The sequence below is a fragment of the Hydra vulgaris genome, chromosome 10 (genome assembly GCF_038396675.1).
Source record: "Hydra vulgaris chromosome 10, alternate assembly HydraT2T_AEP".
Classification (NCBI taxonomy): Eukaryota; Metazoa; Cnidaria; class Hydrozoa; order Anthoathecata; family Hydridae; genus Hydra; species Hydra vulgaris.
This window is the reverse complement of record NC_088929.1, coordinates 26,972,703-27,044,791: the sequence shown is the minus strand read 5'-3', so window position 1 is coordinate 27,044,791 and position 72,089 is coordinate 26,972,703. Positions and strand designations below refer to the sequence as shown.

Below are 72,089 nucleotides of genomic sequence, written 5' to 3'. Positions count from 1 at the left end.
GAAGAATGTTTTCGGAGTGGGCAAAGTAGTTGTTGTTCTGCAACACAGGCTCTAATATTTTCCAATCTTCTGCTCCAAGCTCATGACACTGCTTCAGCAAGTAAAAAAAGTTCTTTGCACCATCAGCGCAAGAAGGATGACTCTTGATATTGAACCATGAAGGAGCGTAAACATTTACTATAAAGCGTACAATTTTGTATAGTGATGGGGAACAGACTTCTTTTGACATATACAATCTCAAAATTCTGTTGGCTTTGTCAGCCACCTAGCATGGTTTAAATTTCCTGGCATTGGGTTCTGTAAAGACCTAATTTCATCACTATTTGTATAACCTTGCCGCACTGCTAAGCATGCTCTAAGAAGATATATTTGATCTGTACTTAGACTGTTCTTAACCTCATCATTAATCTCAAACACTTTTCCTAACATAGCTTTAAACTTTGAAATTGGTAAATCCTTGGGGTCAAAGTCTAGCGCACTCATAATTACACCACTGGAACTACTAGGACCTCTTGTACAACCTCCATCAATAGCAGAAATGTATTTCCGAAATGGTAGTTCATTAGCATGCAACAGGCAAACAAGCCATTGCAGTGGTCTTGCAACGCATTTCTCTAATTTTCGAATCACACCATTTCGTTTGCCTGTATTGGTTACTGTACCGTCACAAACAACTGCTAGTAGCGTACTTGCTGAATTTGTATTTGCAATTATCAATAATATCTCATTTGCAACGTCAACTGCTTTACCTGTTTCTGGCATTACATGATCAATGTAGTTATTGTTTGGAAATGATACAATAACATAATGTTCTTCCTTTATGCTTCTACGTATACCAGACTTCTCAACAAAAGTTAAGTCTTTCTTCCCATCAAATCCAATACAAATTAATTCTTGCATCTCGGCAGCATGCTTAGAAACTTGTTTCTGCCGCCAAAGACCTCTCTGACGTCTAAGTTTTGCAGGATCTATTGCAGTTTCTGCCGACAATAGCTTCATATCTTTTAGCACTGCATTCACTACAAGACAAGCTTCTCTGTTACTAATCTTGCATCAGTCCAAAGCTTTGCACAACTCCGGATATTGTTTCATGTTTCTGGGTGCTGCAACACCATCATCAGATTCACCACTGGAAATTTCATAATCAAGAACTTCATCACCCATGTTTAGTTGAAGTTCTACGTCCTCACCACCATCATCATCAGCATCATCACTCATGTTGTTGTAGATATAAATTATTTTTGTCTCATATTTTATTTTCTGATTGCGCTCAAATTTTAAACGTTTGACTGCTCTCATTTCTTTCTTCTGCAACATACCTGTAGCTTTTATATCTATAGCACCTATATACATTTTCCTTTCAGTTTTTTGGTCCAACCAAAAAGACCATTCTGTTGGAGGTATTTTATGCGACAGTGGACAAATACATTGTGAATTCTCTTGTATACCGCTGTCAACACATTTACAAGTACATATATCAAATACAGTTTGTAATGATTTCAAACAGTCTTGGTAGTTGATGGATATCTTCTTAGAACTGGGATATTTAGCAAGACCCTTAACTTTATCAATCAATTTCTTTATACGATTGACTACACTCTTTGTGTCAATTACTGGGATACTCGCAGTGTTGTAGATACTTACAACTTCATGTGCTACAGCTGTCACTCTCTTCTGCATACAATCATATTTATTGTGCTTTAAGTAGTAGTCATACAGTTTGTAAACATCACTAGATGTAGGAAGTTGATTTTTTTTTATAACTGCAGGCTGCCCCAGAACTGAGTGTTTAGTCCCAAGTCTTGTGCTGACGGACGCCATTTATTAATACTCAATACAATGGAAACCAACTTGTCCAAACAATATCATATAACAATTAGAAAAGATTGATTATAAACAACTGATTGAAATAAACCCTGTTGTAGCAAGAATCAATTACCACTTTTTTTAAACAATCTAAAATATAAAACAGAACATGTTAAACACATATATTACCGTAATACAGGGTTTGATGAGGGTAAATTTACGATATGCTAGGATTACTTTTGGTTGAGTTAAGGTAATGTATGATTAATTTATGGTTACTTAGACTTATCTAATCTCATTTCATGTACCAGCGAATGTAATATAAACTAAACGCAGTGAACACTAATAAGAATATGCCTTTATAAAATTGATATACATTTTCGCATTATTTCCACATTTTCAACTACAAGTTGCAAGTACTTACTGAGCTTAAAATTTAAAAAATCTTATGGTCCCTAGATTTTGGACCAATAGAACAACTTTTTATGCTATAGCCACAAAAAAAAAAAGTATGACCCGCCTTAATATATATATATTGTTAATTCACCTGCCCAAGGCCCAGAAGGCTACTGCAGATGAGGAGGCTACTTAATTGTGTTTATAACCCTCTCTCAATTCTACAACTTTGAAACGAACCTTGACGAATAAGGCCACTGCACAGAGAAACAAGTTGAGCGTGGTACTACCAGGGACAGAGGGGATCGAACTCGGAACCTCTCGCTTATGAAGCAATCGCTCTACCACTACACCACTACCGCACATAATAATTATATATACAACCCAGGATGGAACAATCATCAAATTAAATGAAACAACACAAGAACGAGATCTTGGTATCAACATAAGTAATAACTTGAATAATTATATATACAACTCATGATGAAATAATCATCGAATTGAATGAAGCAACACAGGAAGAAGACCTAGACATCAACATAAGTAATAATCTGAAATGGAAAGACCACATCACAACGATAACTAAAAAAGCTTACTCAAAACTAGGTAAACTTAGGCAAACATTTAGATTCTGGTCAACTGACTTGTTTACTAAACTATGTTAACCTGAATTAGAATTTTGTGCACCAGTTTGGAATCCACATATAAAAAATGTAATAAAAAAACTTAAAAGAGTTCAGCAAATAGGTACAAAGTTTGTACCAGGTTTAAATCACAATTCATATGAAAATATTTATTAAGTTTAGGGTTAGAAAGTTTCGAAACCAGAAGAATTATAGGGGACCTCATCCAATATTTTAAAATAAAAACTAATTTAAACAAAGTAAACTGGTGTTAGTAACCTCCAACATAGTAACATATCAACACAAAAAATTTTTCTTTAACTTTAAAAAATCTTTTTTCAAATATCAGAGAAGAACCACACAAAAATAATGCCTTATTGGAACAACTTACCAAATAAGTTAGTAACATCAAAAACAGTTAATTTAAGAAAAAATATGATATCTTATTCCAAAACAACTAATTGCTACTATAGTAGGATTACAAAAATCCTGGTAAAGCTAAAAAAAATATTTTGCAGATTTGTAATCCTAAGATAGTAGGATTACAAATTTGCAAAGATTTGTAATATCTATGCTGTAGAAATAAATAAATAAATAAATATATATATATATATATATATATATATATATATATATATATATATATATATATATATATATATATATATATATATATACAACTCAGACACACAAAATATCATTTCTATTCTATAAAAAAAAAAGTGAACTTACTTTGTATTTTATAGAATAGCAATGATAGTTTCAAAATGTTCCATGAAACGTTTTGTTGCAAATTTGATATCTTTTGTTAAAACTTCCTCACTATACCGCCAACTTATTTACACTTAATAATTAAACTCAACTTTCTTTTATTTAAAAATTGGGCGCTACTCGACTTTCGAACCCCCCCCCCCTCCTTTTTTTTTAATTATTGATTCTGATAGAGAATTTTATGCTGATTAAGAATCGTATAAAAACATAGGTCTCAAAATCAACAAAAAGTGCTCTAATTCGCTGTTGAAGTTTAAAAAATTACAGTAAAAACGCTGATATTCATCATTTTTTCGTACTCGTTTATAAATAAAATTCTTTTCTGCGATGAAATTAAAAAAGCCTGGTTTCTATCAATAATGTAGAGAAAGCTGTTAAAAAATGCTGAGCGCATCATTTTTTGATTTATCTCTGGCCCAAACCCTAACCATGTCTCAAACCATGTACTTTTAATCGTGCCAATCCCTATTTGTCAGTCGATGTATGTGCATTTAGTTGTGCCAATCCCTATTTATCAGTCGATGTATGTACATTTAAAAAGCAAAATCTTAACATAATTTTTAAAAAATTAATTAAAAATATATAAAATATATTAATAAAAACATTTTATTTAATTTCAATATAATTTAATTTTGACGACAACAAAAACCGGGTTGCGTAATTAAGAAAAGATTTTATAAGCGATTGATTTCAAAATGTATACTTTGTAAAAAAAAAGTATACTTTGATGTAAAACGTTTTAAAAAAATAGCAAATATTAGCGTTTTTTAGTGTAATTTTTTAAACTTCAACAGCGAATTAGAGCACTTTTTGTTGATTTTGAGACCTATGTTTTTATACGATTCTTAATCAGCATAAAATTCTTTATCAGAATCAATCATAAAAAAAAAAAAAGGGGGGGGGTGCGAAAGTCGAGTAGCGCCAAAAATTGTATAGATTATAGAGTATAGAATATAGTAATGTGGAAAATATCTTTAAACGATAAATAACCAACCAAAACTAATAAAATCAAAATAATCAACCAAAACAAGCAGACATTTTTAATTACCCGGAGTTATAATAATAATAATAATGTACACTGTGACAATTGATGAAATCAATTGTGGAGCACAATAACAGAAGATGTTGTGCTATAACAGCTATAAATGTTTTAAAAATAGCATTGTTTACTTTTCAATGTATATAAATATTATTTAGTATTTAATAAATAATTTTTGCAATAATCTGATTTATCAAGTTTATTTTTGAATTGGTCAATCGTTCTTGATTCGACAATATGTGGTGGTAAACCATTCCAAGCATTTACGACTCTACACAAAAAGAAATTATATCTAGCATTACTCTTACAGTATGCCTTTGTTAACTTTTGGTTATGACTACGAAAATTGTAAGGTTTTAATTGAACTTTAGATATTGAGTCGTTTATCCAATTTATTTCCTCATAACCGTTCTGTATTTTATATTGAAAAATAAGATCTCCTCTTAAACGACGTTCTTCTAGAGTTGTTAATTTCAATAACTGTAGTCTTTTTTCATATGGCATTTTTTTAAAAGCTGGTGCGAGTTTTGTTGCCCTTCTCTGTACTTTTTCTAACTTTAAGATGTCTTGCTTCAGATAAGGACACCATACTTGGATTGCAAACTCAAGATGGGGTCTTACAAAAGTCGTATATAATTTTTTTGCCATATTCGAGTCAAAATATTTAAAAGTTCGTTTAATAAGAGCAAGCATTTGATTTGATTTTCCGACAGCTTTATCAATATGACTGGTCCATTTTAAATTAGACTGCATCATTACTCCTAAATCTCGTTCTACTTTTGATGTTGCTAAGATATTATTCTGTTGAGTTTCAGCGTCGAACATTGAATAAGTTATACATGGATTTTTAAAGCCAATGTGCATAATTTTACACTTTTCATAGTTAAATTTCATTAACCATAATGACGACCATTTCATAATATTATCAATATCTAGTTGTAATTTGTTTATGCGAATATCTTCATCTGATTTAAAAATATTTATAATTTTGCTATCATCTGCATATAATTTGATATTATTTTTTAATGTGTCTGGCAGATCGTTTATAAAAATAAGAAATAGAAGAGGCCCGAGGACAGAACCTTGTGGAACTCCACTCTCGACTGTTAGCCATTTTGATACACAATCCCCTAAAATTTCTCGTTGCTTTCTATTATGTAAATAGGCTTCTATCCAATTTAGAATTACTCCATAAATACCATATGATTTTAACTTTAACATCAATCGCATATGAGGTACTTTATCAAAAGCTTTTGAGAAATCTGTATACAACATATCAACACACCAGCCATTCTCAATAGCATCAAATAAAATATCTTGTGTTTCTAGTAGATTAGTAGTACAGCTTTTGTTCTTTCGAAAACCATGTTGGTTACTATTTAATAAATTGTTTGTTAACATGTAATCCATTATTTTGTCACCTAAGATTGATTCAAGAATTTTGCATGGTATTGACGTTAATGAAATTGGTCTATAGTTTGCAGGATCATTTTTATCTCCATTCTTGTATAGTGGTGTTACATTTGCCATTTTCCATATGAGTGGAATTTGTTCTTCTTTTAAGGATCTTTTGAATAGTAACTCTAGAGGTTTGCAAAAACTATTTTGACATTTTTTTAACACATATGAACTTACACCATCTGCTCCTAATGCTTTATTGACATTTAGTTCACTTAGTTTAATTCGAACGACGTCTTGAGTTATTACTGAGTCTATATCTAATTCTAAAATCTTGCTTGTTTTTACTGTAATGTTAGGAAAATTTGTTGGATCTTATTTGGAAAATTTGTTGGATTTTATTTTTCTGTTTGAATTAACATATGCATAAAATAGTTTTGGATTTTCTTTTGATGACTCAGCTATTTTTTTTCATAATTTTTTTTTTTTTGATTTAACTAGATTTTTTATTGTTTTGTTGATTAAAAAATATTGGACTTTTAGCTTGTCACATTTAAAACCATTAGATAATAATTTGTGCCATAAACTTGTTTTGTTTCTTATTGCTTTTTTTGCTTCTCTATCAATCCAAGGTTTGGGCTGTAATTTGTTACTGAAGTATATATTTTTTTTAGGAATGTATTTGTTGCATAATTCATTATAGATATTTAGGAATATTTCATAGCACTCATTAATACTATTTTTTCCAAAAAGACTTTCCCAATCATTTTCATTAACAGCTTTATTTATGACTGTGTAATTACCAAGTTTATAGTTAAATCCAGATTTCCCAAAATTTGACATTTCATTTTTAGTAGTGTTTTTTACAAAATATTTCCAGCTAAGTATTTGGTGTCCATTTCTAGTGTTGCCTAAAGTTGGGTTATGATGGATTTTATTTATACGTTCAGGTGTTTCTGTTAAAATTAAATCTAAGATATTACCATTAATTAAATTTGCATTATATGTAGGTGATATAACTGCTTGATGTAAGTAGTTGTCATTTATATATTCAACAAATTCGGTGGAGTATTTATCATATTTTTTCATGTTTTGAACATTATTTTTTTTCCATATTATATTTGGATAATTAAAATCTCCTGAAATAAGTAAACCAGTGTACCTATTATGATCAATTTTATTCTTAGCCGCTTCTAGTATTTTACAGATATAGTTATTAATTTCTTCAGATGCATCAGGTGGCCGATAAATACAACCAAGTAAAATTTGTTCATCTTTTATACTTAAAATACACCAAGTATGTTCAATGTTGTTGTTTTTAGTGAAACTATCATTGGGTGAGTAAACTAAAAAACTTTCTTTTACATAGATAGCAACACCACCTCCATGTGTTTTAACTGAACGACTATTTGATCTATTATTATGGACTATTTGATAACCATTTACATGTGTAACTGAGTTTTCATTAAACCAAGTTTCTGTGATCATATAGTAATCAGGTTTAAAGGATGCAATATCCAATAGAAACAAGTCAAATTTATTGTTTAATGATGTAGCATTTGTGTATCTACAATTTAGACAACTATTATTTATATCTATACTATGTTTTTTTGAATTAATTACATCACAAGTCTGAGATTTTTTAACATATTTAGTCAATGTGTTAGTTGCAATGTTTTTTTTATTGAATTTATGATTAGACAAAATTGGTTTGAATGAACTAATATTTGAACTCATTGATTGCTAATTTTGTGTACGTTTTAATTTCACTATTTTGTAATCTCTGATACCATAATATATTGACGATGCATTAGTAATTGAAGTATTTAGTTTTTTAGTTTGATTCCTTAGTTGATACATAAGGTACCTTTCTGCTTCAGTCATATCAACGTTAAAATAAATACCATTAATTTTGTCCTTGTTATTGTATGCATTTTTCAACATTAAATTTCTAAAGGCTTTACTTTCTAATTCAAGAATTATTGGTGCTGATTTACCTTCTATTTTAGATCTTAAACGTGTCAATTTTTTTATCTTTATATCCTCTGTATTAATTTTAGACATAATTGTGTTTATTTCATTTTGGTCAAACTTTTTTTTCTCTAAAATATCATCATTATTACATTGGGTTATTCCGTAAATTAATATGTTATTTTCTTTTTTCATTCGTTCTGCTGTTTTATTTGCAATAGCATTGATGATGCTAATTTGCTCTTTAGTCTTCTTAATGTTCTTTCCAGCTACAATGTTCCATGCTTTTTCGCTTTCAACAACAACATTATCTAAAGTTTGTACATTTTTGTTCTGTCTTTCTAAAAGTTCTAAATGTTCAATTCTATATATTAGGTTTTTAATGATTTCGTCTTCTTCATCTAGCTTATTTTCAAGAATCTTTACTTTTTCAGTCAAATCTTTTACTGCTGCCATCGCCATGCTCAGTTTTCTTGTGCTCTGTTTTCTTGATACAATAACACAAGATTTAAATAAGTTTATAATTTTTTTTTACTTAATTACGATCGCCATCTTTAAACGGCGCGCAAATCTTCAATTATGTTCCTGGAATTGGAAAATTCTTATCTAATTTTGCGATAATTTTGGTCGACTTCGAAAAAAAAGGACCGTGATAATATTTTACTAATTGCGCACAAATTTTGCAGTTTTGATATCGGACCAAAATATTACGTAAAATTTTTGATCCGTGTGAAAAACTTGATATGAAAAAAAATTTGATATAAATTTTTTTTAGCTTTCCAGAACTTTGTAAAAGGTAAAAGGAAACTCTGAATATTATTTCGGAGAATGAATTTGAGTTTTAATATTTTTATTTTTCTTCATGAACAGATGTGTTTTTGCAGCGTTAGAATTAAAAGAAAAAAATAGAGTATTTTTAAGTTTTTGAAAGAAAAAGCATTGAATATATTTATTTAAAAAAAATATTTTTACAAATGGCAAGCAAAAGAGAAATTGAAAATGGAGGAGAAATTCAAATCGCAAAAAGTTTGCTCATAAAAATTATTTCAGGGAATGCAGCAATTCAAAATGACAAAATGGACAAGGTTTTACTTTTACTTGAAAATATAACAAACCGTATTTCGTTTGTCGAAAAAAAACAACTTGAAATACAGCAACACGTTAAAGATTTAGAAAAAAATATCGAGTTTACACAAGATACTTTGATTAATGAAAAAGTTATAAATCTTGAAAAGGAACTTAAAAAGTTAATAAATACAGAAATTTCAACAGTTTTAAACCAGACAGTACATTTAAAATCGATGCAAAACGAAGCAAATAAATTAAGCAATGGACTAAAAGAAAGTTAGAAGATAGAAATAGAAGAAACAATATTAGAATAGACGACGGTGTACAAGAAAATGAAAAAGAAACATGGGAACAAGCTGAAACAAAAATCCAACGTATTTTAAACGAACAGTTAAAAATAAGTAACATAGTTATTGAAAGAGCGCACCGCATCGAAAGACGTACTATCACAGAGAATGTAAAGAATAAACCAAGAACTATCATAGTTAAATTGCTGAATTATAAAGACAAAGAGAACATTTTGAAACACGCAAAGATGCTTAAAGGAACAGGCATTTTTATCAATGAAGATTTTTCATACGAAACAAACAAAATAAGACGTGAATTAAGAGAAAAAATGAAGATTTCGCGTAATGCTGGAAAATATGCCGTTATAGAGTACGACAAGCTTATAGTAAAAGAGTTTAATCTGAAGGCTAAAGAAGTAATTTTTATTTTTTTAATCTTTTCTAATTAATAATTTATTTTTATTTATATCTTAAATGGAGGAATGCCATGAATTTAAATTTTCTTTTGATAACCTTAGTGATAATAATACTGATACGGATTGTTTCGACAAATTTAGTCTTGAAAGTAAATACTACACGGTTTGGGAATCTACACAATATTTAAAAAAAAATAAAGAAGCATTTTCAATATTAAACATTAACATCCGAAGTCTAAATAAAAATTTTGAAAACTTAAAACTTTTCTTGGATGAAATAAAACACAAGTTTAGCATTATTTGTATAACAGAAACGTGGTGCAAATACGATGAACAAAATTTACATTTTGAATTAATTAATTACACGTCAATTCATCAACCGCGAAAAAAATACTGCGGCGGAGGCGTAAGTATTTTTGTTCGCAATTCAATTAACTTTATCCCACGTTATGACCTATGTGTCAATGAAACAGATTGTGAGTCATTATGCATTGAAATTGTTAATAAAACCACAAAAAACATTATAATAATACTACTTATAGGAAACCAGCTGGCAATTTACAAGTGTTTAAAACTCTTTTAAATACAGAGTAATTCCACGTCAAAACAACCAATTTTTTATAAAAATGCAACCCTATGTCCTTGGATTTTTTTTATATTTTTATCATAGTTAGTACATTACAAAATAAGATAAATTCCAAAATTTCAAGTGTAACTCCCAACGGTTCGTGAGTAATGGTTGTTTTAATTTTGGCTACTATTATTGTTTTGGTCATTTTCCGCCATTTTTAAGTTTACATTTCTCCTTATAAAACCAAGTCTATAAACATGTGAGTTCTAAAAATAAATGACTTAGTTAATTTCTAGGTGAGAAATTTGAATATATAAATAAAAAACTTATTTTATACCTAAAAAGTACCTAAATATCAATTATAAATGTTAAAATAATGGACACCTGCCCCAGTAAAATTTTTAGGTGTGCAGTAAATTTTTTATGCTCAAATTTTCAAATTAGATCATTGTATGTTTAAAGAAGATTGTATGAGAAAATCATTTCTGCCAAATGCATAGTTTAAAAATTAAATGAAAAATATTACAAAAAAAGCAAATATTGCATATTTCGCTTATCGTAGTATTTAAAATAAATAAAAATGATGCATACTTAAATTGATATACAATTTTTTATAATATATCCATTAAAAATTAGTGATTTACAAATACATACTTATTAATTTTATTAAAATCTTTTTTTGAAAGTTCATATTTGTCTGATACTATTTTTGGTGCACTAATTAATGTTGTTACATTGGTGATTGGTATCCAACAATAATCATCCCTTTTCGGCCAGAACAACTATTTAGATGGACTGTGTGGATGCATAAACTTTATTTTTATATCATTATATTCTTCATCTTTTTCTTCGACTACTGCAATCCACCAAAACGAGTTATATGTACATGCGTAATATTTGTATTTCTGCATTAGCTCAAAATTTATTAAACTTAAATTTTGGTAACTTGATTTTTTAGTTATATTAATAGATTTTGGATTTATATCGTTACTAGTTTTTTTAAATAACATAGATGCTTTCGAAACTGGTATGCAATGGTGAAATCCTCGATTTCCTGGTATTGTTTTTCCCTTCTCAAATTGTTTATTTTATGTAGCTCTAACATTAACCATAGTTCTTTTATCAATTTTAAAGAACTTTATTGTGAGCATTTTTTGAGTGCAAAATTCAAACATTGCATCAATTGTTAGTATTTGATTTTTCTTTGGACGTTCTCTTGCTGCTGTTCGTTTTACTGTACCACCTATTGCACCACAAGAAGATTCGCCATGACTGGTTGCAAAAAATGTCCATTCAGTTTCCAATAAAAAATCTTCTGAACGATGGCATAGATTTAGAAAATTTTTATAATTTTTATACTGTCCTCCACATACATCAGAAGAGTAATACAATTTGAAAATTAAAGAAGGGTTTCTTCAATATAAATACATAAAATATGTTTGAAATCAAATTAACTTCTATTTTATTTTTTTATGCACTTTATAAACATTACAACAATTGCCATTTTTTTTTCAAACCTTTTTCCAAAGTAGTAAAAATGGTGATTACAAATGCTGAATAGTTCTTCACAAGCACACAACTCAGATCTCCATAAAATGTTTTGACGAGAATCAGTGTCTAGGTCATGTAGTAAAAAAATCTCTTTATTTCTAGAATATGAGTTTTTATGGCAATCTGACTTTAAAACTTTACCAATATCATATGAAATCATTTTGATAATGAATAAAGAAAAATCTTATACTTGCAAATTTAAAAATGCACAAGTATTAATTACATTATTTATGTAGATCTAATTGCAAAATTTAAATTAGATGAATATATCTGAATTCAGCAATTAAACTTTAATAATTGAAAAAGACAAGAAAACAAAAAGGAAATAAAAAAATACATTAAAAAAACTTTCATAACTTAACAACCACTTAGATTTAGATTGGAATCATTTTTTTCTAAAGTACTTTGGCGAAAATTAAAAAAAAAAATCAGAGAATTTCGGGTTGTATGGCCTGGTTGTTTTGACATGGATTTACTCTTAGGAAAAGAAATAAAAACTACACGTGTAATTCAGGAGCGATCCACGATTTTTTGGTGTTTGAGTTAAATAACTTCCAGTTAAGTTCTATACTCCAAACCTTTGAATGTTCATACTTATGTCATTTAAAGATGTTTTGCAAAAATTTGCGCTGCAAAGAACCTGGGGACAAAAATACCCTAAAAATTAGAAATCTAAAACGTGGGGGAAATTTATTTTTTGAAATATAAATTCTAATATCCTAAACTAGGTAGAAATTTCTTTAAGGTAATAAAATTGTGATTTTATTACCTTAAAGAAATTTCTACCTAGTTTAGGATATTAGAATTCATATTTTAAAAAGCATTCAGATATATTCATCTAATTTCTTTAAGGTAATTGAAAAATAATGATTTGTTTAGAAAATATACCTAATTGAACAACCCCCTCGTTTTGAGGGGGTTATAAACTTTACATGGTTATACCTTTTGAATGCCAAACGATTTTTTGACAAAATTTTAAAAATATGTACAATTTTTAGTCTTATTAAAGGGAATTAAAAATCAATTCCCCTCACGTTTGGGCGGATGATTTCTATTTTTTATGGTATTTTTGTTCCCAGGCTCTTTGCAGCGCAATTATTCGCAAAACATCCTTAAATGACATAAGTATGAACATTCAAAGGTTTGGGGTATAGAACTTATCTGGAAGTTATTTAACTCAAACACGAAATAATCGTGGTCCACCCCTGCAATTATATATACATTTTTAGTACAAAAGTAAAATATTTACAAAACTATGCATTTGGCATAAATGATTTTTTCACACAATGTTCTCCGAACATACAATGATCTTATTTGAAATTTTAGGATTAAAAAATTTACCGCACACCTAAAAATTTTACAGTGGCAGGTGTCCATTATTTTAACATTTATAATTGATATTTATGTACTTTTTAATTATAAAATGAGTTTTTTATTTATATATTTAAATTCCTCACCTAGAGATTAACTAAGTCACTTATTTTTAGAATTCACACGTTTAAATACTTGGTTTTATAAAGAGAAATGTAAACTTAAAAATGGCGGAAAATGACCAAATCAATAATAGTTGCTAAAATTAAAACAACCATTACTCACGAACCGTTGGGAGTTAGACCTTGAAATTTTGGGATTTATCTTATTTTATAATGTACTAACTATGGTAAAAATATAAAGAAAATCCAAGAACATAGGATTCCATGGCCTGGTTGTTTTGACATGGAATTACTCTACATTTTTAACTAAAGTCAATAAAGAACGAAAGCAAGTATACATAGTCGGAGACATCAATTTGGACTTGATGAGACATGCTTTAAATAACGTTAAATATTTTATAGATACTCTTCTTCAACATTCCAACGATAAAAAGCCAACCAGAATAACTAAAAACTCTTCTGCATTACTAGATAATATAATCACCAACAAATTTTTATAAAAACCCTATTTATACTGGTATAATTAAGACAGACTTATCAGATCATTTTGCTACATTTTAAATTACTAAAAATATTAGAATTAACATTAAGCCTTCAAAAACTATTATATACAAGAGGCAGATCAATGAAAACTCCATACAACAATTCCAAGACTTTTTTAAATATAAAATTGATTGGGACCTTATACTAAAATCAAGTGAGGCAAACAATGCCTACGAACTATTTCTTCATTATTTTTGTAATCAGTATGAAAATGCGTTTCCTTAGAAAAAAATTGTTATAAATACCAAGTCGCTCCTATGTCCTTGGATGTCTAAGGGCCTACTAAAATCCTCGAAGAAAAAAAAAAAAGTTGTATGAAAAGTTCTTAAAAAATAAAACATATAAAAATGAAACAAACTATACACATTATAAAAATATATTTGAAAAAACTAAAAAAAATTCCAAAAAAATTTATTACTCAAAGTTGTTAGAAAAAACTAACGGAAACACTAAAAAGATGTGGACAGTAATTAAAGAAATTATTGGCAATTCAAAAAATGATGAAAAAATAATCTGCCCAAAAAGATTTTAGTAGATGGTAAATTTTTATACGATAAAGAAATAGTTGCTAAAAATTTGAACAGCTTCTTTCTTAATATTGGGCCTAACTTAGCTGAAAAAATTCAGTTAAGTTCTTCTTCATATGATTTATATTTAAAAACCTATGATAAAGTAATGGATGAATCTAAACTAGATATTTATGAGTTGCGATCTGCTCTAGATAGTCTTAAAAACAACACTAGTGCAGGTTTTGATCAAATTAGCGTGCATGCTGTAAAATCAGTTTTTAGTATTATAGAATCCTCTCTATATCACATTTTTGATTTTTCAATTAAATCAGGTACAGTTCCAGAAAAACTAAAAATTGCACGAGTCTCACCTATTTTTAAATCTGGTGATGACACAAATACTTCAAATTATAGACCAATACTGGTTCTATCATGCTTTTCTAAGTTACTTGAACGAATAATGTATAATAGGCATTACAGCTACTTAACGGTAAACAACATGTTGTTCAACAAAACAATTTGGTTTAAAAAAAAATCACTCAACCGATCACGCTTTGACCGAGCTAGTAACCCATGTAACAAATGCCTTCAATGATGATTGTTTGACATTAGGAGTTTTTATTGATCTGTCTAAAGCCTTTGACATCGTCAATCATGTCATTCTTCTTAAAAAACTTGAACATTATGGAATAAAAAAAAAAAACTTACTTTGGTTTAAAGAATATTTATCAAGCAGAAAACAGTTTATACAATATGAAACTGGTAAAACGTCCGAAAATATATTGACATGCGGAGTTTCTCAAGGCTCGATTTTAGGACCACTATTATTTTCACTTTATATAAATGATTTATCTTTTACATCAAACTTATTAAATTTTATTTTATTTGCGGATGACTCCAACCTGTTTTATTCACATAGGGATATTAAAACGCTTACAGTGGTTAATGAAGAGTTAAACAAAGTAAACGAATGGTGTACATGTAATAAACTATCGCTTAACGTAACAAAAACTAAGTATATACTATTCCATAAACAAAATAAAACAGATAATCTTCCCCTAAAACTACCTGATCTGAAAATAAATAAAATAAATATTACTAGACAAACATTTGTAAATTTCTTAGATGTTATTTTAGATGAAAATTTATCTTGGAAGACTCATATAAGCTCTCTGGAAAGGAAACTTTCAAGAAATATTGCAATAATGTATAAAGCAAAACTATTCTTAAACATTAGGTCATTAAAAAATTTATATTTTTATTTAATACATAGTTATTTAACTTACGGAAATATTGTATGGGCAAGCACAAGTTACACAAAGTTGAAAAAAATTTATTCAAAACAAAAACATGCTTGCCGAATTGTATTTGGAGCAACAAGAAATTTGCCTTGCGAGCCACTTCTAAGTAAGCTTGGATCATTAAACGTGTACAAAATTAATACATATTTAGTCTTACAATTCATTTATAAAATAAAACACGAACTATCTTCAACAATATTTAATCAATATTTTAGTAAAATAAGCCATAAATACCCCACAAGACTTTCCGGAAACAATTTTGTAACTCCAAAATTTAATCTAAAGTTATGTTATTATTCTATTCAGTATGCGGGACCTTTTCTATGGAAAAGTTTTAAACAGTTTGTTCATAATAAAAAACAAACTCTTCCGCAATTCAAAGCTAATTTAAAATATCATTTAGTAAATATGGATTTTAATATTCTAAATATTGCCAGTCTTTTTTAGAAATTATCGAAATAAATTTATAATAATAAATTAACTAAAACAACTTTAACATGTTAACTACCAAAAAACTAAAAATAATAATAAGATCAGCTATTAATATTAAGAATATCAATTTCTTTATCACACTTCTTTAAAAATGTTTACTTTTGAATATTTAGTCTTGAAGTTTAAAAAGTTTTATTTCTTGTTTCATTTAATCTAAACATGCAGTATCTTTTTGTAAATTATCTTATATTTATTTTACTTTTGACAACTTTATATATTTTATGTTGTTGTGGATGGAATTTTATTCATTTTATTATAAAAACGACAATACGAGGTAACGTGTATATATATGTATGTGTGTATGTGTCATGTGCGTATGTGTGTATGTATATACACGTATATCTTTGTAGATTTTATATCTTTCTTAACTAAGTTTACTTTTAATTTTTTAGCACTTTTTTGTTTCTTATCTTCTTATACTTGAAGTTTGTAAAGATTTTTTAATAATTTACGGACTTGTAAAATACGATTGTAATGGGGCTCGGTGATAAAGCTAATTGATGCCTTCTTCTTGCTCCAGCCATTTCCTTTTGTTATATTTGTACGTTGTATATATTCTTAACGGCGAAGTAAATGAAACTACTACTACTACTGCTTAAAAAAAAATATATCTTTTCAGAAATGCATTATATAAAATATTATCCCTTTGAATAAAAACTACGTACATAAAATGGGTCGATGAAAATTTTATTATATATACTTTGGGGGACGGTTTAGAGAAGGTTGGGAAATCCTGCTCTAGGTGTACCTAAAATGATTTGGTTTGCCACTATTAAGAAAGTTTAGAGTATTTTTTGGTGCGCTTTTCTTTGAAAGTTAAAGCATTTGCTGTATGCCCCGCATATGCTTCAGGCATGTCTAAAAATTGACCACTGCAAAAATAATGCCAAAATCGTGGGGGAAGAGGGGTCATCAACTCCCTAAATGGTACTATAAAAATGTTCATAGTACGGGCCTGATAATAGATTATTTTACATATTGAAAAACTCAATTCGTCCGTAGGTCGATGCCTAATGTAAATTGTTAGTGCATTCTACAAAGTTATATAAGTGTTTTCTACTTATTTAAATGTAACAGCCCAAACAAAATTGTAAATATTTAATTCGTATTTGTGTTTTGTATAATTTAGGGTACTTTTAGCGGCTGAAAAAATGTTTTAAATACGTATCTTTTAAACGTATTATAGGGTTCGTAGATAATTTTTCATATAAAATTCCCTGACTTTTTTTAAAAAGCAGTCAATTTTCCCTGACTATTTTTAACACGGAATAACATTTAAAAAAGCCTTGGACTATATTGGAAATGTTATAAATGGACATTTTAGGATTTTTAAAACAAATAATTACAATAAAAGTCTTATCAATTCCTATGAGTTAACTGTATGGTATCAGCGAGAGAAAAAAACACCATAATTATAAAATAAGTCACTTTCTCTATCAAAATTTCCTGACTATCTAACTAAAAATTAATAATTCCTTGACTATTCCAGGTTTTCCCTCACTTTTGCCAAAATGAACCAATTTTCCATGTTTTCCAGGTTCGCTACGAACCTTGTATTAATACGTATTGTAGGACTTTTTATGTATTGAAAGATGTTTTAAATACGTAGGGGAGAGTGGGGAGAAGTGGGACGCGGGAGAAGTGAGACAGCCTGATATTTCTAATTAGGAGTGCTGCCTAAATACTGTTATTTAGTGTAAACAATTAAATTTCTTTCTCTCTATTTAGCAGAAATTGCTTTGTTTCCCTCGGTGCGCTAGAAATCATAATTTTGATATGTACCTTAAAAAAGTGTTTTTTGTTCGTCTGAGGATATAACAGCAAAAACCATTATCTGACTAAGACTTTTTAACTTAAAACTGTGTCAATAATAGCCAGGAAGGTTAGCAGCATCCCCTCTGACTAAAACTCTATCGTTTTTACAGTTTGTAGTCTTGTTGACTGTATAATATTTTTCATCTGAAAACAATAAAACTGAAATGCCTTAATTAATAAAAGCAAGCAAGGGTATGCTTACATCTGTCCAATCTTTTTGTCAAATTAGCAACATTGAGTAATGGTTTAGCAGTTCGAGCCAATGATCTAATTCCAACATAATCTTTTAAGAATGTTCTCGTTGTTATATTTGCCATGTTCATCTCCTTGGATATCTTCCTGGCTGATCTTATAGGGTTTCATTTTTTCTGATTGGGCGGAAGTTGAGCACAAGAAAGTTCAATAATTTATCCGTTTCTTGACTTCATTTTTACCCTTTTTTACAATAAAAATGATATTGGTTCTAAGTTTGATCCTTGGGGCTCACAAAAAGTAATGCAATTTTTTGTTTCATTTATTTTATAAATTTTGTGTTTTGTCCTGTTTGACTGGTAGTCGTCAAACCAAAGTAAGTTTTTGTTTATTATTTCATAGAGTTATAGTTTTTTTATAACTATTTTATGGTTAACAGTGTCATAACCCGGTGGGCACAGGACGTAAGCTCTTGACAGATCAATAAAAATTCAAAATTTAAAATAGTCATTATTAGATGCATCTGCTACATCATTAATCAGTTCAATTACAATCTTTAATAAATCTCCAATATCTCAAATTTCTTAAATCTCAAATTGTCAAAAGTGAGGTTTTTGTTTATTTCTAAACATAAAATTTATAAATGCATATTAAATCCTATTGAAATTATAATGAAACAGCGGTTAAAAAAAGCGCATTTGATCGCAAGCCATACTCTACTATTCAACAATTAATTTGATTTACTCGTGTTCTATACAAAATTTCCACCTATCCTTTTATAAAGATCCCCTCCCCACTCCCTCCGTTTACAAGTTCTGGACTAAAATTTCCAGACAAATTTGGACTATTTTGTTTTGATACACATAGCTCAGCATATTTTCTGAGTTTGCATTTTTTTGAAGAGAATGAGTTATTCCTGAAATTTCAAAGCCGAGAGCTGTTGCGTCAATGTCTTTTTGAAAAGATAAGTTTTTCCAGAATAATATTGCATTTGTGCTCTTTCCATATTGATTTAAAAAATCAAAAGCTTTTTTTTCCTTTTTATCTTGAGGTTACTTATATTATAAAGAAACCAAAAAGTTTTGTGATTTCCTTCAATTTCATGCTCTTTTACATGAACTACTTGAGTGTCTACTATTGCAAAAATAATTCTAAACTTTTTTTTGGAAATATCAAGGAACTCATCTTCTGACTCATACGTAAAGAATTTTCTTTTCCTCCTTCTTTTCACTAGTTGGAAAATTGCCTCAATATTGATTTCTTTAGCGATCTCTTGAGCACCAACCAAAACTCTCTCAAATTGTCAGCTCTCATCTTGTCTCAATACTCCTCCTTTGAGCTCATTTACTATTTTTCAAGAGAAAGTATTTTTCTTGAAGCAGTTTACTTGTTAAATACATCTAAAATAGTATTTTATGCAATGTTACAACTGCCACAACAAAATTCAATAAATATATGCTCTTCGCTTCAGAAGACCTTCAGCTTCAACCTTAGTCATGGTACCAGAAAGATCTTTTAAAATTAAATCTTCAGTAATTTCAAATAATGCATTTCACTCATGTGTTAACTGGTACCTAATGGGAGTTAAAGTATCAATCCTGCTTAACCAACAAGTATCATTCAGTTTTTGAACAGTCAAAGATGGTATATGACGTTTCAGTAGATCCCATCGACAAGTAAATGCAACAAAGTATACATACATTGAATACCATCTAAAAATACAATGCGACACAAAGCAGCATTTTTAACTATTAGTTTAAGGATGTAGAAACTGCAAGGGACATAGAAAGCACTATAAATAATATCTAGATTTTTTCACACATAATTTCTTTCCCTTCATATTGCTCTCGTTATCATAATCCTGACCTATTAAGTCATCAATTGATTCATCAAAACTTATTGCTCCATCTATGGTCTCTACTAATGCTACAAATCTCAAAAAGTGTTCTTTTACTTGTAATATGCTACTTTCGTGAAATTCTTTTATCATCAGACTAAACTAATGCAGTTCTTAAAGATTGAATGATTTCAATAAATTGTATTATCTTTTGTACTGTACAGCTTATATCTGGAATGCAATCAAAAATGATTAAAAAATTACTTTGCGTTTTTAACCATTTGATAGCACTTGAATAAGTTTATTTTGAATAACGTTACCCTTAAAGTGAACGTGTTTTTTACTCTCATTTTGTATCCTTGTGAAATGTTCGTTCATGATTGAGTTAAACAAGAAAAAGAATAGTATGAATTTAAGAAAATGCGTAAGCATAAAATTTATCACCGCTGCCATATAAACAATATAAAAATGGAACATTTTTACATGTTTTATTTCTTAATTATTTATTTGTTGACCCCTGGTAATCCAGTGGTTTAAAAGCGACTTTTATAATTTTTATTTACAAATTGGTCTTAAGATTTATATTAATTTTGTAATACATGTTATGAATTGCTTAAGTAATAAAAAACATTCCATATATTCCAGTTAAAAATAAATAATAAAAAAACAAACATACAAGTTCAAATAACAAATTTTAAAAATTAAGACTTTTATTCTCTATTGATGTCATCTCCATTAATACATTGCGTGAGAAAAGATTTGGTATCATGGTTATGTTACGGCTTCTTGAATACCCGTTGATTTAGGGTCGTTCCTCGGAGACTGCATCCGTGGTTTCTCATGATATTTCTGTAACGTTGTTGCAGGGTCAAGTTTAAATACCATGAAACATGTGCTTTTCTTTCTTCTTTTACCTCTGCAAAATTATGTTTTTTACTAATTTTATATGTATAATTTAATTCTTTTAACCATTGCCATAATGTAGAGACATTGACATCAATTACCAATACTACCTTTATCTACTGTAGATTATAGTTTCTGTTATCTTCAATTAACTCATGTAGCTTATTTCTTATTTCCTCAGTACAACTTGACTTTCAAAAGCCACCTTTAATACCAGGATTAATATTACCTGTTGATATATATTGATGGACCAGGCGTCAAATTGAAGTCTCACTTCTATGCATGAGCTCCGATACTTCTTTTACACTTTTCCGTGTAAAAGAAGTATCGGAGCTCATGCATAGAAGTGAGACTTCAATTTGTTTATGATTACCGAGGTTATTACGTAACATAAAGTTATTTAATTTGCGGGCATAAATATTTACACCACCAACAGTAGTGAAAGTATTTTTATCTGCATTTGAGTATAAAGAGTTTTTATTGATCTGTCGCGTTAAGGTTGTAGAACTTGCGGGAGAATTGTTCTGGGAGAACCATCGTTATACCCAAATGCTCTTCAGAATTATTTTTTTTAATTTGCTTACTGTCGATCCAGCTTTCGTTTTCGTTTTCTTTTAAACAAATAATTGACGAGATCGATCCTCCACCTCCTTTAATTGTACCCTTTATTTTTATATACTTGCAGTTGTCTTTCTGCATGTTGTTCTTTTATTTTTATAAAGTTGTAACGATCTTTATTTTTCATCAGGTGTTTGTGAAAACTTAAACTTAGATTAATTTTTTCGCCATCTTTTTTTACTGATTTCATCTGTTTGCCATAATCACTTACCTTTAATTCAACTCAATTCAATCTATCGTATATAATTTTTGTGTTAGCACTTAAAATGTTTAACACATTTTTTTCCTGCAGCTTCTTCCTTATTTTTCTTGCAAATTCCTTAAACATTTTTTTTTAACATTTGTTTTAACTGATTAAGTGTAATAGCCATAGTTAACTTTAAAATTTATCAAACTATTTATCCAAAAATAAATTTAAAAACTATAGAAAAATAAAGTACGTGTGTTCACGACAAAAATCACAACGATGATCATTTGTTTTTTATTTTTTATTTTTTTGTATAATTTATTATTATTAATTTATTATAACTTACACCAATTATAATATTTTATTCATACATTCAAATATCTAATCTTTATCTTCTGTAATTATCTGATGTTTGTTTAAGCATCTAACTTCCACCTTCTGTATTTATCTGATGTTTGTCCCAGCCTGTAATCTCTATTATCTGTAACCTCTGTAGCCTGTAATCTTTATCTTCTGTAATCGTGTTTATAAAGAAATGTAATCATAAGTTTACAAAACTTGTTAGCATTTATGATTATAAATTTAACTGTAAAAATCTTGCAGCTTTTATTCATTTAGTTATTAGGTTGCTTCAAGAAGACCTCAAGATCTCAGAGATATTATCAAAGGGCACCGTGATTACATTAAACTAGGCAGTTTTCGGCACCTTATCTGGCAGAACCGGCATCTAACCTCATACCTTTTGTGCGAGCACTCTGACCACTGCGCTACAGCTGCTCAATAAAAATTATTTCAAAAGAAATATTTCTAGTTCTACTGATTTTTTCTGTATTTTAGTTTTCCTTAATTATAAGAATAAAATCTGAAATGATATAAACTACGGACTAATAATCTCTAAATTTCATAAGTATTGTGTTGGATTTTCCCAATTGTGATAAGGGTAACAGACATTTTAGGAAAAAAAACCCTTCAATGCAAAAGTATGTCGTAACATAAGAAGATCGCGTTTTTTCATCATTTAAAGTTATAAAATTTTTTGAATAAAATTGCATTCGAAATGCCACTTTATTTTATTTTCCTTATGAGATTTCTTTTCAAAATTTTGTTTGCTTTTCAATATTTTGTTTGTTTAATTAATAATTATTTAGTACTATAAATTCTTTCTAAAGTTTAAAAGAATTCGTAGTTCGGAGCAGCAATCATTAGGGCCTTCGGTAATAATATTCAATACTTCTAAAAGATTAGTCGCACACGAACGATTTCGAACTAACCCATGTTGATGACAGGATAACAAATTATGGTTGTACAAATGGTCTGCCATAAAGCTGCGAAATAACTTTTCCATAACCTTTCAAACCACAAGTCAGCAAAATAAACCGATAATTTTCTGGATCAGTAAGACAACCTTTCTTATGAATGGGTGAGACATTTGCAAGCTTCCAACGTGGTAGTACAAGACCAGAAACAATGGAGCATTTAAATATTTGTTAAAACATAAGCGTGTATACCATCAATACCCCTAGCCTTTGAAGTATCAAGAGATGATAATAAAGCTTTTTAAAAATTTTTAAAACAAGCAACTAATTTTGATCTGTGATCTCTTTTGTGTTTATGTATGGAGTTTACCTTAGAGTATAAATTTGAGCTCGTTTAATCGTTGCAGTAATCATGATATTTCTCTATTTTCAATATGATAAGTGTCATCTTTATGAATTTTTGACAAGCTTTATCTACTAAACTCTCCTAAAAATCTATTAAAGACTTAACATCTCCGCTTCTCTGTACCGCGCTTTTTGATCTAGTTTTATTTTTTAAATAGTATAAAAAATTATAATAAATGTTGTGTAAACTAATTAGTTTGGTGAGTCAAAACTACATAGCATTACAACAGTCAAAACTACATTAGATTACAACAGTCTGTTTATTTAAGACTTATATAAGAAAATATAGTTTTCACAACTATTTCTATTCTTAAACTTGTTTTTGCTTGCAGAATCGATTGATTTGATTGCATCTTGCGATAAGAAATTCCAATCGTCTACCACACTATTTATTAAATAGTAAAATCTGCATATGTTTTTAGTAAATTTTTGATGAAGTCTTTTATTGTGACAATTCCTCGATAAATGGCTGTAAAATCTCAAAAGCTTTTCAAATTTAGTATATTCTGTTGAATTTGATATTTTAAACATTTTTATTAAGTTCCTTTTTTTCTTTTCTTGTAACGTTGGTAAACTATCATATATATATATATATATATATATATATATATATATATATATATATATATATATATATATATATATATATATATATATATATATATATATATATACATATATATATATATATATATGCATATATGTATATATATATATATATATATATATATATATATATATATATATATCTTTACCCTCGTTAAGAGATAATAGAATGAGTTGTCTAGTCATAAAAACAGCTGTTGATAGAATCAGTTTCTCTAAGAGGTACCACAGAGTTCCAAAAACCAGTTGGCCTCAGAACTATAAAACTGGGTTCTAGAGCTGTACCCTCATTAAGAGACAATAGAATGAGTTGTCTAGTCATAAAAACAAAGACACAAGCAAAACCCATGCAATTAGTTAAGAATATCCAGCATTCAACATTTTAAACTAGAAAAAATGTATTATAAATACATCTAAGCCTAATAATAAAGAAGGGGTGCGAAGCTGGTCAACAGATAGAACCTGTTTACTCCTTACATGGGTAGCATGAGTTTTAATGAATTGGACTTCTAGAACCTAAGTCTTGATCCAGGTCTTGTAAATAAGACTTGGTCATGGATTGGTTTTTTGATGTCTTGGTCTTGGTCTTGATTTTGAAGCATTCAGTCTTGGTCTTGGTCTCGATCTTGAGCCCAAATGTCTTGGTCTTAGTCATGGTCTTGGCCTTTATTGTCTTGACTACATCTCTGAATATAACACTCACTTGTTTTTTAACTTGTCTTACAGGAAACTTACAAAGTAATATCCACAACCATGCAGTTGTTAGAGAAATTTCAATTAACTTGCATAGACATTACTTTCTACCTAATAGAAGTGCATCCCAATAAAATGCTTTGCCTTCTTCTGTTGTTTCTTCACATTCTGTAAACGAATTTAAAAACAAATACGAAAATTTATGTCGCTCCACTAGAATAACGTCTACTATAGCAGGACCTTAATAGATTTCCAGTTTATAGAAGCTAACATTTATTGTAGCTTATTATAATTGTAGTAATAATCAAATTGGAATTATTTACAGATGATAAAAAAGGTATGTCAGCTATTACTAATGAAACAACTATGGTCTTTAAGAAGACTTAAAGAAGTTGCTTAAGTTTAAGACTGGTCAAATAAGTTATCGATTAAGTTTAATGGAGATAAGTGCAAAGTTATGCTTATCGGCAAATTGAATCCTCATTTTAACTACAAATTAGAAGAAAGTATATTTTGAAAAAAAATTGAAAGAAGTTTAGGTATTACAATATTAAACTACCTAAAATAGGAAAATCATGTTATCAGTGTTTCAAATTAAGCTTATCCAGCACTAGGTTTTTTAAAGCATGCGCTTAAATATCTTGATGTTGCCATATTAAAGTTGTTATACAAGCTAACTATTATGCTAAGCTTGAATATGTAGAATCAATATGGAGCCCATATTATATTAAAGATATTAATAGACAGCAAAGTGTACCACGTAAATTGATTAGGATTAAAGTTCTGAAAAGCATTAGTTATTAGGATGTACATATATATATATATATATATATATATATATATATATATATATATATATATATATATATATATATATATATATATATATATATGAGACAATTGAACTCAAATTAGATGACTATCTTCCTTTAGTTCTTAAAGACTCCAATAGTCATTATACTTAGCCTTGGCATTTACATTTGCAAGAATTTACCCATAAGTTGGGAAACTATGTTTCGATCCACAGACTATTCTTTAATGTGCTTTCGTTTAGCTCCACTTCACTCTATCGCCTTTCACTATGTTCTATATTGCTCTCTTTCGTCTCAAGACTGCACACTTTTTGATGTTATTTCTAATCAAATTAACCAAGCCCTCTCTTTGTCCTTCAGGCAATATTGTTGTTTGTGATAAATTTATTGATCATCACACTGAATGGCTTGGTTCTAGTTTCAGTAACTCTGCAGGTGTTAACACAATTTTTGTTTTTCTTAATCTCTAACACAAATAGTCAACTTTCCCATTTGCTTTCCAAAAAATCTGAATTATTCACCTTCTCTACTCAATCTCTTGTTTCTGATCCTAGTCAGTGCTTAGTATCTTCACATTCTTGTTTCTGATTCTAGTAAGTGCTCAGTTTCATCACATTCACTCTTAGGTCCTTCTGATCATGGTGTAATCTCTCTAAAACTGTTATCCCATTCTTGCTGACTAGAACTCTTTCCGTGATTTTTTTCGTGATGTCCTTTGAGTAGAAATCTTTCGTCTTCCTGCTGACAAATGTGCAAGTTATTTAACTTCTTGGATTCAGGCTGGCATGAAATCTTTTATTCCCTCTCAACAATTACAAGTTGAGCCTCACTCTACTCCGTGATTTTTCTCTCATTATGCTGCTTCAATTTCCGATCTTAACCATTACTTCCATATCTATCGCCAAAACAATTCTCCAGAAAACAGACGGCTGTTTACTATTGCTAGAAACCACTGTATAATAGTTTTTTCATGTTTGTTTATGCCACAACATATTGTGTTTCATCTAAAAAATTAGGCTCCCAAGACTTCCGGAGAATCTTTAACAGTATCTATAATAAGGGCAAATCTGTCATTCCACCTTTCTTACATAGTTCAGATTTTGTTACTTCACCTAAAGACAAAGCTGAGCTGTTTGCTAAACACTTTTCATCAACCACATCTCTTGATTCCACTAATCACATCCTACCTGATATAGGCAACAAACAGGTTGATTCATTACTAGACATTCACTCCACCTTCTTTTTTTTTAGTTTATGATCAAGATAATTATTTTTATAAAAGTTTTTAAAATTTAATATATGGTGTATTTTTTTTTTTTTTTTTTTATAATTTATTTCGTCAATTTCATAATAAGTTATTTACAAAATATTTTGAGTTAAGATATGACCGTAGCAAGAAGAAGATAAAAGTCTTATCATGTAGCCCCGTTGTATCGTTTACACTATCATAAATCTATCATAAAACTTTACAATATCAATAAAATAATATAAATACTTTTAAATAAACATTTTACTTTTTTACATATAAAAAAAATATATTTTTACATACATAAAAATATATATGTATAAAAAAAAGGAAATAAATACAAATTTAGATAAATAAGCAAAAAAATATATGTTTTGCTTTTAAGCAAACGAAAGAAAAGTTAAGAATTAAAAAAGAAGATATTAAAAATAAAATAGAATTTGAGATACGTCATAATCAAGTAACTGTTTTTTTAAAATAACTTTGAAAGTTTGAAGTTTCAATTGGAAGTTTCAATTTTACTTTCAAATCGAAGGAATGAGTTCCACAAATGTGGCCCTCGGTATGTTATTGAGAAACTAGACTGTTTTAATAAGGTTTTTGGTACCTGATAGTTATGCAATGAATGCTTTGTTTGATATTTATGATATATAATAACAAAAAGGTCGTCAAAAATATTTGGCAGCATACGATATTTAAATCTAAACATGAATAAAAGAATACTGTAAATATTTAATTGATAAACATTAAGCACTTCAAGCTTTCTAAGCAGTGGATTGGCACTGGTGTATTTATCAGCATTTAATATAAGGCGGCTTGCTTATTTTTGTTTATTTAAGATACGCTTTAATTTTGATGGATAAATGCTGGCCCACGCAATATTACAATAACTGATATAGCTATGGATAAATGAAAAGTAGATAAGTTTTAAGCAGTTTTTATCCAACAATTGTCTTGTCATGTACATAATTCCAATACTCTTTGAAGTTTTATTTTCTATCAAATTAATGTGGTCTTTCCAACTTATTTGTTCATCAAGTAAAAGTGTTCATGTTTAACTCCACCTTGAGTAGGTAAGTGTTTCAAACAAAAAAAGTCTTTACCCACCGCATTGTTTTTTCAATGAAACAACTTTTGTTGTTTCATTGAAACAACAAAAGTTGTTTCATTGAAAAAACAAAGTTGTCACATTGAAAAAACATTGAAAAAACAATTATTGATTTTTTAACTTTTGAAAGTTAAAAAATCAATAATTGATGTAGTTTTTTTTTAATTATAATTGCTTAACCTTGAAGCATGTTTTAAAAAAAATCATGGAGATAAACTACATAATTCATTAAATGTTTATTCGACCATTTTTTGGCAAGTAATTTAGCGAAAAAAACCAAAAATAAAAGTTATATAACTATTTATTCAGGTGGTATTTGTTTACTATACAGAAGTTGCATTAGACTGTAGCAACCAAATTATTCATGCTTTATGTTCATGCAGACATCAAAGAAAATGAGAACGGTATGGTTATATTAAAAAACTTAAATATTAATAATTAATTAACTCAGTATATTTTTCTTTTGTCTTATTATAACTTTTTTTTAAAACAAACAATAGTTTTCATAGGGTATTTCACTATTAGTGTTATTTAAAAATTTTACCCAAAACTTACTTACCAATTTAGTAGTATTATTAGTTGCAGAACATTTAGACAGCAGTTTAAATACTTTAAAGTGTGCCAAAAGTAAATGACGTCTTTAATAATGTGAATAGTACCAGAAGTAAAGGACGCCTTTAATGACCCTCTGTGGTAGTTGATTAAGATTAGAAATTTATTAAAAGAATTTGGAATGATGTTAGAAAATTGCCTTCTGATCAGGTTGTTTCATGTAAAAACAATGAGATGGGTAAAGAAGTGATGATTATACTGGCAGTTTTTTTATTGATTAAAGCAAATACTAAAGATGTATAGGTTTTTTTTCTCTTCGTGTTTTGCAAAACTTCAATTTTTTTGGATCCTAAAGAAAACTTTAAATTGTCTTCAACCAATTTTTAACACGTAATGCGAATAATTACCGATATATTTATTTCATTACTTATTAAATTTTGTCAAACTTACATACTTACAACCTTATTGCACCAGGTGCAAAAGAGATTGAGTCGTCCAAATTTCTCTCTCTACGTATATCTATATACATATAGTCTTTTTTATCGTGTTTATTATTTGTCTTTTCTAGCTTCATTTATTTTTTTTTTTTTTTACCTAATATTTTTCGTAATATTTTAGATTGATACATTGTTGACAATTCTTTTTTACGAAAAAGTTTTCGCAATTTACGGTATGTTTTTATTTAATAATGAAAAGTTTGCACAATTTACGGTATGTTTTTATTCTTAACAAAACACATAGAACTGTTTAGGGTTTTACGCTACTCTTTTAAAGGTATTATGAGTTTTATTGTTTATCTACTTTATAAATGGCCATAGTTTCAAGCCTCAAATGGTTGTAGTTTTTTACAAAGCATATTTATTTAGCATAAATATAAACATAAATAAATTTTCTTGTTTGCTGTATGTCTAGAAGTCTTTAAACGCCAAAAATCGCTGCACTCTCCTCCAGTATATAATTTAGCTCCATATACTAAGCAGTATATAGCTTTAAGAAAGTAGATATTAAAGAGGGGTGACTAGAAAAAAAAAATTAAAAACATCTGCTACAACGTAATTTAAAATTTTGGCGTGGAAAAAAATTATGCCTGCTGGAGGCATTAAACTAAGTATATTTATGCTATAAATATATTTGTAAATTTAACTTTTATTGGTTTGAAAAAATAAAATTGAAAATTGAGTGCTTTCCTCAACTTCTAATTCTTTTTTTTAATTAGTAAGAAAACAGATTTTTTATTAAATTAATGAAAAACAGATTTTTACAAATAACTGGAAATGGATGAAATGCTTTTTATATAAATTAACTTTATAAAGAATTAGAGTGTCAAAGTCGGGTAAGGTAGATCATATATATATATATATATATATATATATATATATATATATATATATATATATATATATATATATATATATATATATATATATATTTATATATATATTTATATATATATAGATGATCTACCTAAAAGTTAAATCAATTAATTACAATATAAATTGATTTAAAAATGATGAGTTCAAAAAAATATTTAAATAATAATAAAAATAAGATAAATTAAACCATGAAAACAAAATTAACAAACCTTAATATAAAAATACTTACAAAGCTTAAAAAAAAAAATTCATATTTTGTTGACAATCCTTTTGCTTTTAAGCATTCATTGATATGCTTCGGAATGGAGTTCACTAAATTCTGAGTAACCTCTGAAGGAACACTGTTAAGTAATTTTGTTTCTAACTCTTTCAGTTGGTCGTTTATTTCAAATTTACGAAGACTGTGGTTTAACCGAGATCACAAAGTCTCTATGTAAATAAGATTTGGACTATTGGCAGGCCAAGTTATGATTTTAATGTTGTTTTTTTCAAACAATTGCTTGCAAATCTTAGCAGTTTGGAGTATTGTCTTGTTGGAAAATAGTTCCCAGTTCTTTTGGTAAAATGTCAGTATAAGGCATTATCTAATATGTCTAATTATCTTTGAGAATCAAGCCTTCCATCAAATAGTTTGAAATAACCGACACCTTCAAAGCTCGTTGAGGCCCAGATGTCTATACTACCACTACCATGTATTGTTCTATACGAAGAACAATTTGGGTCCTTTTTTTTAATGTGGTTTTCTTTTCAGCTTTACTTAGATTTTCTTGAATCAGCCTCAACGTTTATTTCATCTCTGAAAAGAAAGTTGTGCCACATGCTCGTAGACCAAGTTTAATGAGCTAAACAATAGTATTTTTTTTTGCAAGCAGCTCGCCACATGTAATTGTGTTTTAGCAGTACTCTTCCAATTGTTTGAGCACTAGCAACAACACAAGAAGCTTTTTGCTTCTTTCGACTGAGATCGATAATAAATTTCTATATTTTTTTTCACTATGTGAGTGAGTAAATTTCTATATTTTTTTTCATTATGCGAGTGAGTAATTCATTTCTTTTATTTAAAGTACTAGGTCCTCCAGGACACGGAAGATTTTTAATTGTATAGTATCTTTAATATCGGCTTACTATTCTGCTAAAAGTTGCATGTGTTGTGTTAAATATTTTCCAATTTCACAATTCAGATGTTTTGTTTATTCATTACTTTGAATTTATATTTTGTAATATTATCAATAATTTTTTCCAGTCAATTTGATTGTTTTATTGCTTAAATATTGTAGTTAATTAGATACTCATTTTTCTATTTTATTTTACGCAAATTTTTCAAATATTTATAACAATTAAATAAAAATTTTGTCGATTATAATTATTTTAGATAATGAGATATATATATAAAAAAAAAGGCAATATAATTAACCTGTCAAATATTTTTTTTTTTGAATATCTATATTTATTTAAAAAAAAAAAAAGATGCTTATCAACATGCTGGGTTGTTAATAATGACCAATACTATATATATATATATATATATATATATATATATATATATATATATATATATATATATATATATATATATATATATATATATATATATATGTATATATATATACATATAAATATATATATATATATATATATATATATATATATATATATATATATATATATATATATGTATATATATATACAGGGTCGGACTGGCGAGGGAGGTTGGGGTATTTCCCCCGGGCCGCTGCTATGTCTGAAGGTTGAAGGTCCTGTGCCTCTATATATATATACATGTAAATATATATATATATATATATATATATATATATATATATATATATATATATATATATATATATATATATATATATATATATATATATATATATATATATATGTATATATATATGTATATATATATATATATATGTATATTTCAGATACATAATGGGCTAGTGGCCCATATTTGTATTAAACATCTATATTAAACATTCGTTTATATCACAAACGTAATGTTTACTTCCCATTTAGTTTCGCAGCCTTTCACAGGTCGGTAAATTTGTTATTGCCGAAAATAGAAACAGTTTATCAGCTAAAATTATTTTTCTAGAGCAGTACTTAGTTAAACTTCAATAACTTGTAACATACTTAGAGTTTAAAAATATTTTTAATCACATTTTATTCAGTTTTCATTTTTGAATAAAATGATCAAATATTTTTGCTGAAAATTAAAGAAAAAAATCATTTATCCTACATTTTTAAAAAAGGTAAAAATATTCAAAAAAAACTAATAATCATAAATCAAAGTAACTATAATGCAAAAAAAAGAAGATTAACCCTGAATTGTTTAGGAAAATATTTATCTTGTTACTATACCCAATTATAATCTGAATATCCAAATAAATATTTTTTAATGTCTTACCCTATGAACTAAATTTTTTTCTTACTTTTTTTGCTAAAAAAGATATGTAGAAAGTTACTTTTAAGATGTTTTATCCAAAAAAAATATGCCTGCATTCCAAAATAAGTAATTCCAATCCACAAACTTACAATTACAAACGTGTTGTGAAAACTTGATTTAAAGAAGAACTGGAGATATCTAGTTTTATCCCCCTTTTTTGCGTTGTTAGTATAGAATAAGTTAAGCAAAATTTGAGCAATATAGATTTTTTATAAAAAAAAATCTATATTACTCAAATCAATGTCTCTAAATACATCGCGAACGTTGGCTGTTTTCTTCGATGCCAATACAACGATAATCTAATGTTAGCTTTATTGTATTTATATTAATGAAAACCTTAATAACGGTATGATTAAAATTAGTTAGAATTTACATTGGTCCAATGTGTGTTAAAGTATAGAAAAAGTTGGTTATTTTTCCTATCTAAACCCAACGTTGATCAAATGAATAGGGATCAAAGTTGATCCAACGTATATGAATTAACGTTGACCAAATCTTAAATAACCGCACATTGATCCTATTTATATGGATTAGCGTTGATCCAATGTTTATAACCCAACGTTAATTTAATGTGTATGGTTTAACGTTGGATTATATACATTGGATCAACGTTGCTTCATATTCATTGGAATATTATATTAATATACGTTGAGTTTGCATTGAGAAAAAGTAGATATAAAGTAGATATATGGAAATATATTTTGCTAATATATTTTTCTTTTTCTTATATAAAGAAAACCAAGCCACAAGCAAAGTAAACGTGAATAATGCCTCCTTAATCAGATGCGTGAACTAATGATAATGGCTACGTTTAATTAATTACCTTAGTTAGGTTATTAATATAGGTATAAAGACATTTATACATTTATTATAATTTGCACATTCTAACACCTAGTGCAATATTTTTTCCGTTTACTCTATGCTATCTTTCTAACTCGACTTCTTCAGACTTTCACTCTAACTTACTTCGTTCTTCTTAAATTCACTTACTCTTGGTCAGCGATGCTGGTGATGACGCTCATTGGTGAGCTGAACTTGTCTTCGCTGGCCCGGGTATGTGGCCTCTATATGGCAATTAGCCGGAGGAGGATAAACCACAATACCCATTAGTTAGGTTATCTAATTAATAGTATGAATTGCACTTCCTTACATCCAGTGCAATATCTGTCCACTTTCTCTATGCTATCTTTTTAACTCGACTTCTTCTACTTTCACTTTAACTTACTTCGTTCTTTTTAAACTCACCTACTCTTGGTCAGTGAAGCGGGTGATGATATTCATTAGTGAGATAAACTTGTCTTTGTGAGCCTGGGTGCGTTGTATATACTGGTTTATATATGCAACGTCGTAGTTGTAACCTAAATGATATAAAAACAACGTTAACGGTTGATGTTGGGCCAACGCAACGTGCAATATTGTTCTAATGCTTTATCGACGTATGTGTGCTACCTGGGTGCTCACAACTGAATTTAACGTTGAGATGTTATATTCTTTTAGAGTTTATAAAATACTGCTTATAAACTCTTTCTTTTAGAAGAGATTGTAAGTTTTATTTTATAAGTAAAGACATTATTAAAAGTTTATTTTAAAAGTGAAAACATTATTATAAGTCTTTCATAAGTTATGAAAATTTAAGTAACGAAATTTGAGGATGAGGACTTCGCAAATAGCACAAATTAGTTAGCTAAACGTTAGCTTAACGTATTTGTTATTGTTAGGCTGATAAATTATTTTAGTTGGCCGTATAAATGGCGTTGTATATACTCAAAGTTGTTCACAATATGTTGAACTACTCGTGGTTTTTAGCTGGTGGTGCTACGTTGGCCAAACTAAGTGTTACGGTTGGCATAGCTTGGCATATGATGCCAAATTGTTGGCTTTGTTGGTTTAATGTGCTGCGGTTGGCATAATGCATATTTACTAGGTTAGCGTTACGTTGAACTTCCATTATACTCTAATTATTCATTACATTCTTCCTAACTTCAAAGAAGAGTCTTTAAAAGATTCTTTTCTCCCTACAATAATACTTTCACTGCAAAGGTGGTTGCGAAATGTGGTTTGTTTAACAGCAAATCCAATAAAATTGGACAAATTGCGCTTGGCCTAACTGCAACTCTAATGTTTTTGCAAACTAGTATCAAAAAAAGGATTATAGGAAGAACAATAAAGATATATCGAAAGAGTACCTGGGGTAGTAAAGAAAGCAATAAAAATGAATGCAGTGTAATAGAGTAGTCAGTGTGGCGTGTGGCTTGACGAACTGCAAAGTCACATAATTTTTTTGTATAAGCTATCCCAGCGGGCATTTATTTTTAAAAGTTACGTTCTGAATGTATTTTAAATGTCTTTTAAACGTCTTCTAAACATTCTTAAATAAAGTTCAAAAATTTATTTTCTAAAATAAAAACTTTATTTCTAAAATAAAAATGATCAACGCAAAATAAAATAAAGAATAAATATCTATTTTGAGAATTATAGATCAATTTCAATTCTCCCTTGTTACTATAAAATAATAGAACAAACTATGTTTAATTGAATTTATAATTTTCTGAAAGTAAAAAATATTCTTTATAATAAACAATTATGGAATTCATTCAGTAAATTCAACTGAGCATGCCATTATTAATATTGTTCACAATATATTTAAAACATTTCGCAAAAAAAAGTTTATTCTCGAAGTTTTTTTAGATCTTAGCAAAGCTTTTGATATACTAGATTATAACTTTCCTATAAAAAAAAAAACTCGAAAATTATGGAATTAAAAACACAAACTTGAACTGACTCAAAAATCTAAACAATAGATAACAATACATATCTTACGAAGAAGGAAAGCCTGACTTTCAAACAATTATTAAATCAAAACCCCCTAAATATCTTATATCTTTCCTACAAACTTAATTATATAAACTATGCTAATGATGATTGGTTCAGATCTAATGTAAGTAAGATTAAAAAACTGCTGACCCAGCAAAAGTACTACGTTTTTAAAACGTTTATAAAACTTTTTTTAGATGTCTAGACATGTTTCCTGCGTTTTTAAAACGTTTTTTACACATCATGTGGGAAGTAGACAAAAACATCTATTATAATTCTTTCGAGCACAGGCAGTTTACAAATTCTGAAAAACAAAATAACTTTCAGTTAAACCTTATCGAGTTCTTATTATTAAGTAAAAACTTTATAATATAATAACAACAATAATATTTTAATATTATGAATTTTGGAATTAAAATTAATCTCATTTACTCTACAGCATTTTTAAATTACAATTATGTGCAACCTAAAATGCATTATTTATAAAACTTTATTACAACAAAAGGTCCTAAAATATGAACACTAAATGAACTGGAAAATTGTTCCTTTCTTTCTTTATTGAAACAAAAACTCAAACAAAGAACACAATGTTAATGAATTAAATTCTTTGTTAGGTTTTTTTTTTTAATTTGTATTTTTTGTAAGACACGCTTTACAATTTAAGCATGCCCCAGTTTACGAGCATTGCGACTACCCAGTGAAAAAGCGCACATGGGATACGCGTGGATTTTTTCCACATGTAACCCATGTGGGGATTATTATTTTGTCCCATGTGGGTTTCATATGGTAAATCCCACATGGGTTTTATGTGGTAAATCCTACATGGGATATAGGTGGAAAATACTACATGTTATAGATCTTAAATGCCACATATTTTAATCCAAATGGTATAAAAGTAGTCAATACTAGACAAATGAAAGTCCGAATGCTTCTATGATAATTTTTAAAATTCTTTCAATTTAAAAATTACTTAAATAGTAATTTAAAATTAATCATCGAAGCTTTCAGAGACGCTTAACTCTGGTATTTGTTACTTTATCCCATTTGGTATTCAAAACGTGTAGCATTTTCGATCTTTTACATGTGATGTTTTCCACCTATAACCTATGTGGGATTTACCTTAAACTATTATGACGAAATTTTATAAAATTAAAAAACGTGTTGCAAAATGAATTTATTTAAAAATAAATGCATCCAAATCAATACATCCAAAATGAATATTAAAAATATTATTTTTTCTTTTGCGATTTACACGCCGTTTTTTGTCAATTAAATTAATTAAATCGCTTCGGCTTGTATAATACCAAGGTTTTTAGTATCTTCTAACTTACTTCAAACATTTTCTAAAAAAAAATAATATAAAGACAAATATATATAAATATAAATAAATATATATATATAAATATATATATATATATATATATATATATATATATATATATATAGTTATATATATATATATATATATATATAGAGAGAGAGAGAGAGAGAGAGAGAGAGAGAGAGAGAGAGAGAGAGAGAGAGAGAGAGAGAGAGAGAGAGAGAGAGAGGGCAATTTTAATAAGGAACCTTATTAGTCGAGCAATTTTAATTATTAGCCAGGTTGAAGTCATTAATGACTACAATATTTCACAAATAAATATTTCTTAATTTACTACTTACAATGACTAACGTATTATGGGTAATTGAACACATATTATGCGTAATGAGCTTGAACCCATGAGGAGAATCCTGAAAAAAAGTGATCAATTAGGATAAGTAGTTAAACAAAAAAACAAAAACAAAAATGTAAAAACCTACTTTTTCAATGATGTAGACGTTGGGTGCAATAGCCACTGGATGCAAAAGTATCTTTACTTTTTCGTCACACACACGGCCTTCTATAATAACAGGCTTTGACATCGCGCAAAATGCCGTAAAAACTGAAGCCGATTAAACTTTCACTTTTACTTATATTGATATATTTTTATATTAGGTAGGGTGTAATGGCAGTCTATGTTTTCTAATAATAATCTCTAGTAAAAACGGAAATATAAAAAGAAAACCAAAAAATCGTTAAAAGATAATCATGCTTTTCGTATTTCAAATTTCATTAAGAATATTTATGTAATATTAAATAGTATCAATAACAAACAGAACCATAACAAAGTATATATCTATATATTAGAAAGATAACTGTATTTTTAATTTTTTTTGCTAAAATTGGTAACAATAAAAATCACCAACAATAAAAAACACCAACAAAAGTTGATTCAAGCAAAAAAAAAGTTTTATCAATATATCTCAACAGGGTTAAAGTCCTTATACTTGGCAACTTGTAGTCAATACACAAACAATCATATAAACTTCGTCGCATAGCAAAATAGTCATATGGTCTACATATAATATCTGAAGTATATAAAACTTCAGCAACATTAACTTTTCTCATAGCATTAAGGTGTTCGAATAGAATATTTGACTGAAGCGAACTTTCTTTATTTTTTAAAAATCTAACTGCTTCAAATAAAGCTGATTTTGTTTTTATTAACTTTAATTTGTTTACAGCTAAATATGAAATATTACAAGTTGTGCCATTATGGTTAGCTACAAATGAATAATCATTGAAAATTACTAAAATAAATAATGGAACACCAAGTTTTGTACATTTTTGATTGTATGTGCAAACTTTTTTTATTAGGCTGGAAAACAATAACATCGTTATTATCACTTAACAAAGATTGAATATCGTCAAATATAAGTTCATCCTCTTTTAGAAAATCATTTAACTCATCTGGTAAAATGCTTCGAAAACCGCTTGAAGTTACAGTTTTTCTAACTTTAATTGCTGGTGTGGCTAAACAACTAGGCGGAATATTTTAAAAACAGATGGTGGGTTTAAAGGTCGTTGCTTCCCATATTTGCTTTCAAAAGGTGCTTCATTTGGCCAATGCAGTTGACATGACTGCTGTATAGTCTGTAACAATAAAACCAGTTCTTGGGATAGCTTCACTACATCTTTTTCTCTCTAGATTCTTCGGGAATTTATAAATTGATATTTTTGTTGCAGTTGAGTATTGATATTTTTGTTGTAGTTGTAACTGATATTGTAGTTGTAGTTGTATAAATTGATACTTTCGTTGTAGTTGAGATAGTTCAACTTGCAAAGAGATACACAGCATTTTAAAGGTATTTTTAAGGCATTTTAATTATTAAAAAAACTTATCGTTAGTTTGACAATATTATTACCTTACAATGTTAACGCCTTGAACCTTACAACGTTATCATCTTGATGTTGCGCTATCTAATTTATAAACCAATCACATTTTGAAGATTTATTAAAAAAGCGCAAACACAAACTTTCATCTAATGTTAAAAGATGAAAATGTAAACACAGTATTAGGAATTGGCCTTCAGTTTAACAACTTTGTTGCGCGATGTCAAGGCCTGTTATTATAGAAGGCCGCGGTCACACATAATATAATATTCTGAAACTAATAAACAAAAATCTAAATTTCTATAAGTAAATTTATTCTTTGATCATTACCCTCATATCCTATCTTATTTTCATATCATAATCTATTATGGTATTATTTATATAACATATCACAACAATATTATTAAATTTGTGATGTTCAAATATCATATGAACATTCTCTAACATGTTCATATGATATTTGAATATAGTTCTTGAGTATATTATCTGCAAACGATTGACTGATGCAAGTTCAAATGTTGTCAAAAACCAAGCATGTATGCATGGGACACTGCAGTGTCCCACAAAGAAATGCAGGTTTGAAAATCAAATTTTCTTTATTTAAAAAAAATATTAAAATAGGGGGGAGATAGGGAGGTTTCTGTAACTTTTTTAGGCTCCAAAACTTTTAACTTTATATATAATAAGGTTCATAAAACTTAAGGGACTTACGAAGTACATTGAGGAACAAAAACAGGATATTTACAGAAACCTTTCAATTTTTAATCTGGAGTACCACAGTGAAATTGGGAATAAAGTCTCTGGGTCCAGTATTCAAAGTAATATGATCTAAAGTAATATATAAATTAAATAAAATGCTTTAAAATGCATGCAGTTATACATATAACTCCTGATATTTAACTATATGTATAACTAGTTATACATAAAATTTATTATATAAACTTATTTTTTAAGGTTATGCTTGAACAAATTAGAACCAATTAATTCAAATTCAAGATTTAGTTCAAGTTCAAGTTATTTGTTCATTGTTTTTTCATTATTTTATATTTATTTGTTCAAATTTGTTAACTAGTACTAATTCTTACTACAGTAAGAATATTTATCATTGTTGAACGTGATTTTATTAGTAACTTAATTTTACTATCAACATATTTTGACAACACCCTTTACATTTTAAATGACGACAGCTTTACTTTTCTATTGTTAAATTTATTACATTTCAATAACTCAGATTGAATTTTAACTGAATTATTGTAAGCTTTGTAAGGGTTTGTTGTATATCAAATGGTGTTGTAAATAAAGTAAAAATAATATATATATATATATATATATATATATATATATATATATATATATATATATATATATATATATATATATATATATATATATATATAGTATTTAGGCTATGGGATCATCCATAAATGATGCCAGTAGATAGAGGGGCAGTGTGAGTTTAACAATAATTGACAATGGGGAGGCGATGTTGAGACCAAAATAATGTCAATTAAAAAATTGAATTAAAAAAAAAAGTAAAATATTTTATTTAAAAAAAAGTAAAACAATTTGTGCTAGCTATGAGCAGGTTTTAGAGGTATTTACACCAATAATGTGGTCTAAAAACTTCTTGCTTTTGTTGCTTAAAACTGTAGAGGATCATAGGAAAAACAATTTAAATTCAGAAATTAGTTTGCTTATCTGAAAGAACAATTTATATTTATTTTTTTATTTTTAGTACTGTTGAGAGTAAATGTATAATTGAACCAAAAAAAAAATTGATGGTGTATGCATTTTTTATATTGTATTAACAATTCAGATATATCATCATAATATGATAACAAAAACTGACATCATTTTCAATGGGAGATGGCAAAAAATTGACTGAGTTTGATAAAGGGTGAAGTTGTTCAATAAACCAGGTCATCATCTGACATCATTATGCATCAATGACCCTATGATTTAGGTAAAATAAGTAATCAATTTGCCATATTTCTCTTTAGAAAGTGTAAGAAAAAAGCATTGTTATGCTGAGAACCTACCTATTGAACAAGCTTTGACCACCTATTTTATAAATTTGAGAGACAGAAGTGGAAGTGCGAATCGCAAAAGAACTAATAACAATGCTCAAAATTGATTTTAACTTTGTAGACTAACATTAATATAGTATTTAGTAATAATAAACGAAGTTTACATGATTTTTATAATTTGTATTTATTTCCATTAATTATCAGTTGTCAGTCTCCATTTTATAAAATGAATTAAAAAACTATTTATTTATAGTATAATAATAATACATAAATACTAGTTTCCTAATGCTATTATCATCACAATGTTAATGGTATTTGTTTTAAAGTGAAATTTTGTATCAATTTTAATGTTTTAATGTTATATATATATATATATATATATATATATATATATATATATATATATATATATATATATATATATATATTATTTTTACTTTAGTTTATAACAAATTATATGTTTAACTAATTATACATATAGTTAACTATCAGGAGTTATATGTATAACTATATGCATTTTAAAGCATATTATTTTATTTAAACATTACTTTAGATCATATTACTTTGAAAACTGGACCCAGAGGCTTTATTCTCAATAACACTGTGGTACTCCAGATTAAAAATTGAAAAGTTTCTGTAAATATCCTGTTTTTGTTCCTCAATGTAGTTCGTAAGTCCCTTAAGTCTTAAGGACCTTATTATATCTAAAGTTAAAAGTTTTGGAAAAGCATAAAAAAAGTTACAGAAACCCATCTCCATCCTATTTTTTTCTTTTTTTAATAAAGAAATTTGGGAATTCTTAGACTTTCAAACCTGCATTTCTTTGTGGGACACTGCAGTGTCCTATGCATGCAAGATTGGTTTTTGACAACATTTCAACTTGCATCAGTTAATTGTTTGCAATTAATTTAATCAAGATCTATATTCAAATAACTATTATATTATCCTAATAATACCTCTATTTGCACAAATCTTAATATTATTTCTATAAAGAATGATAAACATTATTCGTGGTACTTACATACTTGCTTGCCATTCTCTTTATTAATATAAAATATTTTCACACAATATAAACGTAACGCAATGCGATGTCGATTAAAAAAATTTTTTTTTAGTTTTTTTTTTAGTTTCCAGCTTTTAAATTAATTCCCATGCAAATCCCACAGGAAACCCACGTGAGATTTCCCATGTGTGTAAATACCATATGGTTCCCACATGTAACCCATGTGGGATTACCCACATGGGTTTAAGGTGACAAATTTCCATACGGATACCACATGGGAAAATCCGTCCCACATAAATCCCATCAATCCCACACGGAACCCACGCGGAACCCATGTGGGACGCGGTTTTATTTTTCACTGGGTAGACATTGTCTTTTTTTGCGCCGCACAGTGGGCCAGAATGCACTTTTACTGGACAAAATTCATAACTACTTTAATATTAGAGCTATATTCACTAAAATTAGTATGAGTACTAATATGATGTCTGCGCTTTTTATGAAGGTAATATTTTTTTATTTCGTTGCTATGGATACCTTTATTTTGCTTAGCAACAACCTACTTTTGTTATCTGCAGATATTTTATAAGTGCTATATTCACTAAATTTGGCATGAGTACCAATATGAGATCACACTTCTTACAAAAGTGATAATTTTTTAAATTTAGTTGTTATGGATACTTATATTGCGTAGTTACCGGATACTTTCCTTAGTTACAAAGTGGTAAATTGATATTTGAATATCTTATCGGATTTTTGACCCACCTATATTGAATAAAAATTGAGTATTTAGGTAAATAATGTTTTAGGAATAATAAAAGCAAAAAATAGTGCAAGAAAACGTTATCAATTTTAAATTACATCAAAAAATTATAAAACAATAATATCGTTTGAAGATTGTTTAAGTAATTGTAAAACATCTGAAGGAAATGCTTTATGATTTGTTTGGTGTGATGTTGATTTACGCAATGATGAAATAACAGGATCACTGGAAACTAGGAGTCTATTGATAAGATCAGTATTTGTTGCTTTTCTGGATGTTTTTCGGCTGAAATTTTTGCGATAAGATTTAAAGTCTTTATTTCTAGCCTCTTGAGCTTCCTCTGACATAAGTCCGATGGGAAATATAAGGCTTTTAATTATGTCATGTCCATGTATCAATACTTTGTGAACTGATTGAGCCATGTAATACCATGGATAAAGGGACACATATAGTCTAAAAGTGTCAAAACAATAATCCTTGAACTTTAAGCAGTCTATTTCATATCCTGAAGAGAGCGTTACCAAGATAATGTAAAATCTGAATATAAGGTTTTGGTCAACACCCAGAATTTCTGCTTTTTGTTCATATGCTGCAAAAGCACGCCTTGAGGTATTGCCATCATTACTTGTTCCAGAACCACCACTTTTAGGGAAATCAACAACAAGTCCCATTTTGTTCATTAAATCAGTCTGAATCTTTTGTTTAGCTACAGATGCCTTTTCTTTGTGTTCTTTAGATCTTGCTTGCCACTTTCTTGTTTCTTTTTTATATGCAATGTGCAATAATATCTCAAAAAATCGAATCCATGCATGAAGACTGGAAAGACCATATTTGAACTCTCTGTTAGTATAATCTATATTAAGGATATCAAGACTATTCATATTTTTTGGAGAGACACCACACACTGAACAGCATTGGTATGAGTTATTTTTTTCAGATAATATTGTTTGAACCTTCCCATCAATCATTGTAAGTTCAATAATACAATTCACTTCAATAGAAGATCCGCAAACCTCTAATAAAGTCATACCCAAGCTTTCTATCTCACTTTTAATGTACTGATCTTCTTCAATCACAGATTCCTTGGATTCCATTTTGTATGCAAATCTTATGGGTCTACAATAGGCTGTGGAGGACGACTTTTGATTTCTCCAAATAGGCACCTTTTCGTTGCTGTTGTTAAATCCAGTCAAATCCAATGGGACAAGACAAGTAATAAATAATGATTCTTCACGCTTTAAATCTCTGTTAATGTCGGGTTCTGATAAAACTTGTTTATAAATGCTTTGGCCAGTAGCACCGTCAAAACCAGCCTTACACGTTAGTGTCATTGTTTTTATTGCTTTGTCGTTCAATATCAAGTGCCTTAGCACAGGTTCCTGAACTGCACAGATTCTTTGCAAAGTATGAGTCATTAAATCTTTTAAAGGAACTGAAGCTGAATAGTCCTCCACTGTTATGTATGCAGGATAACATTTCAATTTTGCATCTCTGACATCATCGTAAGCGGGGTAGATGTTATATTCTTTCTCCAAGGCTCCGCTTCTAATCAATTGAAAGAAAGCTTTTGTCAGACTTGCATCAATTATTAAAGCCAGTGCTTCGTCTGCTGAATATTTAGTTGCTTTATCTGTATTTGATATATTTAAAACATTCTTGGCAGCAATAACAACAGATTCATCTCTAAATTTTTTATTAGCAGCAAAAAATAATTCATTGGATGAATGAGATTCAATTAAACAAGATACACGCCGTTTTTTAGTTTTATTAGAACTATTATCAAATGCAACTGGTTTTCGACCACGTCTACTTTCAGTTGGTTCATTGTCTTTTTTTCTGACAATTAAGCCAGTTCACAAACTTCATTAAGCCAATTCATTTAGCCAGTTCACAAACTTCTTTTCAAAATTTTTCACAGTATAGTTTGCAGATTTCCACTTTTTTTTATACAAGTAAACAAATCGTTAAACAGCATGTCTAAAATCAACTTCTTTAAAATCAGCAAATTTAGGCTGAATAAATTTTAATATATCTTCAGTAATATTTTGTTTTGAAATACTAAGATTGTTTTTTTGGAGAAAATTATGAATGTCTAAGTTTAACAAAACCATATCTAAATAATTATTGTAACAAGTATTTTGTATTTAAAAGTAAAATGTTATAATATATATGCCGCCTGGACTACTAATACTTGTTAGTAATTAAGTTACTACAAGTGTTAGTAATTTAAATTAAAAGTAATTAAATTACTGTCAGTGTTAGTAATTAAATTACTAACAACTACCGAAAATATGTTGTTGCTATGTTATGCAAAGTAAGGTATCCATAGTAACCAAAAAAAGTTAACCTCATAAGAATTCTGAATCTCATTTTAATACATACCCCCAATATTGTGTATTTAGCGCAAGTAAAATACTGTTAAAACAACGTTAATGTAAAAATTAGTTGTTGCTATGCAAAATTTAGTACCATAGCAACCAAGTTAAAACATACATAAAATCTGAACGGGGATTTAAGGGGAAGAGCAATCAATTAAAACTCGATTGAAGCATCATATAGCTCAAATAAATATAAGACAACACATGGCAAATTGTGGTAATTATTAGTTATTGTGCGGCAAAAAATAAGTTTCTTAAGAAATTTTTTTTTTTAATCTGTGATTTTCAAAGTATAACTGAGATAACATGCTATGACAAATTTATTTCACACATTGGTTTTTCTTATCTCTAAATACTCTAGAATAATATGTACTAATTTTTTGTTTCAAAAACGTAGATGTAATTGAAATATAACACAACGTTGATGTCACCGTTAATTACTTATTTATAATTTTTTTATTTTTTTATTTTATCTCAATATTCAAATGCTTAGAGTCCTGGTAACTAAGGGATTTAATATAAATAAATTATCAATAGATTTCTCCTAATATATGTAGATACTAAAATTAAATAGGTTTTCAAGATTAGACAACTAAAATTTTTCCCATTTTGTCCACCTACTGGCCCACTGTGCGCCGGCCGTGTAGATTTGTTTATATAGCAAAACATTGTAGATAGTTTTTTTACTGACAAAATAAATAAACAAAATTTTAACGTTTTTAAGCTGAAATATTTTTTTAAATTTATATTCGGCAAATTTTTGAGGATTCTGAGGTCCTGAGCAGTGTTTAAATTTGTTTTAGTTTGGATACTAATTCAGCATGAATTTTTATTCAAAAAAAAAACTAGTAATGATCTGAGTGCAATCTCAAGTGTAGCCGTGTTACAGTGGTTTTGGTTCTGGCTCAGAACCAATAGGCCCGAGGTTTGACCCCGGCTCTAGCCCAATAAGAGACATTGGTAGTAAAAGAGGCCTGAACTTCTTAGTTACATGCTCCTCCGTGGTGTTCTGTTATAAGACCGTTAGGACTTCTGGAAGCACGTTAATAACCAAACTAAAAAAAAAAAAAATTTTAAATCCATTTTCAAAAGATTCATTAAAAATATTATCATTATAATACTTTTTATTTGAAAAGCTAATATTGTAGTTTTTCTTTTTAATTTACTTATTATTTAATTTTTTTTTTTTTAACATTATATTTTGCCGTTTAATAAATATAACAGTTTCCATAAATTTACAATTAAGTTAATGGCCGGAGCAAAAAGAAGGCATTGATTAGCGTTATCGCTGAGCACCGAGTTACAATTTATAATTTTTACAAAGTTGTTTCAAGAATATATAGTATAAAAGAAAAATTGAATGAATGTTTACAAAAAATATATTGAAAATAAAGTAAGATATCGTTTAATACATAATATCATAAAAAAACTGGGTAAAAGTAAAAGTGAATATATAATATATATATATATATATATATATATATATATATATATATATATATATATATATATATATATATATACACACACACAAAAATAAAAAGCGAGAAAATGTGATTTTTGATAATGATTATTGTCAAAAAATTTTAACCTTTTTTTAATGATTAGAAGGAATAATTACCTTATTTTTCAGTTTTTAAATTATATATCTGATCTATTTTTTAAAAAAAGACTTTTAAAAATAGATCAGATATATAACATAAATCTGTGTTCAATAAAAACTGTTTTGAATCAGTTTTGAACTAATGTTGAGATTGTTTTTTTTCCGGAAACAATGTTTAGAAATCCTTTTCACAAAAGTGGTCCGCAATTCTGAATTGAATAAGAATTTTGTTTAGAATAAGATTTTGGTATAACAAAGTTGTTTGCGGAAAATCTTGTAGCATATTTATGGTGTATTTCTTTAAAATAAGTTTCAAATATTTTGGGGGACAGTCCATATTTTGTTTTATACATGAACTGTAGAACAAGATGGATACAAAGTTTGAAAATATTTAGGCACCAATTATACGTAAAAGGTTCACAAGGAATCACTCTACCAGCTCCAAATATGATTCTAACAGCATGTTTTTGCTTGCTATAAAGTTTTTTTTAGCTCAGTGTGATTAGTACTTGCCCACATAATGTTGCCGTAAGTTAAGTAACTATGTATAAACGAAAAATATAAACTTTTTAAGGACTTAAAATTTAAAAGTGGCTTAACTCTATAGATCATGCCAATGTTTTTTGAGATTTTTTTTCTTTAGAATTTATATAAAATTTCCAAGATAGATTTTCATCAAAGTTCACACCTAAAAAATTTACAGATATTTGCCTTTTGATGTTGGTTTTATTCATCAAAAGATTGGGAAGAATAAGTGGTATTTCTTTTGTTTCGCTTGGTTTGTAGAAAAGAGAAAATTGAGTTTTTTTAACATTCAAAGACAATTTGTGGCATACAAACCATTCATTTACTTTATTAAATTCTTCATTTACTACTGTAAAAAGCGTTTTAATATTTTTGTGAAAATAAAAAAGATTCGAGTCATCTGTGAATAAAATAAAATTTAATAGGTTTGATGTTGAAGACAAATCATTTATGTATAGTAAAAAAAGTAAGGGTCCAAGTATAGAACCCTGCGGGACACCGCAATTTACAGTTTTTTTGGTCGTTTTTAAATTTTCAAATTGTACACATTGTTTTCTGTTTGAAAGGTAATTTTCAAACCAGGTTAAGTTTGTCTACTTTATTCCGTAATATTCCAGCTTTTTTATTAGAATGGAATGATTCACTGTATCAAAAGCTTTCGACAGATCAATGAAAACTCCTAACGTAAAACAGTCTTCTGTAAATTCACTAACTCTACTATTGCGTGATTTGTTGAATGTTGTTTTTTGAAAGTAAATTGCTTACTGTGTAACATGTTGTTTTCAGTTAAATGATTATACAGCCTATTGTGCACTATACGTTCAAGCAATTTCAAGAAACAAGATAAAACAGATATAGACCTGAAATTAGAAGGTTCTGACTCATCTCCAGACTCTGTTACTTTTTAAGCTTAGTAATGCAGTCCGCAACTTAAGTATATCTAGCTTTGACTTATTCATTTTTTTATTAGAATCTGTTAGATAAGAATCAAATGTTGAAGAAGTTTAAGGAATTATGTTAAATTCTTCAGCTGTTAGTGCTTTATCATAAATTGATTCACCGTCTATTAAAAGTTTTTTTTGGCAGGGGGTTATTTTTATATTTGTTTTGTCCAATTATTTCTTTAATATCATTCCAAGTTTGTTGAGTATTTCCATTTGCATTTTCTAGCAATTTCGAATAATATAATTTTTTAGAGTATTTTTTGATTTTTTCAAATATATTTTTATAGTTTTTATATTTTGCTTCGTTTGAATATGTTTTTTTTTAAAGAAATTTTTTATAAAGTTTTTGTTTTTTTCTTGACGATTTTAGTAAGCCTTTTAATAATTAATAAAAAAGTTGCACCTTATTTAAATAATCGATGTAAAAAAGTTTTTTTCTTATAATTTTATTCAAACAAATTAAATAATATGTAATTTTATTACAATACAGAGCTTTTTGTGTTTATAGTTAGCAATTAATGTCATGTTAGTGTCTGAACAGAGCTGTTTGTATTTATAATTGGTGATTAATGTGATTTTGTTGTCTTATAAATCACATTAATCTTAGTTGTCAAGTTAGATTAAAATATTTTATCAATAATGACAAAGATCAAATGGTTTAAAATTAATGATTTAAAATATAGAACCAAAATATAATACCTAAAATAATAGTAGTAATTGTTTTTGAACAACGACCAAAGTTACAAAATCATTTTTTTAAATTTATTTAAAAAGCAAACATTAAACGTCTAAGATAACTTAAAAGACTTTGAAAGTTCAGAACGAAATAACATCGTACGTAGGCAATTTTCTATGCAAACGAAAATGAATTTTTTGTGCTGTCAGAAAATATACATAGTTGTATTGAGTATGCAGAGGAACCATTATATACGTTTCTGAAAAGTGAACTCTGGTCATTTTTCCATACTGCTCTTCAATTACTTATTATAAATAATAAATAGTTGTTAACCTTTAGTTTTGTTCAAAATAATTTGTCCTAAAAAGCAATGTCTATAAATGATTTTTATGGACAAACTTCTTTATCCGATTTGTTCTTTATACGTTTTGTTTGCTAAAAATTTATGAATAAACTCGTTTAATATTAGACGATAGTTATTATTATTTTAATACTTCAATAGTTTTGTCAAGTTCATAATATATAATATATAATATTTAACAGATCTTAATATAATATTAGGTTTAACTTGTTACCGAAAGATACTTTAGTATCAGCTACTAAACAATAAGTATTTATGTTCTAAGGAATGGTAAATTTGTTCCTGCAAGGGGTTGTACCTGCTAAAATGAAATTTTATTTATAATTTTAATCTAATAACCTTAAACTTTAGAGTCATTTGTTATGAAAGAAGAAAGAGTTATAAAGGCAAATAGTCTTGCGGCAACCTTAAAAACTTTGCCTAAAGAATACAGTATATCTTTCGAAGTTAACGTTAGCTCGTTTATTACGAATAATTGGACCAACATTATTCATTTTACCATAAAAGAAAACAATAACATGTATGGAGATAGAACTCCAGCTGTTTTTTTTTATCCTTCTAAAATTGGAATAATGCAAATTTGCGCACCAGTTAATGGTAGCAAAAATTATGCAATTTTGTCAAATGAAATAAAGTTATTAGAGTGGACAAAAGTTACTATAACTCAGCTGTTAGTTGATGGTCACTATAAATACTCTATCCAAGTTGCTGGGATGACACTCTATACAATAACAAATTATGATGCAAGAGAGTTTTCTAACGTTAAAATATATGCAAGCAATCCGTGGCATATTGCACAACCAGGATTTTTACGAAATATTATAGTCAAAAATGCGTGTGCAAGTAAGTACCCTCTTGTTGCATGTAAGTACCCTCTCTTTGTGTCTGATTTTCATAATTATCTTGTTTAATTTGTTTCTTTTATTTTTTTAGTCACGTGTGGAGATGTAGTCCACATTATTTTTGTTTTTGTTTATTTAATTTTGCTTTAGACTTGCATTAATTAGATTTTCCTTAATTGAATATTAAATTTAATTTATTAGTAATAAGTTAATTTATAAATTGTAATTAATTAGTTCTTTCTTATTTACTCTATATTAATATAGAATGCTCAGTGCCATGGCTACTGGATCCAAGCTCCCTCTCCCTAAAAACCCATTATATGGCCCCAATATCTTGAAAATATTTTTATTAGGTAGTACTAAAAAAATAAATAAACGAAAAAAAAAAGGTTCCTTACATTTGCAAAAGAGCCCTAAACTTCCAAACGGGCTCTCTAAATTTGCTTCTTCTCCCTGCCCCCCCCCCCATCCTCCTACAACCATTACCACCACTAAGGGTATGTGGGAGCCTAGCCAAGGCACTGAGAAAAAATACTAATCTAACTGATTAATTAGATCAGTATTTTTTAAAAAAGTAAGTTCTAATCCTGATTCAAGTTAGTCTACACAGTTAGCTTTAAAAGGGGTATCTTGCATTAAAATTATACCAAATTAAAGCTTAGGAAAAAAACCGGCATGAAGTGGTTACAAACACCCAATTCGCAGGCAAAACAATGCATGATTCTTTATTTCTTTTGTACGAATTAGTGGTCTTATAACAGTTGCTGCTGCTATGGAGCACTTTTTTAACATTTCAGACATTTTCATGGAGATACCCAGAAGAAACAGGATATTTGACGTAGTCAAAAAACTGACTTTGATAAAACTAAGGCTCATTTTAACTACTACTGACTGCTGTTAAAAAACTGATTTGAAACATTTTAATGCAGATTTTGTTAATTTTTTTTTATCAAAATAAAAATGCTGTGATAGACTTTGTATATGAAAATATTTTGTTATTTAGTACAGGAATATAGTTTTGATTTAATGATTTTGTATCATTTGTTCACTGGATTTTGATTTCAAATCTTTGTTCACCGGATTTTGATTTCAAATCATTTTTAAATTCATTGTGTTTTGGATCAGGATTTTGATTCCAAATCATAAAATTAATTTTATCCAACACTACAAGTATGTTCTACAAGCATATTAAATTCTGGCGTAAGTTTAAAAATAAATTCTTTAAGAATAGTACTTTTTATAATCTTAGCGAATAACTTGTACTGTAAACCTTTGCTAAAAGTCAAATTTGATGGAATACTAAGCAAGTAAGTAAACTTATTAAATATTATATATTAAGAAAATTTGTAATATAACTTTATAATATAACTTTGTAATATAACTTATAATTTGAAATACACTTTTCAAACATCAAGATGTTTTATTATTTTTAGACTATTATTAAATCTGACATTTCAAATTGACTACGCCTATGAACCCGGTGAACAAGCCGTTAATCTTGACTGGGAGTATTTTTTACCTTCGTATGTTAAGGTGCTGTCAGAGTCAGAAACTGTTGGTTTTGTTAAAATTAATTCCACTCGATTTAAATATAAGGTGTTATGTTAATTTCAAAAATATTTATATATATATATTTAAGAGATTCAATTACATCCTTTACTAGTATTAGAACAGACTAAAAGACTCTGCCACCAAGAAAGTTTCCTTTACATTTTTCTCTGTAAAATGTCTGGCCAATTTTAAAGATTATTTTAAAATACAATTTTAAATTTAAAATAATAGGTATTTAAACATCAGCTAAACAATTGTAATAAAATACTAGACTTTTATAGTCTTTGTTTGTTATTATAATTTTACTTCTTTAAGTTGAAATGGGTAGATATAAAAGAGAATATAAAAAATGGAATAATGGAAATGAAAAAATAAAAAGCTGCAGAAGTATTACAAAAAGTTTTAAAGATTTTCTTTAAAAGAAAAGACTGCAGAATTTATTAAATTCTTAAACTAATGAACTTCTAAAATTAGTGATTATGTCACAAAGTTGAATACCGGTAATATTGTAACCATTATGAAAAAGACTGTCAAAATTTAAATAGTAAATTTGACAAATATAAAATTTTCCCTTTATTGACGTTTGTTGATTTAAGCGATTGAAGAAATTTACACATTATTAGAGCTTAGCGGTAGCTTGACTTAATCCGCGCCTCCGCTACATGCGGTCTCTCCGGTAGCAGAGTTGCCGAAGAGCTTTTTTTGAACAGATGGTAGCGGGCTAAAGTCTATAGAAAAAAAAACCCAAAATAAGGGAAATGAAAGTGAATTATTGGTGTTATCAAAATAATTTTAGATTCGTGAAACTTGATTAAAAGATTTTAAAGACAAGTCATGTGCGCTTCATACAAATGTCTACAACTAGCTCAATTGTATACTGTATTAACAAATAATTTCGTTGCTTATTAGGCGTCTATTGTCTTATTGTTTTAGACTACATTGCGTCTAGACTTTTCTCTTATCTCTTTGAGGTTAATTTTTATATAATATTGAAATTTAAAGAATGCAAATAGCGGAAAAGCTGCAAGTTTCTTTTAGTGAAAAATTTTAGTGAAAAATTATATAAATATTATAATTTATATAATATAAATTATATGTATGTATGTATGTATGTATGTATGTATGTATGTATGTATGTATGTATGTATGTATGTATGTATGTATGTATGTATGTATGTATGTATGTGTGTGTATGTATGTATATATATATATATATATATATATATATATATACATATATATATATATATATATATTATATATATATATATATATATATATATATATATATATATATATATATATATATATATATATATATATATATATATATATATATATATATATATATATATAGATATATATATATATATATATAGTTTTTAGATATAAAAAAGTTAATTGTTAAATTTAAAAATAAACGCAACTAATTTTGTATTTCAAAAAGTAGCAGTAGAGCGTTAACCGTTTCTGGTTGTCAAAGAAGCAGAAGGTAGCGGTAGCGCTTTTGATTGTTAGATAACAATGCTTAAATCCGCATACTATTGCTATTTAATCTAATTTTAGAGTGATTAGAGAAATCTATCTACAATATATAGGCGTAATGAAGAGACAAATATTGTCTTCTTTTTGCCATGGTCATGTAGGTATTATTTATTTTACACGAAATTTTATTTTATTGTCAAAACATAACCAACAAAAAAAAATGAAGGAAATGAAAATGTAAGCTATGGTCAAAAAACTTCTATAAATTATTATTACTTTTATTTTTTTTGATGATGATGACGATGAGTTTTATGATACTTGGTACTCGCTATTCTGCAATCATAACAACGAGGAGTGTTATTGCTTTGAAGTAACCATATAAAGTAAACGAGCGTTATGCCTCATGGTGGTACATTAAAATAAGACAAAATGCGTTATTATATGCAAAATATAAACATTGGAATGAGTTGCAAAACGTACCAAAATTTGCACCCATAAACGGGACGGCAAAAAGATATAAATAATTTAATCCTTATGCCGTCCATGGTTTGCCATTGGGTTTATCAAAACTTTCTACGTTTGAACTTGTTTTTAAATATCGTCCAGCATATTGCTTGATAAAAAATGTTTTAATTATTATATAGTGTAGTGTATTAGAGCCATGTTGGTTCATTGATACACGGTTACAGTAAACAGCTACTAATGCGACTGCGGCATGGTATTTACAAGACTAGTTGAAATAAATGCTACTATGCTAGTTAAAGATCACTATAAAGGAAAAATTCATGTTTTCTCTACCTTATGTTAATTGCCTAATAAAAAAATAATTGGTTTAATAAAAAAAAGTTTTTTCAGTAATTAAAAAACACAGCTACATTAAAACTGTACATTGCTACTGAGTATGTCAAGTACCGCGTGGAAGCTAACTTTTCACGTCACTCCTAAAATATTTAAAATCATTTGTAGCACACTAAAAAATATCTAAAGATATTTGAATTCAAGAAAAAGAAAGGTATTAATAAAACGATTTTACAAATATTGATAGAGAGTGGTTAGGTAGAATTATGCATTAGCAGAAGATAAAAAGTTAACCAGAATGGTACTCTATCACAAGTTAATTTTTATTGCAACCTTTTATAGTATTTATTGATGAGACAACTCTGAGATACAAAAAATGGAGCGGCAGATTTGGAAAACTAATTAATGACGCAGCTCCGAAAATTGATTCATCCTTTAATTGGATCTACTTTTCTTTACTCTAGTCCAGCTACGCTGTGTCATAAATCGACCCTCAGGTTGTACTTTATCCAACTTTAAAAAAAAATGCCATCATATAGATATATATTAGGAAATTAAAATTAAACATTTTGAAAATCCAGGGGTGCATTTTGAGACAGAGGTGGCTCAAAACCCTATTAAAAATATTGATAACAGGAGGGCCGAGGGACCTTGATGCTCAACTTGCTAAATTTTTTATATAAAATATAAATCTAGCATAAAATATAGAAATATATTTAATTTTTTTTATTTACATCCCCCTCCCTCCACCTTCCCCAGAAAAAAGTATGCGCTGGGATCCTTGCAATGTACCAAGACTCGCATTATACATTGGTACATTGTAAGACTTGTTCGAATACTAATGATAATAAATGATGACTTGATGCACCAAAATAGACTTTATTTTTATAACATCTTTATGCTAAATTTATATATCTTTTATTTAATATTTTATCTTTTAACATTTTTTTCAAATATTGATTTTTGCAAACCTAAATCTGGCATCTCGGTGACTTGCAGGCAGAAGATAAATTTTATAGAAAATTCCATAAAGCTAAATAATTTGACAGATCTTTATTTAATTAAGCTACTACATGCATTTATAAAGCTAACTTATATTGTCTTTAAGATACTGTCTTCGTCTTGATGAGAAGTCTGAAACTGGTTATGTAAGCTATCAAAATTGTCTTTTGATTTACATTTCTTTTGTATCTTGCCCAAGTTGATTTAAACTTGCTTATCCAATTTGTTCTGCAAATCTGGCTAGACTACATTGATTTTCTTTACAAAAAGGAACAATGTGGGCTAACATGATGTGGATCTCCCATGTTATTGGTAAGGTGTAATTATAGTCTTTTGAAAATTTTATTAGGTAATTAAACGAGTCTTTTAATCTAGCCATAGAATGCTTGACATTGGGACTAAGGATATCACAGATGCAGTCATCCCCAACACACTTTAAATCTTTGAAACATGTAATAGTAGGTATTAGCTGTCGACAATCATTTAGAATTGCCACCTCTAGATCTTGAAGATTATTCAATATCTTGTTACAGTTCACTCCATCAAACCCAAATAACTTCAATTTCATCTGCATCAAAGATGTTAACAATTATTTTCAATGAACCTCCACCTTTATCAATTAAAACTCGTACAATGGTATTATAAGGATTCAACGCTCTCTCACTTATAATGCTAATAAAAGATCTAAAGAATTTTTTACAAAAACCAGGTTTCCATCAACCTTTTTATCTCCAACTTCAAATTTCATGGACTGAACACTGTAATAACTTTTTTACAGTTAATTCAATAACTATTTATATTCATTTTTAATTTGCTAAGATTATAACAATGTCATGAGTATTATAACATAAATTTTTAAGATATAGAAAAATTTATTAAACCAATCAATAAATTCAAATTTTAAAGTATTTCATGCCAAAAATTATTTAAACAAGATTTGATGCAACATTTTGTAAAAACCATAAGTGTTTAATATTTTTACTAACTACTGGTAAAACTGATAAAAAGTAAGACCTCTTTTTTTATATTTTGGGCTTTATGGTATCAAGTTATTATTTAGTATAAATAAGAGTCCAACAACATCCTTTTTTGGTACCGTGCAAGGATCGCAACGCATATTTTTTACTGGCATGGTTATAAACCTGATGACTCCGTTTTAGCTAAGTTTCCTACTAAAAAATTGTCAAGTTTTATGTTGGGAAGGTTTTGTGGCTAAATATTTTTTAGTTTGACAAACATTTTTAAATCTAATTAGTCAAACAAACAAACGAAAAAGTCTATTAAAATCAATTTGTATGAGGTTCTTTTGAAAAATATTTTTTTAAGGAACCATCAAGATGAGCACAAAGCCACAACCGTCTTTATACTTATTCTGAAAGGAACTTATCCACTAACCTAACGCGCTCAATATTTAAAATAAAATTATACATAAAACTTTAGAAATTTTTTCTAAGTATTGTTTACATAATATTTTGGCTGTACAAAATTCTATGAAGATCAATATTGGTATATTTTAGATTCCTCTCACATTACCTAATGTTGGAATTAGTCAATGGATTATTACTTCAATTGATAATACAGCTGGTAGATGTTTATATCCTGATGTATATAAAATTGAAATTCCTATGAGATTATATTTCCAAAATAGTGCTAGAAAAGTTTGGAACAAATATAAAACAGTAAAGAAATATATCAGGCAAAACTGTGTCTCAGTTGTTCAATCAAATCGGAATCATGTATTAGGTAGAGATATTATTTAACAACCTCTTATATATAAAAAAATTTAATAAAATCATGTTACTTTAAAACATTAGAGTTTTACAATCGTGGTATTCATTGGGATGCTGTAAACTCTCAGATATACGTTTGCATGAACCAGCATGTTAGGAGGTATATACTAAGAGTATTTGAATATTTTTAATTAATCAAATTACTAATAAAAAATGATTAATTTTTCTAGAATTCCAACGATTATTATTTTTAAATTTGGTAATTTTTTTTTGCATTGACTCTATATAACCTCTAAGCATGTGCAAAACAAGAGATTTAGGTTTTAGGATTTTTTCTAGTACGAAACCAGCATGTTACTATTCAAAAGATAATGGCGTTTCATGGACAGGTAGTTATTTTACATGAACTTTTTTTTCTATTTTCATTATTTTTGTTTAAAAAAGTTTATAAAGATTATTTACTCTTATTTATTTGCTACTGTAATTATTATTTACATGATTACTAATTAGTTATCTTTATTTTTATCTATATCTTTTCTGCATTTTTGTCTGTATATCTTTCTGAAAGAAAAGCTGAACTTTTTTTGATGAAGTGGTGTAAACGAATATATAAAAAATGTTTAGATTTAAATTATTAATGACTCAATATATAGAATAAAACCGGGTCAAACCGCACACCATATCCTTCTGCACACTGATCGAAATTATCAAATAAAAGTTAAGCGGATATGGCTATGAAAAAAATAAAAAAAGATTCAAATACAGAACCATCTCTTTTATTTGAATTGATAAAATTGTATGCAAATTCAACTCCATTTTCTCTTTTCTTATACAACTTTATCGGGGAGTCAAAATTTTTTGTATATTTTGATTCGTTGCAAACAAAATAGCGCTTGAACCGAAACTGATATAAATATAATTTAAGCACTATCTTGTTGAAAATTTATTTTTAATTCTGATATTATAATTTTTATACAGCTAGAACAAAAAGTTAAATAAAAAATCAAAAAAGTAAAAAAAACTCTTTTTTCAGATAAAACCGCACACTCGATTAATTACTTAGTTTAGTTTTTCGCAAGTGGCTAAGCGCCTATCTTTATCTAATTAACTTAGTGTTAATTCCGGTTTAATTAAAAATGAACTATAATGTTATTTGATAACATAATCATCTCTCACTCATTAAAAACCAATTGTTATACTATTTATCAATATAATCATCACTCACTCAATTCAGTTAAACTCACTCACTTCAACATGCCAACTGAAAAAAGCAAATGCATACAAGAAAGACGATATATTAGCCACATTAACTGATATGAAAGAAAGTAAAACATCACTAAGAAAAGCTGCATGCAAACATAGCGTTCCAGTCTCAACGCTCAAAGATCGCAAAAACAACAAAGGCTTCCATGGCTCAGGTACAACAACAGCGCTCTCAAGTGAAACAGAAAGGTTTATGGTGTATGCGTTCCAATTACTTAGTGACTGGGGTTATGGTTTACCCCAAATGAAATCCTAGAATTTTATGTGGCTATCTTAAACGCGAAGATCAATTGCTCTTGTTCAAAAATGGCAAGCCTGGTAAAGACTGGTTTTATGCCCTTATGAAGAGATGGTCATAAGAAATTTCAACAAGAAAAGCGGATAACTTAGCCTTTAAAAGAGCCGCTTCTTGTACGCCAGAAATAATTGATTGTTATTTTGAATGCGTCGGCAAACAATATCAACAGACTGGTATAACTTCTGGGTCGCATATTTGGAATTGTAGTGAAAAAGGTTTTTCGGGTGATCAAGGCAAAGCATCCGTACTGTGTCGAAAAGAGACCAGACGTGTATTTAACTTACTGGCAACAATAAAAAAATTAAATATATTGTAAACAGTTGCTGCAACGCTGATGGGCATTTTGCATCATCATTTGTGATATACAAAGCCAAATGAAACTTTTGTCCTGACTGGGCAAGAGGTGGTCCAGCTGGCATCAAATATTCAATTTCAAAATCAGGTTGTGTGGAGTTCGATAAAATTTAATAAATTCAATGTTTTCTCAAATGTGCGGTTTTATCAGAATGTCGCCTAAAACCGCACAATTTTTAAGGTATCATGAGGTACTTTTGTTGCTTTGTGCTGAATTTTTTCGATTTCTTTGATGTCACCTTTTAAGTAAGGACACCATACCGGAATAGCGAATTCCAGGTGCGGCCTAACATACGTAGTGTATAACTTACTCCAAACTTTCATATCTCTTGACCTAAATGTTTTTTTTAATAGGCCAAGTATCATATTCGCTTCACGTGTTGCAACCTGTATGTGTTGATTCCATTTTAGATCATTAGATATGAAGATACCCAGGTCCCTCTCAATATCCGTCGCCTCAAGAGTAAGTGATGTATTTCCATCATTCATTACATATTCATGATTACTATTTCCATAACCAAGGTGCATAACTTTACATTTTGGAACATTTAACTCCATCAGCCATTCCTTTGACCATTCTGTGACAATGTTTAAATCATTTTGTAGGATCAGGTGATCAGCATCGTGAAACTCAGGTCTTATTTCTTGTAACAGTTTAGCATCGTCAGCATATATTTTATGAACTGATTTTAACTTATCCGTTAAGTCGTTTATATAAATGATAAATAATGTTGGACCAGGTACAGACACTTGAGGAACTCCGCTTATAACATCGGTCCAGTCGCTAGAGTGTTCACCTAAAACAGTTCGCTGTTTTCTACGAATCAAAAATGACTCAATCCATTTTAGAACATTGCCATTATTCCCATATGCTTTCAATTTATGAAGTAGTCTACGGAGAGAAAATTTATCAAACGCTTTCGCGAAGTCCAAAAATGCAATATCGACAAAATTTCTTTTACTTAACGCTTTCGTGATGTAGTCGACACTCTCCAATAAGTTAGACGTGCATCCTTTTTTGGACATAAATCCATGTTGATTATGTGAGGTGCAGCTCGTTTTTTCAAGATATTTAGTTATCTGTTCCCTGATGACCTTTTCCATTACTTTACATGGAGCTGATGTGATAGACACTGGTCTGTAATTAGCGGTATCAAGACGACTTCCTTTTTTAAACAATGGTGTGACGTGTGACTGTTTCCAAGCTGTAGGTGTTGAGCCTTCGGACAGTGCTTAATTGTAAAGTAAAGTAAGAGGGTAAGTCATTTGAGCTGCGCATTCTTTAAGTACCTTTAGACTAATGTTATCAGCACCAATAGATTTATTCGGGTTCAAACCTTTCAAATAAGAAAGCGTCGCTTCAAAATTAATAATTATATCGCCTAAGTCTTCTTGATAATGCCTTCTCTCAAAAATAGGTAACTGATTACTTTTACTATCATCAACAAAAACTGATTTGAAGTGCTCGTTAAGTCTGTTTGCGATATGTATTCCCTCTGTTAACGTTTCACCTTTTGCATCAGATATAGCACTAATAGATACATAAACATTCTGTTGCGCCTTAGCATAAGCGTACACCCTTTTAGGATTACTTTTATCTGATGCTAGTTGTGCTTCAAATACTCGAACGCGACGTTTACATGCTTTCTGCACTTCGCTTCTTAGTTTCCTATATTCACGAATCAGTGTCGCTGATCGCCAGTTAGTCGCAGATAAGTAATTGCCCAGTTGTTTTTTTTTTGCTTTATCATAGCCAATACCTCTTTATTCATCCACGGCGCATTACGGGTGGTATGGACTTTTTTTAATGGAATAAATTGCTTGCTGAGTTTATTATATTTATTGCAGAAAAGTTCATAGCACTCATTAGTATTTTTATTTTCAAATAATTGCTTTTAGTTAGTTTCCATAATCTTTTTACCGAAATTTATATAGTCACCTTTATTAAAGTCATATTTTTTGTTTGAGAAAGTAGTCTCATTTTTAGAAAGGACGACATAATCAATATGCGATGACCTTGTGACGAATTACCTAACGGCAGAGAGCTAGATAAGTTGATTACTCTTGTTGATAAGTCTGTAATAGTTAAATCCAAAATGTTTTTTGCTTTACCATTAGGTGCTTCGAATGTTGAGAAATCAACTTATTGTTCTAGGTTATGATTAGCCAAAGTATCAAGAAAAACACTTGCCGCACTATTTTGACCACTTAGTAATTCGATCCTGTCATCATCGTGCCATTTGATATCCGGAAAGTTGAAATCACCTGCTAGTAACATACAACTATACGCTTTTCTATCAACAGCTTGCTTAGCCAATATAATTGTTTTATTTATATCATTTATGTTCGATAAAGGTGGTCTATAGACACAACCAATAAGGACAATTTCGTTACTGATTTTATTTTCACACCATATTTGCTCGGAGTTGCTGTTGTTTAAGATCTCTCTTAGATGACGATCAGATACCTCATTCACGACTAGATCACGCCTGATGTAGGTAGCAACACCTCCACCGTGATTAATTCGATTTTTCTTTACTAGTGAGTAGTTGTTCAATTGAGAAGCAGATATTTCAGTAAACCATGTCTCAGAAATAAAGATTAAATCATACATGTTTATGTCACAAAGAGCAGATAATTTGTTCATTTTATCCGGATTAAGGGAAGTTGCGTTAGAATAAAAACATTTTTTAAATGTATTTTTAGGGTTAGGTTTAGCAGATTTTAGCAGATTTTATTATTTTATTTGGAGAATTAATGATTAAAAGATGTTAAAAGTCCTGTTTTTATAATCTTAGAAAATCAATTTACAAATTCTTAGATTCTCAATAGTAGACTAGGCTACTATTGAGAATCTAAGAATATGAAAATTGATTCTCAATATTAGAATAGTCCTCAACTTTTTTTGTGTAAGGGGCTGTTTATTTATAGCAAGTTTGTATGTCGCCTGTATGTCACTTCCTGGAAGCAGCAATGTTGTGAAATAGTTTTCTATGTTATATTATAGTATAAAAAGTGTAATAGAAAGTTAAAATTATCCCTTCATGTGAACATCCAATCAATCAACCAGCCAATCAATCAGCAAATCAATCAATCAGTCAACCAATCAACAAATAACTCTTTAAAACAAGAGTAAAAAATCTTAAATTAACATAAAAGCAAAAACTCCCAGTAAAAACTTTATCTGCTGCCTAATATATCTGCTGCATATTGTTTAGCCATTCTGTGAAAATGATAGTTTTATGTCATAAGCATTATATTAGTTATAAATCATGTTGTTTTTTTTAACTATTAGTAAATGTCGATAATACTGACAATAACATTAAATAAAATAATTCTTGCACTCCAGAAAATACATTGCATATATATAATCAAAATAACAACTTTGTAAAAATAAAAATATGATAACAAAACATTGAACCAATTAAAAAAATATTTTCAAGATATATTTGGCTAATTTTTATAAAGAGTTGCCTAGAAGGACCTATTGAATTTTAATACTTTTTCAACTTAACCAAGTTTAATATTATGAGAAAAATCAAACAAACAAAAAAAGGAAAGTTTGAAAACACATTCTATGTTATATAACATCTGTTTGAAATTTGAAATCTATGTCATCTGACGTCTCAAAACTTATCCCAGCAGACATCTGTAGCTAAAAAGAAGTGCAAAAGAAACAGAAAGAAAGACAGGATTAAAATATTTAATAATATGTACGCAAATAATCAAAGTATTAATTTTAATAAATTTTTTCCACTTTTTCATCAATTATTTTCTTAACTTTTTTACCCTAAAAAATTAATAAAGGAAGCATATGACCCTCTAAACTCGTATCTAAATCTTTTTGATTTCTTTTAAAGAGTTCGAAAGGGCTTTTAAATTGTTAAAGTCTAATAAAGCAGTTGTTTATAATAATGTCAATGGGAATATTATTACAAGCTGTTCTGACGTTTTAAAAGACATATTTTTCAAAATTTTTAAATGCTCTATTAATCAGAGAGTATTTCCTAATGATTTAAAAATAGCAATAATTATTCCTATATTTGGAGAAGGAGAAAAAACTATAAATGTATAAACACTATCGTCCAGTTTTTATTCTCTCTGTTTTTTCTAAAATTTTAGAAAGAATTTTGTACAACAGAATATACAATCACCTTTCATCAAAAAAATTATTATATGACGCGCAATATGGATTTAAAGTTAATAATTCAACAGAGCGTCCTATCATTTAGCTTACAAGAAGTATATCAGACTCATTTATTGATTTAGTGAAAGCGTTTGATACAATTGATCATAAAATTCTTGCTAAAAAATTAATATATTATATATAACAGGTAATGTTTTATAACAGGCAATGTTTTATAACAGGCAATGTTTTATAACAGGCAATGTTTTATAACAGGCAATGTTTTAAAATGTTTGAAAAGTTATTTAACTAATCGTTAACAGTTTGTTTACGGCGATGAAACGCTTTCATCAAATTTGTTAAATATTACATATGGAGTTTCTCAAGGATCAATGTTAGGACCTCTCTTTTTTCTTATATTAATGATCTATACAAAGCCTCGGATTTAATAACAATTATGTTTGCTGATGACACTAATTTATTTATGTCACACAAAAGCATTCCTACTTTATTTCATTATGTAAACATCGAGTTAATCAAAATATCTGACTGGTTTAAGACTTAGAAATTATCTCTTAACATTGATAAAATCAAAAGGATTCTTTTCCACCCTCTTATCAAAAAACATAAACTGCCAACTAACATGCCTCAATTTGTTATTGACAATTTACAAATTAAAAAAGTAACAGTAACCAACTTTCTAGTTGTTTGTATAGATAAAAATTTTACATGCAAAAATCACATACAAAACATATCAAGTAAAATTTCAAAAAGTATAGGAATATTGTACAAAGCAAGAAAAGTCTTAAATAAACATACTTTAGTACAATTAATCGCTAATTTATTCTTTGTCATATAAACTATGCAAAGATTGCTTGGGGTTGTACAAATAAAAGTAAACTTAAACCTCTTTATTGTCAGCAGAAGCATTCAGGGTCGCAGAGAGGAGGAGGGGGGCGAAAGAGATAATTTGTCCCGGACGGCAGATATCCAAAAGGTGCTTGTATATATATATATATATATAAATATATATATATACATATATATATATATATATATATATATATATATATATATATATATATATATATATATATATATATATATATATATATATATATATATATATATATATATATGTAGATTTGATATTGTAACGTAAAAAAAATCTGGAAAATAGATAAATTAGTTTTATTTGTTTATTAGCTTTTTTTAACTATTTTATGCTGATAATATTAATTATGTTGATAATATTAATTATGTTGATAGTATTAATTATGCTGATAATATTAATTATGTTGATGATATTAATTATGTTGATAATATTAATTATGTTGATAATATTAATTATCGCGACGTTAGAATTATCTTGTTCTATCTCCACTTTTTGAAAAAATCGAGTTTTTATAGTTTTTGAATAGTTTTACACTATAATTTTCTATTTTATTTATATTGAAAACATATGCAACTTTTAATACGGTGTTGCATGCCATATTGCATTGTTCTATCTCCTAAATAAGCAAATTTGAAAATGTTATCTTATTTTATCTCCGATCAACCAATCATTTATTTACAATTACATAATTGTACGGAATAATTTTGTTGTTTTTGTAATTTTCAAAATGGCAACTAAAAATATTGACCAAAAAATGGAACATGCTCTAAATCAAAACGAAGGTATTTTTTCACTTAATTAGCGTTATAATTTTGCCAATTTTTTATTTTGATTATTCAGAATGCATAAAAAACAAAATAATTTATTATTTATGCATCCTAGATAATCAAGTAAAAAAGGTAATGGAGTTTTTTAATCTTTAGAGTCGCTTGGTATTACTCCTTCTCGTAGGTCACCCCATGGTGGAATATCTAGAAAACGTAAAGCTGATACGAGTAATTGGAAACAAAATATAAGAAAAATGCAACGTCAGTCGGGTAAAGCTTATAAAAATTCAAAAGGTAAACAAGTGCCTGAAAGATCTATCGCAACGCTAACAAGTTGCAGAAATTGTAAGTTCACATGCTCTACTAATATAACTGAGATCGAGCGTCAAGTTATATTTGATAACTTTTGGACCTTAGATGATGACGGTAAAAAACATTTTTATTCAAAAACTACCGAAAAACTAGAGAAAAAACGCTGTCGGACAGCTGCTGGTGAAAATTCGAGAAGAAAAATGTCTTATTATTATAGCTTCTTTGTTTCTAATACACAATATAGAGTTTGTAAATCCTACTATCTTTCAACATTGAATATTAGTAGTCAAAGAATATTTTACTTTCACAAATTTAATAAATGCTTAACTACTGGAACGCCAATGCAATCAAAATTTGGAAGACATGTAAAAAAAAGCTTACCGGAAGATTCTAAAAAAGTTGTACGAGACCATATAAATCTTTTCCCAAGAATTGAGGCCCATTATTGCAGGAAAAAGACATTTAAAGAGTATATGGAAGGATCACTCAATATAGGTAAACTATATGATCTTTTTAAAATATATTGTGATGAAAATGACTATATACCAGTAAAAGAACATATGTATCGTTATATCTTCAATCACGAGTTCAACATAGAATTTCAAAAACCAAAGAAAGATTTATGTGACATATGCTATGAATATTGCAACATTGTTAATGCTAGCAATGAGCAGACAGATAGTTATAATAAGCACATAACATCAAGGAATGATACCAAAACTGAACGTGAAAAAGATCGTCAAAATGCTGATCCTAAAACTGCAGTTGTTTGTATTGATCTTGAAATTGTTTTAAGTTTGCCTCGGGCTAATGTTAGAAACTTTTATTACAAACAGAAACTTTCAAATTATAACTTAACTGGCCATTGTTCGCTTAACAAGAAAGGTTATTGCGTCCTTTGGCATGAAGCTATGGCTGGTCGTGGAGGAAATGATCTTGCCAGTGCTGTAACATGTCTGCTTCTGAAAATCATGGATGACCTTGACATAAATAAGTTCATACTTTGGTTCGATTCATGTGTACCACAAAACCGCAATAGTTTCATGTCAGCAGCTTTATGTGAATTTATTATACGATACCCACAAATTAAAGTCATTGAGCAAAAGTTCTGCGAGCCAGGTCACTCCAGCATTCAAGAATGTAATAACATTCATAGTCAAATTGAAAAATCTCTCTCTGTTGCAGAAATATTTAGTCCGCTTGGACTAGAAAGAGCTATTAAAAAGGTAAACCGTAAAAAACCATTCTCTGTTTACCAAATGCAATTAAAAGATGTGAAGAATTTTTCAGTTGTTGCTGGTTTTTCAAGTTATAAGTTAGTGCCTTATACAAGAGTTAAAAATCTTGTTTATCGAAACGGACTGCCATACCATGTTTTTTTTAAAACCTCATTTTCAGACAACTATTCACAAGCTCGTATTAATAAGTTTGTCAAGCAAGCAGCATCAAGCATTATTACCAAACCATTAAAGACAAATATACCAATGGCAGCTTGCTTACGTGCTCCTTATCAGTCTTTATCTGCTGAAAAAGCCAATGATATCATTTCCATGTATTCATACATGCCTGCTGTTGATATTGCATTTTACAAAGCATTAATAAAGTGATTTTATATATGACTTTCTCTGTTATTTATTTAGTATTGATATATAAAACATATAATTATTATTATTTAGAAATCTTGATAAAATTCCTTATTTAGCTTATTATTTATAATAGTTTTTAACAAATACTTAAACTCTTGTAATAGAATCACAGGTATACGAAAAATAAAATCAAGTTCATCTTGCATGTTGTTTGTAATTAGATTAGTTTAATTGTTGTGTTAATATCTGTAAGACTTAAATAATTTATAGAAAATTTTAAAAAAGCTATTTCTTTGATAAATATTTTTCATCCCTTTCCTATACGCTATATATTACCCTTTTTTTATTATGTAGCTAAGTGTTCTGTTTTAAATTAGATGTCTTAGTCTTGTTCAGACCCGGCGCGAACAGGTATCAAACAAACTTGTAAGAACAGTGCAATAGCTAGTGGGTCGGAGCCCCTCCCAAAATAAATTTTAAAAAATTCCATTTTTAGGTATTACAAAAAAAAAAACTCCTTTTACTTTAAAAAGCGTTCCCATAGATTCGCCGGGTCCCAACCAACCCTAATTTAGGGGCGTGGGGGTGCAACAGTACTGCGTAAGAAGAATGACTACCTAGAACAAAATTTCATCGATTTTTAACATGTCTTTGTTAAAAAATGTAGTTAATATATTTAATAAATAAGATGTAACAAAATAACATTTTTATATTTTACAAAATACCAAAGTTATTTTGTTCTATCTCCAAAAGTGGGTGGGAAAATATGGGCGTTAGCGAAATTTTTATAAGTTTTTTTAATTTAAAAATAAACAACGGAACAATCATAAGTCTAAAGAAAATCTTTAATTCCCAAATAATTTTTTCAACTTAGCAGCAAACAAACTCAAACTTTGACATCGATTTTCTCAGTTTGCAAAAACATGGACTTAGAACAAGATAATTCTAACGTCGCGTTATGTTGATAATATTAATTATGTTGATAATATTAATTATATTGATGATATTAATTATGTTGATAATATTAATTATGTTGATAATATTAATTATGTTGATAATATTAATTATGTTGATAATATTAATTATGTTAATAATATTAATTATGTTGATAATATTAATTGTAATAATATCAACATAAAATAGTTAGAAGAGTAGTTACGCAAAATTAATTAATTGCAAAATCAAAAAATGAGTTTAAGTTTTATCGAGTTCAAATTACAGAACAGAAAGTTTAAAAAATATACATGTGCCTTATATAGAAGTTTCTACTTTTTGCTTAATAGCGATGAAGGGTTCATATATACACTCGTTTGACCAGTATATACATAGTTATATACATAAGTACAGTTTTGTCTCAAGTTGCTTTAAATTATAAATTTTTGAAATTGAAATTGGAGTTGATTTTAATCTGGATGCTATAGAAGCAAGAATTTATAACTTTTTTTAGTTTTTTTATGTTTTAATTTTTTTTAACATTGAATAAATCTAACATTTTTTATACACAAGGTTTAATTTGCACTTTTAAAAAACTTATAGAAAGAAAACCAAAAAAAAGAAAATGAAAAACGCATTATAGTGCCCTTTTCTTTCTTGGAAAACTTTGATACAATAAACGTCATAAAGGCGTATAAACATAAGCAGAGCTTCCTAAAATATTTAATCATTTTAGTTTGTTTTTTTCTTCTGATTTTTAAGAAACTCTAAAGATAAACTAAAACTTACATATGCGCAGTGGTTAGAGTTCTGGCTTAGAACCAAAAGGTTCGAAGTTTGATCTCAGCTCCAGCCAGAAAAGCAACAAGAGAGCATTTAATTAAGAAGTGTGAACTTCCTAATTAAATGCTCTTCCGCAGTGCTCTGTGATAAGACCGTTAGGTCTTCTTTTGGCACCCTAATAACTAATAATAAAAGTATAAAATGAGGCTTTATGGTGTGGGTGGGAATCGAACAACAGATCTTTTGATTTCAAAATTAATCATTAAAATACTACCTTGCTAAACTTAACTATGGCAACACAGCTTATATGTAAGTTGGCAAAAAACTTAGCCACTTAATTTGACTCTTCATTGATTTAAACAAATCGGACGTATTTGTAGACAAGTTTAATACATAAAAACTTTCTGATTAAAAACATGTTAAATCGTAAAAAGCTTTTTTGCAAGCAATTTTGAAATCTTATTTGAAAATTTTAGTTTCAGTTATGCTTTAAATTTTTAAATTTAATTTGATATTTTTTTGCTTTTTACTCAAATTTTTTAAGCATATTACAGTAATTTTTTATTTATTATTATTTTTTTTTTATTCTTTTATTGGACCAGGAAGCATTGTGTTCTACCTCTATTAAGTTATCTACCCCCTATTATCTGCTGATTTATTTAAGACATATTATACTCTTATAGTTATGAATGATAAAAGGTAAAAGACATAAATGTTTCATTTTCAGACATTAGTTTTATTTATTCGTAACAGGGATGGATATACGCATAGGTTCAGTATTAGGTCATCACAATTTAAGCGGAGAGCTGTATGCAATACATAGAAACCGAAAGTTGTATCTGGTGTTTCATAGTACACATAAATCTTGGTTAGCTGTAACTAATGACGAGTTTAAAGTGAATATTATGAATAAAATAGACTGGAAACGGATAAAGATTTTTGAAAAAGATGTTGACCAAGTTGTAACTTTTGGACCAAACCAGTGGATGGGTAGAAAATTTAGAATTGGTTCTTTTAATTTATCGTTTAATAAGAGTTTTTTATATCTTATATACATTTAAAAAATTTTTATACTATTGTTGAATGGAATTTATTATTTTACATTGCATTTTATAGGAAATGCAGAAGGTCTATTTTTCAGAAATTCTTCAGATATCAAATGGATTAAAAGAGCTAAATGGAAATAAATAAATTGTTAAAAAATTTGTACTGTATTTATCTGGCTAATAATTTTTAATGTTTTTCTTTTTTTAATTAATTTATTTTTGTCTTGACTATTTTAAAGTTAACTTCGTTATTATTCCATTTTAAGCAATTATAAAATTTAAAATGTTTTATTTAATATATATTTTACAATTTCTAACTATGCCATGAGTTCATGGAACACTTATTCATCAAGTGTTTCCTCAAAAGTTAAAAATAGCAAAAGTTATTTTAATTTTGATTAAGAATGACTTAGAAAATATTGATATTTGCCTAAGTCTTTTCTTTATTTTAAAGTATTCAGAACTCATTATGTACAATTACTTTGTTTTCAATAGCCTTTTAATATAAAAATCAGTTAATCATTATTTTTATTTCACTATTTTTTTGCAAATTGAAGGGTTTTTTTTGTTTCACTTTTTAGTAATACCTAGTGGAAAATTTTTTTAGATATAACTAAACAGATGAAAAAGGAGCAAGAACGAGGTAAATTTATAATATTGCATGATAAGTTACTTATCATGCAATATTATAAATTTGCTATTGATAAACTTAGTTAAGCAATCGTGGCGCAGTGGTAGCGCCCCAGAAACGTAAAGATCACTGCGCCACGCTTGCTTAACTTAGTTAAGCAATCGTGGCGCAGTGGTAGCGCCTTTGCCCCAGAAACGTAAGATCCGTGGTTCAAACCCAACCTCTGGGCAAGATAAGACCCAAAGGACTTCTTGGTGCACCAAATAAAAATTAGAATATATATATAAATATATTATTATAATTCAAACTCTTTCAACTCTTACAGCTGTTATAGATGCACTATCCATCCTACACCTAAATATTAGAATCATGCAAAAAAAATTGCTAAACTTAAAGAATTTTTATCTAGCGTCAAACTATGTTTTTAAATTATGTCTAACGGAAACATGATGAGGAGATAAAGGAATTGGAAAAAATTCTAGCTTTTACCTTTTAACAAGTTATTTATCAAATTCGAAGTTCAAAAACCAATTTTGCAAAAAAACGTAATTTTGCACGTCATACATACCTTATTTAATAACGATTATTATATATATATATATATATATATATATATATATATATATATATATATATATATATATAATATATATATATATATATATATATATATATATATATATATATATAATGCTTTTATTATTATATATTTGTATTTTAAATATTGTAACGAAATTCTTATTTATAATGTAATAAAAAAAAAAATTTTAAACTACCTGAAGGCATGCCTTCAGGTAGTTTAAAACTTTTTTTTTTTTTTTTTTTAAATTTTAAATAAGAATTTCGTTACAATATTTAAAATACAAATATATAATAATAAAAACATATATATATATATATATTTAAACAACTTTAAAAGTATTCTACACAATAGAGTGCTGTGTTCTTTTTTGTTTACAATTACAATTTTCTGTAGTTTTTTCATTTAGGATTTCTTTTTTGTTTAACAAAGCCTTATTGTGACTTTTTATAATTCTTTCCATATTTTTTGTGTAACTGTAGCTAACTTTAATTGTATTTCGATTAAAAATTTTATGTAATTTATTAGATCGCGGGAAATGCTTATCGACCAATTTTAAAAACACTTTTTCTATGTTAGTAGAAACACTTTTGCTATATGGGGGGTTGAACCAAATTACATTTTTAGTTCTATTTCGTTTTTTTGTATTCTTTTTTTCAGGGTCAAATTTTAGTTCAAAATTTTCAAAACCACTTTTTTTTAGGGCATCTTCAAATATTTGTTTAGAGGAATTGAATACATTTTCATTTGAGGAGTTTTGGTTTAGTCTGTTATTAATTGAAATCGGGATTTGTTTTAGAACTTGGGGTGGATGGTTAAATATTCGTTATTAAATAATAAAAGAACGCGGGAACTCGTAGAAGACCATACGGTCTTGTCGTCGAGTACCGCTAAGAAATGATCGTGTTAAAATTTATAAGATATTTACAAGATAAAAAATAAGTTAACGAAGTAAGAAACTTAAAATATTCCGTTACAAATATAATATACATTATTATATATTACAGTTGTTAATGATGCGTATATAATTTTTATAAATCAATAGTTAAATAGGGGGTAAAAAGGAAGATCACTAAAAAAAATATATCAAAAGTATATTGTTACATCTTCGATTGTAAAAATGAGTTCTTTAAGCTTTCGTTTAAAAGAAAAGTAGTTACTTTGATGAATAAAATCCTTAGTAAAATTTTTTAAAACTATTTTATTCCATAAGATTGGTCCGCAATAATCAATACAAAATTTAAAAAGATTTGTTTGAAAAATGGGCTGCTTAATAAAATTATCATTCCGCAAAATGTATTTATTTTTATCTTTCGATTAATACAAATTATGGGAAGAAATAGGGGATGAATTGGTTTTATATTTAAACATAAAACAAAGAATATTAAAAATATTAAGCTCATATATATTAAAAACTTTCATTTCAAATAATAGAGGCTTGGCATGAGTATAACGGTCTTTAAAATATATGAGACGTGCTACATGCTTCTGCTGACATTAAAGAGGTTTAAGTTTAATTTTCTTTGCACTACCCCAAGCAATGTTTGCATAGTTTATGTGACAATGAATAAATGAGTGATAAAATTGTACAAAAGTACGTTTATTTAAAACATTTCTTGCTTTGTACAATACTCCTATACTTTTTGAAGTTTTACTAGATAAGTTTTTAATGTGACCTTTCCATGTAAGATTTTGATCTATAAAAACACCTAGAAAGTTGGTTACTGTTACTTGTTTAATTTGTATATTGTCAATAACAAGATGAGGCATGTTAAGAGTCAATTTTAAGAGATAATTTGTTAGTCTTAAACCAGTCAGATATTTTGATTAACTCGGTGTTTACATAATGAAATAAAGTAGGAATGCTTTTGTGTGACATAAATAAATTGGTGTCATCAGCAAACATAATTGTTATTAAAACCGAGGCTTTGTATAAATCATTAATATAAATAAGGAAAAACAGAGGTCCTAATATGGATCCTTGAGGAACTCCACATGTAATATTTAACAAACTTAATGATAATGCTTCATCGGCGTAAACAAATTGTTTGCGATTAGTTAAATAACTTTTTTACAATTTTAAAACATTGCCTGTTATACCACAACATTTTAATTTTTTAGCAAGAATTTTATGATTAATGGTATCAAACGCTTTCGCTAAACCAATAAATGCTCCCAATGTGAATTTAGAATTATTAAATGAGTCTGATATACTTCTTGTAAGCTGAATAATTGCATGCTCTGTTGAATTATTTATTTTAAATCCATATTGCATGTTATATAATAATTTGTTTGATAAAAGGTGATTGTATATTCTGTTGTACAAAATTCTTTCTAAAATTTTAGAAAAAACAGAGAGGATAGAAATTGGACGATAGTGTTTAACATTAGCTTTATTTGACTTTAACAATTTATAAGCACTTTCAAACTCTTCAAAAGACAAATCAAAAAAATTTAGATACGAGTTTAGAGGGTCATATGTTGCCTTAAATGATTTTTTAGGGTTTGGAATTATTTTGGCTAGGTTTTGTCCTACAGATACAAAATATTTATTAAATTCGGAAGCAATTGTTTTTTGATCAAGAATAAAATTATC

At 28.1% G+C, this 72,089-nt stretch overlaps 1 protein-coding gene and 1 long non-coding RNA gene across 6 annotated transcripts; one reads left to right on the top strand and one right to left on the bottom strand.

The window, feature by feature from the left end:
- Window positions 1-28,192: 28,192 nt before the first annotated feature.
- LOC105844855 (uncharacterized) lies at window positions 28,193-68,490 on the top strand. Of its 5 annotated transcripts, none has more exons than XM_065807647.1 (10): window positions 28,193-28,257; window positions 29,024-29,075; window positions 48,863-49,354; window positions 50,603-50,660; window positions 50,787-50,949; window positions 55,707-55,932; window positions 56,004-56,079; window positions 56,259-56,308; window positions 67,990-68,226; window positions 68,353-68,490. In XM_065807647.1, the coding sequence occupies exons 1-10, from the start codon at window positions 28,225-28,227 to the stop codon at window positions 68,421-68,423; spliced, it is 1,458 nt and encodes a 485-aa protein (XP_065663719.1). In that variant the 5' UTR covers window positions 28,193-28,224; the 3' UTR covers window positions 68,424-68,490. The 5 variants fall into 5 exon arrangements, with proteins under 5 accessions (XP_065663719.1, XP_065663718.1, XP_065663722.1 ...); XM_065807646.1 differs by having other exon boundaries at window positions 48,863-49,375; XM_065807650.1 differs by lacking the exon at window positions 28,193-28,257 and adding an exon at window positions 28,508-28,795.
- Window positions 36,245-41,624, bottom strand: LOC136085875 (uncharacterized). Its single transcript, XR_010641237.1, has 3 exons — window positions 41,283-41,624; window positions 36,704-38,511; window positions 36,245-36,384 (listed from the first exon to the last, which is right to left on the bottom strand). It is a non-coding gene; the product is annotated as an uncharacterized LOC136085875 (long non-coding RNA).
- Window positions 68,491-72,089: the final 3,599 nt, after the last annotated feature.

Bases quoted from the DNA above. Each gene is read 5' to 3' on its own strand.
- LOC105844855 (XM_065807646.1), top strand. From the start codon at position 28,225: ATGTTCATGCAGACATCAAAGAAAATGAGAACG. The intron at 29,076-48,862 runs GTATGTTTTTAT...CTTAAACTTTAG, and splicing joins AAAAGTTTTCGCAATTTACG to AGTCATTTGTTATGAAAGAA. The intron at 49,376-50,602 runs GTAAGTACCCTC...TTATAATCTTAG, and splicing joins TAAGTACCCTCTTGTTGCAT to CGAATAACTTGTACTGTAAA.